Source organism: Sander vitreus, chromosome 2, assembly GCF_031162955.1.
Source record: "Sander vitreus isolate 19-12246 chromosome 2, sanVit1, whole genome shotgun sequence".
NCBI classification, from domain to species: domain Eukaryota; kingdom Metazoa; phylum Chordata; class Actinopteri; order Perciformes; family Percidae; genus Sander; species Sander vitreus.
The window spans coordinates 7,852,442-7,923,135 of record NC_135856.1 but is presented as its reverse complement, the minus strand read 5'-3'; the positions used below and the strand labels follow the sequence as shown (position 1 = coordinate 7,923,135).

At 41.6% G+C, this 70,694-nt stretch overlaps 5 protein-coding genes across 15 annotated transcripts in view; all 5 read right to left on the bottom strand.

Moving 5' to 3' along the window:
• The window catches only part of LOC144533874 (lysophosphatidic acid receptor 2-like), a 23,984-nt gene extending 18,523 nt beyond the window's left edge, over window positions 1-5,461 (bottom strand). Inside the window, exons 1-2 of one of the 2 annotated variants that reach the window (XM_078275462.1) lie at window positions 5,070-5,461; window positions 2,541-2,754 (exon numbers count right to left, since the gene is read on the bottom strand). The gene's annotated coding sequence lies outside the window, so the exon portion shown is untranslated. The remainder of the gene's footprint in view (window positions 1-2,540; window positions 2,755-5,069) is intronic. The other variant, XM_078275453.1, reaches the window with a different exon arrangement.
• An 11,423-nt stretch (window positions 5,462-16,884) lies between these two features.
• LOC144533867 (bromodomain-containing protein 3-like) lies at window positions 16,885-20,122 on the bottom strand. The gene is made up of 4 exons (XM_078275440.1): window positions 20,013-20,122; window positions 19,264-19,392; window positions 18,984-19,116; window positions 16,885-17,263 (listed from the first exon to the last, which is right to left on the bottom strand). The coding sequence occupies exons 2-4, from the start codon at window positions 19,363-19,365 to the stop codon at window positions 17,121-17,123; spliced, it is 378 nt and encodes a 125-aa protein (XP_078131566.1). The 5' UTR covers window positions 19,366-19,392; window positions 20,013-20,122; the 3' UTR covers window positions 16,885-17,120.
• Window positions 20,123-20,344: 222 nt separating this feature from the next.
• Window positions 20,345-33,577, bottom strand: LOC144533828 (lysophosphatidic acid receptor 2-like). Of its 6 annotated transcripts, none has more exons than XM_078275425.1 (6): window positions 33,487-33,577; window positions 25,702-26,188; window positions 22,899-23,393; window positions 22,311-22,531; window positions 20,718-20,808; window positions 20,357-20,465 (listed from the first exon to the last, which is right to left on the bottom strand). In XM_078275425.1, the coding sequence occupies exons 2-5, from the start codon at window positions 25,955-25,957 to the stop codon at window positions 20,785-20,787; spliced, it is 996 nt and encodes a 331-aa protein (XP_078131551.1). In that variant the 5' UTR covers window positions 25,958-26,188; window positions 33,487-33,577; the 3' UTR covers window positions 20,357-20,465; window positions 20,718-20,784. The 6 variants fall into 6 exon arrangements, with proteins under 6 accessions (XP_078131554.1, XP_078131551.1, XP_078131523.1 ...); XM_078275397.1 differs by having other exon boundaries at window positions 20,718-20,804; XM_078275410.1 differs by lacking the exon at window positions 33,487-33,577 and adding an exon at window positions 33,350-33,441 and having other exon boundaries at window positions 20,718-20,804.
• A 3,307-nt stretch (window positions 33,578-36,884) lies between these two features.
• LOC144533800 (bromodomain-containing protein 4-like) lies at window positions 36,885-59,936 on the bottom strand. 4 transcript variants are annotated; one of them, XM_078275374.1, is made up of 22 exons: window positions 59,860-59,936; window positions 57,000-57,104; window positions 54,997-55,237; window positions 54,780-54,872; window positions 53,483-53,620; window positions 53,203-53,335; window positions 51,517-51,848; window positions 51,049-51,420; window positions 50,185-50,313; window positions 48,602-48,823; window positions 48,169-48,434; window positions 47,991-48,091; window positions 47,260-47,517; window positions 46,072-46,173; window positions 45,570-45,956; window positions 44,432-45,043; window positions 43,565-43,665; window positions 43,367-43,487; window positions 40,001-40,134; window positions 39,678-39,868; window positions 39,066-39,315; window positions 36,885-38,967 (listed from the first exon to the last, which is right to left on the bottom strand). In XM_078275374.1, exons 3-22 carry the CDS (start codon window positions 55,123-55,125, stop codon window positions 38,899-38,901), a joined length of 4,140 nt encoding a protein of 1,379 aa, XP_078131500.1. In that variant the 5' UTR covers window positions 55,126-55,237; window positions 57,000-57,104; window positions 59,860-59,936; the 3' UTR covers window positions 36,885-38,898. The 4 variants fall into 4 exon arrangements, with proteins under 4 accessions (XP_078131500.1, XP_078131508.1, XP_078131494.1 ...); XM_078275382.1 differs by lacking the exon at window positions 57,000-57,104 and having other exon boundaries at window positions 59,860-59,928; XM_078275368.1 differs by lacking the exons at window positions 57,000-57,104; window positions 59,860-59,936 and having other exon boundaries at window positions 43,367-43,481; window positions 54,997-55,226.
• Window positions 59,937-61,942: 2,006 nt separating this feature from the next.
• Window positions 61,943-70,462, bottom strand: akap8l (A kinase (PRKA) anchor protein 8-like). Of its 2 annotated transcripts, none has more exons than XM_078275358.1 (13): window positions 70,362-70,462; window positions 69,105-69,143; window positions 68,744-68,960; window positions 66,194-66,797; window positions 65,503-65,614; window positions 65,368-65,417; window positions 64,914-64,944; window positions 64,718-64,823; window positions 64,351-64,492; window positions 63,800-63,905; window positions 63,569-63,699; window positions 62,940-63,035; window positions 61,943-62,420 (listed from the first exon to the last, which is right to left on the bottom strand). In XM_078275358.1, exons 1-13 carry the CDS (start codon window positions 70,384-70,386, stop codon window positions 61,998-62,000), a joined length of 2,082 nt encoding a protein of 693 aa, XP_078131484.1. In that variant the 5' UTR covers window positions 70,387-70,462; the 3' UTR covers window positions 61,943-61,997. The 2 variants fall into 2 exon arrangements, with proteins under 2 accessions (XP_078131484.1, XP_078131475.1); XM_078275349.1 differs by having other exon boundaries at window positions 65,503-65,617; window positions 70,362-70,461.
• Between the last annotated feature and the right edge of the window lie 232 nt (window positions 70,463-70,694).

The window sequence follows — 70,694 nt, the reverse complement described above, 5'->3', positions numbered from 1 at the left end:
AAAAAAGTTATTCGGATGTTATCTACCTGGGCGGTTCTGAATCTACCTGGACGGTGCGCCCAAGTACAACCTATGTATGGGAAACACTGCAAAATCATTAAAAACATTAGTATTTATAATCTCCATACATTACTGGTTCTATTTTGGGGTGGTTTTCTATGCTATGTATTGTAAAAGCAGAACGCGCTAGTTCAACTAATAGCATATTGTTACAGATAAAAGCTATCTGTACCTGCACATGGCTAATTATAATGCACGTCAATTGTGTCATCTGACCGCGAGGGTAATCGTGAGGAATCACAGCAGCAGATGATGTCTGTGTTCTTCCATCTTTCTAAACTCCACTCAGTATTTTGATATCGGGAATATCATTTATTATAGTGACATTTTGGATTTGTTTCCAGTGAGATATTGAGAGTGTAGCCTACATAGTGACTTTGCTGTAGCAAACTTTACTGTTGCTGCTTTAGAAACAATATTTAGTTATATTTAAAATATAATAATAAAAAAGGCGAAACCAGGGTTCGCGGGCGCGGAAAACATTTCCATGGTAACTGCAGGCTCCACCAATCAGAGATGTCGCCATTACGCTTAGGATTGTGGGTAGTGTAGTACTTCTCCATGACATCGCAAATAAAACACATTTTTCTTAAAACAAGGTTGATATCTGGCTTCTACAGGAGCAGAAACCGTTGTTTCACAATCTCGTAGCTTGTGGTAAGTCTACTATGGATGGTTTAAGCTAATAATCAGGATTTTTACTTTCAGAACCACACTGTTGACCTCTATAGTAACAGTTTGGAAAATGCACTCCTTGGCTTTCTTGCCGAGAGTTAGATAACAAGACTGATACCACTCTCATCATGCCAGTGGGATAACTACCGCCACCAATCTGTCATTAGAGTAAACAATTAAAGCATTTTCTAACGTAGCTCAGTAACACTTTAGAGAAATCCTTAAACTTGACCTCATTGCATTTGACCTGCATTTTTCCCCTCTCAAAGGAACTGAAAGTTTTTGCTTCCATGACTCAGTTCACTGTGGTGCTTTCGCTCTGTGAGGCTCTAAGAGGACTGCATTTGCATGACTGTATGTTTTCATGCATTTTATGTCTGTTTGTGTGTGAATGGACCGGGCTGAATCAGTAAACACCAGTTTGAAAGCAAACCGGTCATTACCAGAGCAGCCACACCCGAGTCTCTGCTTCTCCCCCCCTCCCCCCCTCTGAAAGTAGAGCTTTAGCACATCAACTTCAGCACGCACACACACACACACACACACACACACACACGTGAAGCACGGACATGAAACTGGTGGGACTGCCTGGGTGTGCATGGTATCACACCGATTCATGCAGAGACACTTCCTCTTTAAGCAAACAAGGACATCAATTTTGTTAATGTACCAGAGGTCTTTTTTCCCGCTCTTTTTTTAACAGGGCACCCGCCCCCATCATCCTAGGTAACTTCACAGTCAAGAGACTGTAGTACGGTGGCCGAGACCATTCAACACAAATACAAAAGCCACAACACAAACACAACAGCTACAACACAAACACAAAAGCCACAACACAAACACAAACGCACACAACACAAACGCACACAACACAAACGCAAAAGCCACAACACAAATACAAAAGCGACAATGGAAGGGAGTGTGTTGTTGACAAACGGAGCCAGCGGATGGGTCCGTTTCAGAAAGCAGGTTTAGTCTGAGTTTGTTAACCCTGAGATGAGGGAAACTCCGGATTTTCTGTTTCAGAAAGAGAGGTAACTTCACCTCAGAGTTACTATGGTAAGGTCAGAGTTTTCTTCAATAAACCTCGAGTTTCTCTCAGTCTCCTCCCTCTGACACAGCGCTCATTCATTCCTTCATTCAGTCTGTATCAGGCGCATTTTGGCGCAGTTTGTTATCTGCATGAATAAAAAAACAGGGTTGGTTTATTAACCATGTTAGGCAGACTATAAAACCTTTTTTCTCTCAAAACATGGCATTTCCTTTTGTCGACGATGCCGTTGATGAAGAAGCTGTATTACTTCGCAGGGAGTTAAACATATGTCGGGAGATGATATTGAGACCCCGACTATAGACGCATTTTCATTTCCAGATACTAGCCTACCTATTTGAGCGATATCGTTTTTCTTCCCACTAAGAGCCATTAAATAGGAGTTCCACTGTATTGCAGGTGAATGAAATAATATATCATAATTCTGTTAATGATGGTGCTGCAGCCTCAGAATGGGACTAGTAGGCCTAGGACTTTCTAATACTTTACTAATTACCGTCATTATAGTAATTAATATGAATATGCAAAGTAACTAAAGCTATAAAAATAGGAAAGTAAAACGTACAATAGGCAAGTAGGAGAAAATGAAAATACTCAATTAAAAGTACCTTACAGTTGTATTGAAGTACAGCACAGTTACTTTCTACGGCTAAGAAAACGCAATGATATTTATGTGCAGCAAGCCTAAACATTCATTTCCGACATGTTTCTATCTGTCAGCAGCTCGGACACACTGCTGTCCACACTGACGTACCGTCACCTGTTGGGACACAGATGTTGTCCGTTGCCATCTCTGGTTCTGGCTCTGACCACGGGAACAGTGACGGGACAGCTCACTTTAACGCAGCGTAATAACTCCTGAAAATAATGTCCATCTCGCAAATGTATCCGTCTCTGCAGTCATCTCAACCATCGAATACAGCAACAGGAAATAACACTCATGGCTTTTTTTCCCTGTGCGTTGAATTCTTGAACAATAAATGTTGCGTTAAAATGCGTTTTAACTCGCGTTATCAAGATTGTAACAGGTATAATATTCCCGAAATTTAATTAGTAATGCGTTATATTACTGCGTTACAGCAAAATGGAATACATTACTGTAATTGCGTTACTTTTTTACCTGTTCTAGTACAAACACAAAATGCAAGTTTGACCCTGAAAATGCTATATAATAGTTGCACTTTAACATATTTTTATTCTATAACTTATTATGTAACTATGTTCTTAGCTGTTGCAGTACTTTGCTCTATTGTTTATTCCATTTTCATAGGTTTATTGTATGCACCTACAAAGGTCAAATTCAAACTTACTTTGGCAATAAATTTCATTCTGATGGCACCAAAAACTGCAGAACAAACTACATATTTCCTGAAGAACAATATGAAAACGATACACGTACTGTTGCTATGCATCTGACTTACTGTAATTAGGGCCCATTTAAAATGAATTACCTCCTATAAAATCCGTTGGAGACACGGTGATGAATGGAGAAAAAAAACAACTAATCATCATCTACAAAGAGCTGTATTTTAAGGTTGTGTAATTAAAGCTCAGATCTGCGTAACTTTGTCTTTAGGAAGACTCCGAAGTAACCTGAATTTTAGTGACGATCGGTTTTGTCAGAATGAAACATTTGATTTCCAGCCAGTGGTTTCATGTGACCTTATTGTAAATTAGATACAAACAGGTGTTACTAAATACATATTGTCTGTAATTACCCTTGATGACTCACAGCAATGTTTCTTTCTTTGGCAGAACTCATCATCTGTTCACTTCATAACCTTACCAGCACAATCAATTGTGTTCAATAGAAGTTTATCATTTAAGTAATTTATTAAGCAAAGTCCCAAACGTTCTCCAGTTCCAAAACAACATTTTTTAAAGACGTCACGTTGGACCTTGATTCAATTGTATTGTTTTGAGAACTCAAAGAAAACAATTCATTCCAAATTGAGATTCAGTGCCAAAACAATATTTTTTCTACATCATACTTTGAGAAATATGTCCCAAAAAAAACAGTTAGTTTAACAAAAGAAGCCAAAGTTCAATCTATATCCCATGTTGAATGTTGTTTAATTACAATCAGCTGTATCCAGAACTTTGCCTGAACAAAAATCTAAAACTGAACCAATTTTGATTTAAAAATCAAATTGAATCAGACTTTAACTTTTTTAACAAGTTTACATTTCTGACCGGACGTTCAATGGGAACTTTTGGTAGTTCTTAATTGGGTGCTACAGACACATTTCAGCTTGTACCAAAAACGTATTGAGGTTTGATAGCCAGCTCTAGTGATGTTGTATTGGACTGAATTAAATGAGCCATAAAAAAAGAGATGCAGGGCTGAAACAATTAGTTGACTAATCGATCTCCTAAAATGTATCTATTTAACTATTCTAATAATGAGTTCACAGTTTTTGACTAATTAAAAGCACAAATTCCTAAAGAAAAGCTGGGTTCAAATGTTCTAATGTAAAGATTTGCAACTATTTTCCATTTAATAGGAAGGTTAACTAAATATATTGTAATGTTACATTGTCTATCAGAAAAATTCAATTTAAGACATCAACTTGGGCTCTAGGAAATTGTAGTGAGCTTTTTTCCACCGCCTGATATACTCATAGCTTAATCGACACAGAAAATTGTCCTAAACTGAGTCGATACTCACATGACACTGTCAACAACACCTGAGCAGTATGGCCTTCACAGATAGCAATTATTGCAGGGATTTATTGCATGGCTGTTCTGTAGGCTCCTAAATTGCATTCGACTGTAGGCCTACAGATAACTAAAAAACTGGCAACACGTGCACTGTAAAATGTGAATCATAAAAGCATATGTTATTTATTTGTCTATCTTGCCTGAAACCAGGACACATATCCTTGTGTACTTCCTTTGAGCAATAGCCTATGGGTTACACCCAGATAGATTCCAAACTAAAAAAATCATAAACGATATATTGAGTTGAAAAAAAGATAACGCCGCTTTTGTAGAAGATAAGACAAGTCGCTCGCCTGCATTACAAGACCATTTGGGAGAAATTGCCATGGTTAAAATGGCAGTGTTGAGGATGTTCAGGCTGCACTAAACACCAGACTCCTTCCAGCCAGTGCAGATGCCTCAGCACGCTGTTGGGAGCACCGAACAATAAAGCACACACGCTTCACTTCAACTCCGTCTCTTCTCCAACAGCACACATTTCATGCTCACATGAGAGGCATTTTACACGAAAATAAAAAAAATATATATAGGCTAGGCTACGTGGGCGAAAATGTAAGCTTACCTTTTATTGTGTCTGTAAACTCGTTTATCAGGTAAATCCAGGTCAAGAGTCCTCGTCGAGTTGAGAGACAATGTGCTGTCGTAGGCTACCTGAAGTCACCTCCTCTTGCGCACTTTCTGCGCCCTCTGAGCACAACGTGGAAAAAATGCGACAAAAATTAAAAAAAAGTTATTGTTATTTTTTTCTGTTTATATAGAGGCTCCATTGCAGGTTTTTCTTTTCTTCGCACAAACTTGGTGGATAGTGTCCGTCGCCTGTGTTTGGACTTCTCCCTTGCTTCCGGTAGTTAGCCTACCTGTGCGGAGTGATTTGCGCTGAGTCTGACTCCCAGGAGAAGCACAAAGGGTGCGGCACGATCCTCCGCTGCCGACTCTTTTTCACAAAGGAGCGGTTGCTGCTCCTGCCAACCTGTGCGCATAGTACCCGCCCCCCAGCTGCCCCTCTGTTGGCTGACGAGAAAGAGCAGCCAATGGAAGTGGAGCTGAAGAGTGATTGACAGTGTGGGCAGGGATCGAGTTGTTAAGGCGGGTTTATATGATTTTGATAGTGAGGTGAATAAGTGATGCCCAATGTTAGCTGTAGTTTAGGACTATGTTTCCCTATATAGTACTGGAATGTTATTATGGATGAACTACATGAATATGACATTGAGGATTGGAACTTTAAGATACTGAGAGGACATTATACTGTAAAGAATGTGCAAAAAACATTGTTAAATTATACAAATCAAGTCATAAAAAGCCAATTTATAACTAACATTTATAAAATGTAAAATCATTACCCAAAAACAATAACGAAAAAAAGAAAATAAATCACTAAACAGATGACAATTGTTTAGGGACTCACAACTCACACAACTCTTAGCCAGACACTTACACTACACTACAGTTATTTGGTGATGCTTTCAGATTAGTTTAAAGGGAAGAAGGAATGAAAAAAGGAAGTGAAATAAATAAAGGACACAAGGGAAACGTAAACATAAAGAGAAATGCTTGCTTGAGGTTGTTAAATGAAAATTCTTCATCTGCAACACCAGCTGTGGACCTTTGTTGCATGCTCTTGCTCTCTCTCTCCCCCATGTTTCCTGTCACCTTTCAGCTATTTACTATTGAATAGGGGGAAATGCCTGAAATGCTGCTACAACTGCTTTAAAATTAACTAACAGAGATGGTATGTAGAAAGCTTAGCAGCCACAGTTCCTGCTCTCCTCTAATGGTAGATTATATACAGTAATCCATTTCATGGTTTACACCCCTTCAGATTTCCGCCTTGTATAAGAGAGTTGTGTGTATGCTGAAGTGTGCCATTTTTGAGTAAGAAAAGTTATTAAGCACATCATCCTTATGTCCACAGTCTCCCTCTGTAGGTTGTAGCTAAATCGTTGGAATAATTTGACGTTTTCTTATGTGTGACATCAGTTAGTTTTACTGTCACATGTTTTTAAAACAACCCGGGACAGAAGCCCTAGCTTTTGGGAGAGAAATATTTGAAATATAGCCTATATGCTGTGACTTTGTGATCTCAGAAGATATATAAATACTGACCCAATACATTCATTGGGTCAGGATTACAACCTAACGTAACATATACTGTATATTGTTACCTTGCACACTCTAGAAAATACCCATCCTTCAGATGATAATAATTCTGTTGCAAGATATACAATTTAATTTCAAAACCCTTTTTAGTCTATCAGGCCTGACCATGTCCTCATCCTCATCACAACCAAATCTGCCTTTAGTACAGTACAATAAAGACAATGACAGCTAGAGAAACAACACCACCAACCTCCAGCAACAATGGGCTGTTCATCTCATGCTTTATTCAGAAGACTCACGAGGCCCCCAGTTTACCACCCCAGTGAGAGGGCAGAATCCAGTAACAGAGACACATGTCAGAGACAATATGAAGCTATTTGGTCATCTTGTTTTCCTTCCTTAGTTTGATACAGGACTAGGGGCTGAACATGTAGTTTAGGATGAACTGTTTGCTCTTGAGATTGCTGCAATAACTTTTATGGAACTCCAAACTACTGTGTCATAATGAAAATGAGCGATGGGCGATTAGAAAATGGGAAAAGATAAGGAGGAAATAACAGGCAAATTGTACTGCAATCAGATGGAGCAAGAGTGAAGAGGCAGGGGTGAGGAAAAAGTGGATTTTTCCTGTTTACAGAAATGGTCCAGTGTGTTGAGGTTAGCGTGCAATAAATGTGACAGGCGTGTTTGTTCAACATATACAATCTGCTTTCCTTATTAGACGGGTTGTGTGTCGCAGTGTGTATGTTCCAGTGGTCATAGTTTCCACTTTGTTGTATCGAGGCTGCTCCATTTCCTCCAAGCGTCACAGACAGCTGCCTGGAGGCTGGTTTCATTGTCGCCATGTCAACGAGGATGCTGATTTCCCTCCGTGCCTTCCACACCTGCTTCTCACTGTATGACCAAACAAATCTTTCATGTTAGGGCATAATACCCACCAGGCCAGGGTTATAAGCAGGCCAGAGCAATATACTATTAAAGCTAACGTTTTAAATTTTCTGTTATTGCACCATGAACTATATTGTATGGCAGTTTTTCTTTGTATAAGTGAACATTCAACAGTGGGGGTTGTCTACCTATTGATCAATAAGATCCATTCAGAGGTGATGCAACATGGAGAAAATGATTGTGATAATGTCTTGAATGTTTTTCTAGAATTAATGGTTAACTTTATGGCTTTGTAATGATAATATTAAAGGAACACGCCGACTTATTGGGACTTTAGCTTATTCACCGTAACCCCCAGAGTTAGATAAGTCCATACATACCCTTCTCAACTCCGTGCGTGTCGTAACTCTGTCTGACGGCTCCACCGGTAGCTTAGCCTACTGCTTTGACTTTCTGAGAATATAGTTTCCAGTATGTATATGGTTAGAAGATGGCTGTGTCTCACGTGACCTTGTTATTTGTACACCCTGTGACTATACAAATCACAGCATGTAAATAGGAACATGTTGGCGTTATTTTGTCACTTATTGGGAGCAGTAGGCTAGATGAAGCCGGTTACCTCCAGGATCTGTGCTAGGCTAAGCTACCGGTGGGGCCGTCAGACAGAGTTACAACACTCACGGAGATGAGAAGGGTATGTATGGACTTATCTAACTCTGGGGGATACGGTGAATAAGCTAAAGTCCCAATAAGTCAGCGTGTTCATTTAAGGCCTGTCAAATCAGCATTTAAAATGGGGAAATGTTGCAACAAAATGAGACAATTTCACTGTGTTGTGATGATCCTGCACTTTTTCATATTGTTTCCTTTTTGTTTAACAGGAGGTACAGTATGTCTTGTGATAACAGTTTTGCTATCTCAGTGTCCCAAAAGTCATTGAAATGACGCTTGAGGTACAACAAAGATGTCATCTGTCGAGATCAGCCGTCGCAAAACGTGGAAAATGTGCAAGCTTGCAAAGTGCGATACACATAGGTATTTATAGATAAATTAAAAAGAATTAGAAATAAGTTCTCTACAAATATCTTGAAGTTATTCGTATAAGTTGTTTTTTTTTTATAGTGTTTTCATTATTTTGTCTACCCCATTTATATCAACGAGGGTAGGCTAAATAACAGAAACACATCTCTGTATAATGCAATACAGTTAAACAGCACCATGAACTAGATCTTCCAAAATAACCAAAAAGTTGAATCAACACATCTTTAAAAGTGAATATTGTTACAATATTTTGATTCGGTCAGTTTGGTCAAGTTTGTATTGATACTACTGTCCCTTGCAGTGGTAGAAGCTGAACATTTAAACCATTTAAACTGTAGGCTACTTTTAGCTAACAATTTCAACCATCACTTTTAGCCGACTACAATTTTTAAGCCAGCTATTTCAACTATGTATCCCATGCTACCCTCACCTATAGCTAACTAGTTCAACTTCTCCTATCCTGTGATTATAACTAGCTACTGTTACTGTGACTATACATTTACTTAGGATCAGCATCACATACATTTTCAAATATTTTTTTTTCTTCCAATGAGTTAAGCTACTTCACAAGCTTTCCAGTTGAGTCCTAGAATCCCTGCAATAGCCGGAGTTGATGTGATACGATTGGGAGGTTAACAACAGCTACTGAATGGACTGAGATTGGTTTGTTAAATGCTGTTTCCAAGCCTTTACGTTTTTCATTTACCTTGTAGGAGATCCTAACCCCTGTAGGTTGGGAGCAACTGCTCAATAACGCACTAGTGCTATTAAGTAACCACGGCTTTATAATGAAATAGCAATGCAAAAACAAAGCCAAAAGGTTATTTAAAAAAAGAGTGCTTTGTTACTAAAAAAGGCAAAACAGACAAAGCTCTATTTTAGAACGGGAAGAAGGAAAAGGAAATGTACTGTGGATCCCAAGACAATGGAGGAAAAGCATAAGTGCTTCAGAGTGATTTATCAAAGAGAGTGTGGACATTTTCAACCAGTGTGTGGTGACATGGCAGATACAGAGAGAGAAGGCCCAGTCAACAACATGAAGCTCCATGAGCATGAGAGCAAGTTGCGTGTGAGCAGCCGAATGTGTCATCAAGTGTTTGTTTTTGTCAGACTTATGTGGGGTCTTGTGCAATGTGCTCAAGTCTGAATTGTGACTGTATGTGTTTGCGTGTGCATAAATCACATATGGAGTTGGTTATTGTCATCTGGCATCGATTTTTTTGGAGGGCCTTGATGTCCCAATGATTGCCCTCATCACCGATTTCCACCCCCACTGCTTTTAATGCCATTAACGGGAAGACTGCAGTGGTTCTTACTCAGGATCCATAACCAGGAGGCCATAAATGTGCAGTACACGCTGCTGGCATGTGGTACTGCATGTCTCTAAATCCCCTCCATCCTTCCCACACACAACTACACACATTTTTCTCTCTTAAAAGAGGACATCACAGTTCCCAAAAAATGTAACTCTGAGTCAGTGGCGGACTCAGGCTGTCTAAGGGGCAGAGGTGAAAAAATAAAAAGGGCACCAGTTACATGCAGTGGGGTACCACCAGTTTTCTAGCACGTACAGCAGCTTGGAGTGCCCTTTATAAAGTTTTTTTTCCACTGGAAGGACAACCTATGGCACTTTAACATGGTGTCTCCACTGGAAGGACACCCTATTGTACTTTATCACGTTTTCTCTAATGGAAAGAGACACCCTATTGCCCTTTATCAAATTTTCTCTATACTGAAATTACACCCTATGGTACGTTATCATGTTTTCCCCACTGGAACCACACCCTATTGCATGTTATCACATTTTCTACATTGGAAGTACACCCTATTGCACTTTATCATGTTTTCTGCACTGGAAGGACGCCATATAGACACTTTTATCTACCATAGGGGCATCCAAGAGGGCACTTTTGCTGCAGGTTTTTCCAAACATGGGTGCACCAAGGGGGCCAGTCAGTGGCTTTCTTTTAGACTTTTTTCTTTGAAAAATTATTTAAATTGTGGTACTGGACTGCTTCCTGGTGTGAATAAAATACAGGGTCACAAAATAAATCGGAGAGGTCACAGGATCAACAGTGTAGGGAAGCAGAAAATAGCACATTGTGTTGTTTAAAAAAAAATCTAAAACAGCTTTTAAAAATATTCAAATCAAACAAGAATAAAAATGACTTAACGGTAGAATTGGTCACAACCAGTGCAACCACATGCACAACACTGCTTTGTTTTAAAGGATCAAAAGCCAAAAATACTTTACCAACAATATTTCCATCTGAAATGTAGTGTAGAAAAAAAAAGAACAAGTAGAGTAAATGTACCCAAAACAGAGGGGGTCAACAAAAACTGCTTCTCTGCCTTTATTAGAGGATTACATCACTGCTCCATGAACACTCATGTTGCCACATGCAGTAGTAACAAATGTTTCTCATTCCTTTCCTGCTATTCATTCCCCTCTCATCATCCCTCTACCTGTAATGCTTCTTTTTGATAATTTTTTGGGCATTTTTAGACCTTTATTGACAGGACAGATGAAGAAATGAAAGGGAAGAGGAAGGAGGAATGACATGCAGCAAAGGGCCAGAGGTTGGAGTCAAACCCAGGCCCACTGCGTCGAGGAGTAAATCTCTATATATGGGTACCTGCTCTACCAACTGAGCTATCCTAGTGTCCCTGTCATGCTTTTTTTTCATGTCTCTGCACATTTTTCATTTCTTCATTTCATAAACCACAAATGCTCCTTGGTTCCCTTTTCCTCTTCCTTTACATTTCTGAAAAACTCACGTTGCCACAAAGCTCTCTGTCTCTGTCTAATATTTTTAACATTTCTCATTCTCCTGTATATTCTTAACTGGAGAAGGAAGAAGCAAATGCAGCATATCACCAGCATGCCTTATCTTTATGTTGGCCTTTTCTCATCCTCACCTGATAAATTCAGAGGTCTGCTTGACAGTTATCCCATATTTAGTTTCACTGACCTCCTTTTAGAAATGCAGTAGGTTTCTGTCGGATTTGAACAAGTTCAATGCAAAATCACAAAGGCACTCATTTGAAAGTCAAAGGCGATGGACAGGAAAAGCTTTCTGCTTGCTGAACAAGATAAAGAACAGTTGAACAGAGCAGATCATAGCAAAGGGTTACCAGTGTACACATTATCAGCCTGTTCAAGGCCACAGGAGACAGTTTTGGAAACAGTATAAATAACAGTGTGCACAGTATTGCTGGCAGTGTGGGTGCCAAGGCTTCGGATATGTGATGCTTGAGAGTTGAGGCTCGTTCTGAAATGCAAAGCAGTGATGTCTAAACTTTGAATCACCTGAAGTCATGTGACTGACAAGATTTTTGTATCTGCCTGCTGCTTCTTCTCAACCTGCAGCTGGTTGGAACTGGTCTCAACCACAACATCCTCTGTTGCTCTGTTGTAAAAGTACAGCCTCCGGGCGGCCTCTAGTGCACCCAGTAAGAGCGTGCGCCCCATGTAAGCTGAGTCCTTTGCAGCGGTCTGGGTTCGCGTCTGACCTGCAGTCATCCCTCATCTATCCACGGTCACTATCTAAATAAGGGAAAAAATGCCCCAAAAAATAATCAAATCCTGCACAGAGGTCCAATTACATGAAACCTTTTGTCCGCTTTACTTTTGATTGGCTTTGATTTCCTTTCTGCTTGTGTTCATTCTGTTATTATCACACTTTATTCACACATTGGAACAGCACAGTGTGTAGCATTACTGGTAGAAACTCTACATAAAGGAGGGATTTTAGCGTGGCTGTCTGATACTGGAGCTAAATCGGGAAAAAAAAAATGTTGAATTGAAGAATGACTCAGGAGGCAGAAGTCTGTGCATAAAAGTCGGTGGTTTTATTAACCAAGAAATCTCAAGGAAACCGAGGAGAACAAAAGGGAATTAACAAAGAGAAAATACCTTTAATATAATTAAAACAACACAGCCTCACAGCAAGCTGCTACCAACAACTCTCCCACGGTCTATATATACCCCTCCTGGCCCCACCCTAACTGGACTAAACCACTGCATAGGAATTAGGTAAACCAGAGAGGGACATTTCCACCTGATCCTAACAGGAGCAAAGCAAGCAATTGCATGCCAACAATATTTCAAGGTAGGCTACTATTACTAAAGCCTTTCCCTTAGGATAAATCTTATGATCTCCGACCCTTAACTATAGCCAACAGTATCTGGTCACACAGAAAGAGAGTTTAAAGATGTCTCTAAACTGCTCTGACGAAGAGGAAGAGATGACTGGACCCTCCCCGACCCCTTCCTCTTCAGCCCTTCACACAATCGCAATTAGGAAACATCACTGTATGGAAATTATGTTTGATCATACACCTCTAATCATGTTAACTTCCCTTTTTGTTTGATCAGGCTTAGTTCTTCACAACACTGGAAGACATTTTTGTCTGGTTCCTCGTTCACAGAGTGGGATTACAAAATTGCCAAGGTTAGCACTGCACAGACAAGCATAAGCCTTTTTCTTCCTTCCATATCTTATTGATTAAATTAGAAATAAATTGAATAAACTGATGACTCCATCCTGTGTCGGCCTGATGTGAAAAGGTATAGAGGGAACCATCCATCCATCTTCATCCGCTTATCAGGTATCGGGTCGCGGGAGGAGCAGCTCCAGTAGGGGACCCCAAACTTCCCTTTCCCGAGCCACATTAACCAGCTCAGACTGGTGGATCCCGAGGCGTTCCCAGGCCAGGTTGGAGATGTAATCCCTCCACCTAGTCCTGGGTCTTCCCCGAGGCCTCCTCCCAGCTGGACGTGCCTGGAACACCTTCCTAGGGAGGCGCCCAGGTGGCATCCTTACCAGATGCCCGAACCACCTCAACTGGCTCCTTTCGACGCGAAGGAGCAGCGGCTCTACTCCGAGCTCCTCACGGATGACTGTGCTTCTCACCCTATCTCTAAAGGAGACGCCAGCCACCCTCCTGAGGAAACCCATTTCAGCCGCTTGTACCCTGGATCTTGTTCTTTCGGTCATGACCCAGCCTTCATGACCATAGGTGAGGGTAGGAACGAAAACTGACCGGTAGATTGAGAGCTTTGCATTCTGGTGCGATAAATTGAATGTAATACCGCAACCGCTACGCCGATTCTCCGACCAATCTCCTGCTCCATTGTCCCCTCACTCGCGAACAAAGCCCCAAGGTATTTAACCCTTGTGTTGTCTTCCCTTCAACCTTGGAAAAAACATTTTTGACCTTGAAAAATACATTTTTGACGCCTTTTTTTCACAGTTTGTTTTTGCTTTTTCCAACGTTTTAAATTTAAAAAAATTTCTTCTACACATTTTCAGCACTTATTTCTACGTCCCATATTTTCTGATATGAAACAAAAATTTAAAACGGGTCAATGTGACCTGAAGTCAACACAAGGTTAGACTCATTCCCTACCTGGAGAAGGCACTCCATTGGTTTCCTGCTGAGAACCATGGCCTCTGATTTAGAGGTGCTGATCCTCATCCCAGCCGATTCACACTCGGCTGTGAACCGATCCAGTGAGTGCTGAAGGTCACAGGCTGATGTTGCCATCAGGACAACATCATCTGCAAAAAGCAGCGATGAGATCCCCAGTCCACTGAACTGCAACCCCTCCCCACCCAGACTACGCCTCGATATCCTGTCCATAAATACTACAAACAGGATTGGTGATAAAGCGCAGCCCTGGCGGAGGCCAACCCTCACCTGAAAGGAGTCCGACTTACTACCAAGAACCTGGACACAGCTCTCGCTTTGGTCGTACAGAGATTGGATGGCCCTGAGAAGGGACCCCCTCACCCCATACTCCCACAGCATCTCCCGGGGGACCAGGTCATACGCCTTCTTCAGATCCACAAAGCACATGTAGACCGGTTGGGCATACTCCCAGGCTCCCTCCAGGATCCTTGCGAGAGTAAAGATCTGGTCCGTTGTTCCACGACCAGGACGGAATCCGCATTGTTCCTCTTCAACCCGAGGTTCGACTATCGGCCGAACCCTCCTTTCCAGCACCTTGGAGTAGACTTTACCGGGGAGGCTGAGAAGTGTGATACCCCTGTAATTGGCACACACCCTCTGGTCCCCCTTTTTAAACAGGGGAACCACCACCCCAGTCTGCCTCTCTCCTTAGGCACCGTCCCAGACTTCCACGCAATGTTGAAGAGGCGTGTCAACCAAGACAACCCCTCCACAGCCAGAGCTTTAAGCATTTCTGGACGGATCTCATCAATCCCTGGGGCTTTGCCACTGTGGAGTTGTTTAACTACCTCAGCGACTTCCACCAGGGAAATTGACAACAATCCCCCATCATCCTCCAGCTCTGCCTCTACCATAGAGGACCTATTAGTCGGATTTAGGAGTTCCTCAAAGTACTCCTTCCACCGCCCTATTACCTCCTCAGTTGAGGTCAACAGCGTCCCATCCTTACTGTACACAGCTTGGATGGTTCCCCGCTTCCCCCTCCTGAGGTGGCGAACGGTTTTCCAGAAGCACCTTGGTGCCGACCGAATGTCCTTCTCCATGTCTTCTCCGAACTTCTCCCACACCCGCTGCTTTGCCTCTTTCACGGCTGAGGTTGCAGCCCTTCGGTACCTTGCAACTGCTTCCGGAGTCCTCTGGGATAACACATCCCGGAAAGACTCCTTCTTCAGTCGGACTGCTTCCCTGACCACTGGTGTCCACCACGGTGTTTGGGGGTTACTGCCCCTTGAGGCACCTAAGACCACAGCTCCCCAGGTTCCCTCAGGTTCAATGCCCCCAGCCTCCACAGGGATGCACGAAAAGCTTGAGTTGAAAGTCAGTCGGACAGGGGCCTCTTCCAGACGTTCCCAATTTACCCGCACTACCCGTTTGGGCTTACCAGGTCTGTCCAGAGTCTTCCCCCACCCCCTGACCCAACTCACCACCAGATGGTGATCGGTTGACAGCTCCGCCCCTCTCTTCACCCGAGTGTCCAAAACATACGGCCTCAGATCAGATGAAACGATTATAAAATCTTTCATTGACCTTCGGCCTAGGGTGCTCTGGTACCAGGTATACTTATGAGCATCCCTATGTTCGAACATGGTGTTTGTTATAGACAATCCATGACTAGCACAGAAGTCCAACAACAGACAACCACTTTGGTTTAGATCAGGGAGGCCATTCCTCCCAATCGTGCCTCTCCATGTATCTCCATCATTACCCACGTGCGCGTTGAAGTCCCCCAGCAGAACTGTGGAGTCCCCCACTGGAGCCCCATACAGGACTCCATTCAAGGTCTCCAAGAAGGCCGAATATTCCAAACTCTTGTTTGGTGCATATGCACAAACAACAGTCAGAGTTCCCCCCCACAACCCGCAGGCGTAGGGAGGCGACCCTCTCGTCCACCAGGGTAAACTCCAACGTAGTGGCACTCAGCCGGGGGCTTGTGAGTATCCCCACACCCGCCCGGCGCCTCACACCCTGGGCAACTCCGGAGAAGAAAAGAGTCCAACCCCTATCCAGGAGTATGGTTCCAGAACCGAGACTGTGCGTAGAGGTAAGCCCCACCAGATCCAACTGGTAGCGTGCCACCTCCCGCACAAGTTCCGGCTCCTTCCCCAACAGAGAGGTGACATTCCACGTGCCCAGAGCCAGCCTCTGCCGCCCGGATATGGTCCGTCGAGGCCCCTGACCTTCACCGCCACCCATGTGGCAGCGCACCCGACCCCAGCGGTTCCTCCCACAGGTGGTGGGCCCATTGGATGGAGAGAGGTGCCACGTAGCTTTTTCGGGCTGTGACCGCTGACGGGTCCTCCATCTGGGCCTGGCTCCAGACAGGGGGCCCGGGCTTCCTCCGGGCAGGGTCACTCTCTTCCTCGATTTTTCATAGGCTTTTTGAACCATTCTTTGTCTGGCCCTCACCTGAGACCACTTTGCCATGGGAGACCCTACCAGGAGCACCAAGCTCCAGACAACACAGCCTTCAGGTTCATAGGGACACACAAACCTCTCCACCACGATAAGGTGATGGCTCCCGGAGAGGAATTTTTATTTGTAGATCAGTTTGCGGAGTTGATTATATTAAAATTATGCATAAACACTACACAGCCATTACACATAACACTCAGATATGATATTTGATGTATTTCACTCCAAAGACATGGACTTTTGTCTGTGGACAGGGGTGTCCAAATACTTCTGACTATAGGGTATGTTGAGTAGCAGTGAATCAGAGCTTAGACTGTACACATTCTACTTCTTTCTTTATAGCTCCCCCATTTGGCTGAAACTAGAATTGCAACAGGGTTCACCATTTGGACCACAGAAATACAGTATGCGTGTAATTAACTCTCACAGTGCAGGAGACAAAAACAAATACAAGATTTTTAGAGATTTGTTGTTTAATAATTATTATTTTAATACTTTTCTTAAAAAAATGATGTACTCCATAATCTGAACAAGATGAATCTATTGACCTCAATACCTCACTCGCCAACATACCAACAGGTTGATCTGGGTAAGATAAATCAAGAGAAAAATAGCAAAGGGAAAAAGAAAACAAAATAAACTCAAAACAATCAAATATGAAAACATAAAAGAATAAAACAAAAAAGCAATTATAGAATCAAAAACAGGATTGAAGCTTGGGTGAGGAGGATGGAGGCAGGGAGGGGAGCGAGGATGGAGGAGGCTGCGAGGGTTTTGGAGGAAGTGGCGCTGCTCGGTTGCTAGGTCTTGATGGTTGCTGGGGAAGAGCATTGTGGATCGCTGCAAAACACAAGAAGAGAGGGATGGAAAATATGAGTTTTTTTTCCTTTTAAGACAAAAAAAACTGTTGTAACTTTATCTTTAAAAAAGCAGCAAGCAAAAAATTTAATTCCGGGATGAAATGTTTATACAAATCAAAAGCATTTGTGCTGAAACAATGATTCAATTAATTGATTGACAGATACTTCATCTAAAAAAATTCTGATGATCACAATTCTTTAAGTGATTTAAAAACTTGAATATTGTTTGGCATCAGAATGAAGTTGCGGATTACTTGCGGCCCCTACCGGTCGGTTTAGAGGGGTCAGCAGTCAATGACGGTATAAAACAAAGCAGTCAATAAAATAGGTTTTCAAAAAATGTGTTTGTTTGTGTGTGTGAGGTTTGGTACCCAGCCCTACCCACAACTACTTTAGACCTGTTGGAAGGATTGTGAAATGTCCAACAATGGTAAAACAGGCCTGTAGCAATCGAGATTTGATTTAACGATACATGTTTCATGCTAGATGTAGCTGATGAAGAGGGCAAACCAGCACAGACAACATAAGAACTGTACATACAAATAAAACGTCAACTAGCACCAACTCAATTCTTGATTGGCCAAAAGGCACATACAGTTGTGCTCAGAATAATAGTGTGTTTAAAAAAGTGAATAATGCTCAAAATCCTTACCTTTATTTTTTGCTTTATTTTTGTGTTATACCTTTACAGAAAGTGAAGAAAAAGGAATATTAGGCTGTTAAAAAAAAAATAGCAGTATTTGCATTTTTCTTTACAAACTCAAACATTTACTGTATAAACTGAAAAATGTCTCAAGGGTTTGCTTTACTTTGAATCACTGCACTAATATTTAGTTTCCCTATTAACCTATTCAGTATGTCTTTTTTTCAGCAATGGGACTTTGCGGGGGCTTCTAGCTGATAGCTTTGCTTCACGTAGCCTTCTTCTGATCGTAACCGTACTCACAGGTAACTTTAAGTCTTTTTTGATTTTCCTGGCGCTGATCATTGGTTGAGCATTTGCCATTTTGGCTATTCTTCGATCCATTCGTATAGTAGTTGACTGTTTTTTTCCCACGTCGTTCAGGCTTTGGATGCCATTTCAAGGCATTTGAAATCATTTTTCGCTGAGCAGCCTATAATTTTCTACACTTCTTTATATGTTTTCCCCTCTCCAATCAACTTTTTAATCAAAGTCCGCTGTTCCTCAGAGCAATGTCTGGAACGACCCATTTTGCTGAGTATTTCATTGCATGCACAACATTTGCTTCCTTCCTTCCTTAAATATGGGCCATTATTGACACCTGTTTCTTGACAGAATCAATCACCTCACTAATTGAACACAACACTGCTATTATTTTGAATATGCCCCTTTCAATTACAGATTAAATTGCAGCATGCAGGTCATGACTGTTGGTTTTCTATGACTCTACAATACTTACTAGTAAATTATTTGCCATTTAGAAATATCACTTATACCAAAACAATTGATTTATGAGGTTAGTGATGTTGGACTGCTATTATTTTTAACACAACTGTACAAATCAAATCATTCAACAAGCATTCTCAGACGGGTGCAAGAGAACGATGACGTCATTTATGATACGATGATGCCCGAACTGACAAGCGCGTTGTTATATCTACTTGCCCGACATGCCCTTTTATTTGCCTCGGGCCATGGAGCAACCCTAATAGTTGATCCCTGCATCCTAAACTCATACCAGGCTCCCGTCTGCCCCCTCGGCGTCCCTTGGCGACAACAGCAATCTCCTCCTCCTCCTGGGGCATCTGTGTGATCTTCTGGAAAAAGACCTTTTCCAAGGCCTCCGCCATTAGGACAATATCATCCCCAGGCTAAACACACAAACACAACATATGCACACATTTAGAATGCATAAGCTCTTTATGTGCAGATGCTTTCCTTGAGTAGCATAATTTGTGACCTGAACTTTTAAGTTCAGGAAAGTCACGTGACTAGACGTTATGTGGACAGTGGCTGACCTTGCTGCAGTTTGTGAACATTGTGTTGAAGTCTTGGATACACTCATGGGCATTCCAGTAGTAGTGGTTCTCCAAACGTTTTTTTATCGTGCCCATGTCCATAGGTATCTTGATGATCTTGTAGTAGTCCTTAAGTGAGACGGAGAGCAGGTAGAAAGTATTTGATTAGTATCTTGTCTGGACGAAAGTAAATGAAGCATGTGAGAAAAGACACAATGTATGTGTATGCCTTTTGTTTTTAAACTCTCATTCTCTGTCATCAGTTCAAAATACACGATTCATGTGTAATTAATCACTTGTACACATCAGCGGTGCAATAGCCTGGCACTCTGGTGATATTCTATATTTTTCTTTGTCAAGAAATCGCATGAAAACACCACAATCAACAATGAAAGTACCTCCGGTCGCGCACTTTAAATCCTAGCGCCCCAGCAAGATCTACGTCATTTTGACGTCACATTGTCGACGCGACGACTGCAAAGAGGCCTTTACAGTTCCAGGTATTTTTCAACTAGTTTCTCCTTTTTGACTGTGACAGCTACAAGACCACAGAAGAAGTACTACTTTCTTTCCAGTGAAGAAGTCAAGTCAGCTGTCACAATGCACTAACTAAGGAAGCAAGTCTGAATAAAATGCAGCTTTTTCTGCTGAATAAAGAAAAAAAACATATTGCAGCTATTTTGATGCTATTAAGTGTTTTGGATTTTGATTACAGGCACACACGCGCACACACACACACACACACACACAGGTAAACCGAGTTTGATGGCATCAACAGGAGCTTGGAAGGGCCATGCAAAGTGGTGTTTCCACAATGTCTTCAACACATCTTTCAGCAGGTAATGAAAAAGAGCAAAATCATAAAAAAAATCAAATAATAAAAAAAAAAAATCAATCGAATTTAGGTCCAAACACCAGCCAAAGTTTACATTTACAAACACACAAACCGAAACCTCCGTACCTGTAGCTGGTTGGTCTGTCGTTTGGGTCTGGAGGGGTTCCATGCTTCAGGGGGTGGAGGGTTGAAGGCGAGAGGCGGTGGGGCAGAGGGAGGGTTCTGGCTGCTGCCAGCCTCCAGTCCGTCTCCCATCGCAGAGGTGGGTTGCAGTGACTGAGCCGACGGTTTGAGCAGATAGGACCTGGCAGGGGCAGGTGGGACTGGGGGGACCCCCCTCAGGCCATTACACTCCTTGCTCGACTCTCTGGAAGGACAGGCATCAAAAGCATCATCGCCACTGGCACTACTATTGCTACTATGACAGTGCTCATTAGTGAAGCCAACTAGGGATGTCACGAGAACCAATACTTGCGATACCTTTCGATTCTAAAACACAGACGATGCCCATTTTTTTGAAGCACCGTGAGCACCGATGCCAGTGTTAGCATTGGTGCTGCGCCTCTTCTGGAACTGATGGGGGCAGTATACGCTTCTGAGTGTTCCAGTCAATACTTACATTCAGAAGTAGGAGGTCACGAACAAGTGGAACTACACATGGCATAGACAGCCGAAGTCACACCCTTCTACTTCCGGTCCATGGGACCTATCTTTCGAAAAAATATGAACAAGAGTCAATGGAGAGATAATTATTTTTTATATTATACGTCTGTGTGTATCGTACCAGGGATGTAACGTTACTCAAATGAGCAACGGATCTTGCTCGTTCCTTTTGCTTATCTGCTGAAAACACTTCACTGGATGAAACACATTTCAGGTAAGATAACATTACATGTGTTGTGGAACAGAGCTAAGCTAGCTAGCAAGTTGAGCATCAAGCTAAGTGACGTAAATTGTGAGAGATGAGATTCACACAAAACTAAGCGGTCATATGACAATCCTAAGGCTAACGTAGACTTTCTTCGGTTGAAAAATTCTTTTAAATTGACGATCATCATATTTGTAATCCATGGCTCAATTCAAAAGGGATCAAAAAATAATTTGCCTCTCCCCCGTTCACTGGAATGTGTCTGGGGACACTAGTTGACATTGATATTTTTCAAATATTTAAAAAAAGAAGTTCATGTTTCAAGTTCAAGTACATGGAATCTTAGAAAATCCTTTTTTTTTACCGTGGTATTGAAATTGGCATCGAGAATCGTGTTATTTTACTCGTATTGGCACAGACTACTGAATTTTTGGTATCGTGACACCCCTAAAGCCAACTCCGATTTAAATTTCTCAAGATATAAACCACAGTCAGCCTCGTTATCACAACTCAAATCTGAAACCAACCCACAACCACATGGATCCTTCATCCTCTCTATCTCCGTGTCAGTGTCTGTATGTTTCTTTAAAACGTCTGCTTCAATGTAGGGCTGGGTAATATATATCGATATTATATCGATATATGAGGCTAGATATCGTCTTAAATTTTGGATATCGTAATATTGTGATTTGACACAAGTCTTGTCTTTTCCTGGTTTTAAAGGCATACAGTAACATTATGTCAATTTCTGAACTTACCAGACTTACTAGCAGTGTTATAAGTTGCATTCACCACTCTCATTTTGTGAAAGCACCAATAGTCAACATTACAATATCGCCATTGATGTATTTGGTCAAAAATATCCTGATATTTGATTTTTTCCATATCACCCAGCTCTACTTCAATGGCATTGGCATGTGAGAGGGAGATAACTTGGCAACGTAGAGTTTTACCTTTAGGCTAAACAGGGAAACATCCATTGATGTTGGCATGGCATATGCAGAAGATCATTTTTCTGATTCTTAATGGTCAGTGTTTATGTTGATGTAGGCTGATAGCTTTAAAACAATAACATGTCAATAACATCTACCATCCCAATTCTATTCCAAATCAATCAAATGACTTGAGCTCTCAGTTACAGTTGTCAGAAAAACATTTGAAATGTATGTACATAAGTAAGAATTAGTTTTTATTATATTCAGTACAATGCTAGTATTATCAGCATGTTGTCCATCTGGCATTGGCAATTCATTCCATGTTTGGAATTTCACTATCTGTGATCAAAATATTAGAACCATTTTAAACACTGGACCAGAGACAAGGCAGAGTCTACGTTGTAGGTACCTTGCTGTGGCTGCCCTGCCGGCACAGGCAGCACAGGATCTCCTTGAAGGTCCTTCTCATGTCAGTGTCCCTGAAGGAGTAGATGATGGGGTTGAAGAAGGAGTTACACTCGGCCAGGACCAAGAAGTACTTCTCGAAGCGCAGCACCTCACACGCTTCACAGCCCAGACCGTCGAGCAGCAGGATGACCAGGCCGGGCGTCCAGCAGAACACAAAACAGCCTGGAGGGAGATCACGGGTACATAAGGTCATTAGAAATCTTGTAATAACATTGGAACTACAAAATAAAAGGCGTGGCTAGTGGCAGATAAAATAGGAGGAAAGACAATTATATACAGATATAGCTGTAAAGAATGTGAAGAAATGGGGGGCTAGCTAAGGGAGAAAGGGAATACACACACACACACACACACACACACACACACACACTTCTCGTGTGTGTGTGTGTGTGTGTGTATGTATGGACTTATCTAACTCTGGGGGATACGGTGAATAAGCTAAAGTCCCAATAAGTCTGCATGTTCCTTTAAGGAGCTTTACAGGGTCAGGCTACAAATGTTGATTGAACTGGTGTGTGTGCTTCCTCACCCAGGATCATGAAGACAGTCTTCATCAGGTTGAACACTGTCTCTTTGTGTCTCATCTGGGTGGTGTGCTGTGACATCTGCTTGCTCGTGTGTCTCACATAGACAAAGATCCGGGTGTAGACAGCCACCATGATGAAGAAGGTCAGCAGGTTAAGAACCCCCCAGAACACCAGGTAGCTGCGGCTGAACATCGGCGCCATGGTGGAGCAGTTCTCCAGGTCGCACAGGCAGTGCCAGCCCATGGTGGGAACCAGTCCCATGACGATGGCCACCAGCCAGATGCACATTATGATGATGAAAACACAACGGGTGCTCATCTTACTGTGCAGCTGCATGTTGAAGATGGTTTGGTGACGCTCCACGGCCACAGCCATGAGGTTGAGGACGGAAGCTGTCAGGCTGGTGTCGATCAGCCCCTGTCGCACAAACCACTGATGCTTCGACAGCTTAATGGTCCACGGACCGGTATGAAACATCAAGTGGAGGTAGGAGACACCTGGAAGAAGAAAGTGGGGGTTTAACAAATAAAAAAGAACTTTTTTTTTTTTTTTTTAAATCACATTTGTTGCACAGATGCGACGTTGCATGACGGAGCCTGAGTGAGTTGCAGTACATCAAATATCTAAGCCAACATAGGGTTAAACTCACAATGTGCATGGAGAGAGTAGTACATGGAAAAAAGTCCATTTCCCTTAAAACTAAACTTTCTTCTTAACATTATTAAAACATAATTTTAATGTGAACACAGATTATAGCAGAGAAGAGAGCCACATTTGTGGTGTGGTTAAATGTGTTAAAATGTGTGTGTGATTTACAGTACATTCCCTTTCTCCCTTAGCTAAGCCCCCCCACTTCCTCACATTCTTTACAGCTATATCTGTATAGAATTGTCTTTCCTCCTATTTTATCTGCCACTAGCCACACCTTTTATTTTGTATTTCCAATGTTATTACAAGATTTCTAATGACATTATGTACCCGTGATCTCCCTCTCCCTCCAGGCTGTTAAATGTTAAAATGTAGAGCGCTCACCACCTTTTCTATTAAAACCTTGTGAAGAAGGCAGCCAGGCTACCTGGCAAGTTGTAACACTTTAAGGGCCCTATTTGAACAATCTGAAGTATCAAACGCGAAACGCAAGTAGCTTTGTGGGCGGATCTCAGGCGCTGTTGCTATTATACCGGCAGGATAAATGAGTTTTGCGCCCGACGCAAATCTAAAATGGGTTGGTCTGAAGTAGCTAGGTGTGGTTTGGGCGTAACGTGCGATAAACCAATCAGAGCGTCATCTCACATTCCCTTTAAGAGCAGGCGCGCTTGTTCCATGGCGGATTGCTATTATGACGGCAGATTTTCTTGGCGCAATGCCAGCGGGAGCTGTCCGGGATGCGGCAAAGTAATAAATGCCCGTCTTGACCGGGTGGCGATGTTGCTGCGGCCTCTCGAGCGCAACTCCTCAAGTCTGGAGAGGATTGCTGCAGCCATGGAGCGTGGGCCTCCAAACGCACCACCTGCTCCCCCAACTCCATCTCCATCCACCCGCTCCACCAGGAGCACATCGCGCATTACCACTCCCGGATCCTCAAGTGTCCAATCCTGCTGTAGCTCAACATCACGTCTCCTTAAGTCCTTTAATATTTCCTCATTTATGTCATCAACACATCCATGATTCATGGAAATGTTGTGTAAAACACAACAAGCCACAAAGAACGCTGCGACTTTTTGAGGACTGTACTGTAAAGTGCCTCCTGACCTATCCAAACACCTGAAGCGCATTTTCAGTAATATTTTTCCTTGTAATTATGCATGGTTTCCAAAAATGGGAACTGCTGCGTCCGTGTAGATGAGAGAAGCAAAGTGTATGCGTGTTGTGCACACGCTACATTATGGCCAAGCATGCGCCCTTAAAATAGCATCTGAATAACGCAGCACTGACTTTAGACTAGGTTTTTTTTGTTTTCTGAAACTGCACTGTTTGCGCCTGAACACGCCTCCTCTTTTCGCTGAACCGCCCCCGGGAGCGCAAATTCATTCCCTAATTTACCGACGTGCGTCTGTGGAAGGAAAAGTCCGCTATGCGTCGGGTGCAAAATAGGAATGATACATGCGTCGGTGTAGACAGTCAATTGCGCTGGGTGCAAGATAGGGCCCTAAAACTTTATTTTAAAACGTGTTAATAGACCGCATGGAGATGTACAGTGCCGAAAGTCAGATTAGCACTTAGGACAGTTAATTGTAGAATATGTATAAAACAGCGACAATTTCTTTTTTTCTCTATTCAAAGGCTACAGTCTGCAGCAAACCTCATACCCCAATCCAGCGTGGTGAAGTACCGAACCAACACAATGAAAAATCTGAGTTTCTGCAGGGTTAAGAAGTTAAATTAGTACTTGGTCAACAATCATACTGGAAAATGTATGATGAAAACCCAGGAAAGATGATATGGGTTCCTACCTACTGTAGTGAACAGCAGTGACAGTGTTTGCTGTAGGTCTGACTGAAACATCACATAAAAGTATTTAACAGCCTCCTGCAGCACAATCCACTGTCTTTTTAATTTTCCAAGGCCTTTTTTTTGAGGGATTCAATGTTTTAGGACCTGCATATACCCTAAAGGTGTGTCACTGTCCCACTGCTGTGATTTCTGACTGAACTGTAGCAGCACTGAAACTTGATACAAAAAACTAAAAATATCAGATGTGACAATGCAGTTTAAATTAGACCTGGTTTGCTGTATATTTAAATAATTTGTATTACTAGTAGTTACAACAAGAACATAGAAGTACATAAAGTAAAACAATTGTACCCGAGAAGAGGTCAGCCAGAGCCAGGTTACCCAGCAGGTAATAGATGGGATAGTGAAAGCGTCGGTTTCTAAAAATGGTGCCCATGACCAAAAGGTTGGAAAAGATGACAATGAAGCAGACCATCATGCCCAGACTGACAATCACATAGTCACGGCTGCGCCAGTGGTCGCTGATGTTCTTGCCACTCTTCTCATAGAAAAAAACGACGGTCCGGTTGTAGTAGCATCCCTCGATGTCATTGGTGAGTGTATCCATGTTGAAATAGACCGTGGACGTGGGATCAGAGAAGAGCTGGAGAGGACAGAGAGGTGAGCAGCGTTGCAGACAAGAAGCACAGGGGAAGGTCTAGGTCGCCATTCAGACTCGCCCTCTCTGGTGGGATGGAGATCGGCATGCCATCAGCTGGACAGATGGAGGACTGGAGGGATCCAGTCTGAGTCTGAGGCCTTCACTGTACGGCTGTCTGGGACTCCACTGATCTTCAACCTGTGGAAGTTTAAAACAATATGTGAATCTTTCAATCTGTGTTCACGCTGATAATAGCTGCAACACAGTAGAAAAACCAGCCAATCAGCCCACAGTGCAGAGGTCCAGAAAAGTCATAGACGTTAATTAGCCATTTACATGCCATGAAAACTAATCTATTTCTCGATCTATCTATTCATTTATCAGAAAAAAAGCCTAACACGCTTATGTTCTAGCTTCTCAAATATTAGAACTTACAGCTTTTAATTGTCTTACAATATATTTTAGTCTTATTGGTCAGACATATTGTGACAACTTGGAAGATCTCACCAGTTTGCATCAGCTGTTCCTCATGGTTTCAGCGCAATTTCATTTTTGTCTCAAATCGTAGGCATCTCTCCTTGATCCACTAGCTGCCTGCCCCCTGAGTACACTGTGAAAAAGCCCAGTCTTGGCAGACAACACAGGGGTTGTAAACGTCAAACAAACACTAGAGGCACAGGCGGAACTATTAAATATCAGATCTCTGTCTTCTAAAGCAGTACTAGTAAACGATTTGATATCAGATAATCAATTTGACCTATTCTGTCTTACCAAAACATGGCTGGGCCATGAAGAATATGTTAGTCTAAATGAAGCCACTCCTCCCAGTCATAATAATACTCAAATTCCACGAGGCTCAGGCCGAGGAGGCGGAGTTGCAGCCATATTTGATTCAAGCCTGTTAATTAATCCTAAACTAAATTATAACTTGTTTGAAAGCCTTGTTCTTAATCTTCAACATATAACATGAAAAACATTACAGCCAATTATATTTGTCGTTTACTGAGCTCCAGGTCCGTATTCAGAATTTTTATCTGAATTCTGAGTTTTTAATCATATGTAGTCCTTAAATCAGACAAAGTACTTATTGTAGGTGATTTTAATATCCATGTGGATGTTGACAGAAATAGCCTTAGTATTGTGTTCAACTCACTACTAGATTCAACTGGTTTTAGTCAGAGTGTGACTATAAGGCCACTCACTGTTTTAACCACACCCTCGACCTTGTGCTGGCATATGTCATCAAAATTGAAGATTTAATAGTATTTCCACAGAATCCTTTATTATAAGACCATTTTTTAATAACTTTCAAATTCTTACTACCCGACTATATGAAATTAGATAAAAGCTTCTACCCTAGATGCCTATCTGACAGTGCTATAGCTAAATTTAAGGAAGCTATTCCAACAGCATTTAACTCAATGTCGTGCTTTAATATAACAGAGGACCTTTATGTTAACTTTAGTCCCTCCCAAATTGATAATTTTGTAGACGGTGCTACAGCCTGCCTACAGATGACTTTAGACTCCGTTGCTCCCCTCAAAAAGAAGATGATGAAGCAAAGGAAACTAGCACCTTGGTATAACTCCCAAACTCGTGAATTAAAACAAACCTCGCGAAAACTTAAAATAAAATGACCTTATGTATGTATGAAAGTAAATGGCGTTCCACCAAATGGAAGAATCTCGTTTAGATTGCCAAGACAGTCTGAAAACCTATGGGAAGGCCCTCAGAAATGCCAGATCATACAATTACTCATCATTAAGAGACGAAAATAAGAACAACCCAAGGTTTCTTTTCAGCACTGTAGCCAGGCTGACAGATAGCCACAGCTCTATTGAGCCATCTATTCCTATAGCTCTGAGTAGTGATGACTTCATGAGCTTCTTCAATGATAAAATAATAACAATTAGAGATAAAATTCATCACCTTTTGCTCTCAACTTCTAACGGTTCACTTTTAAACGCAGGACTGCTAGAAAGAATGACAAGACCTGACATATACTTAGACTGCTTTTATCCTATAGACCTTCAACAACTAATGCTAAAGGTCTCCTCAGCAAAGTCATCTACCTGTCTTAGATCCCATCCCAACGAGGCTACTTAAGAAGCGTTACCCGTGGTAAACACTTCATTACTAGATATGATCAATATGTCTTTATTAACAGGTTATGTACCGCAGTCATTTAAAGTAGTTGTGATAAAACGTCTTCTGAAAAAAACCCACCCTCGATCCTGAGGTCTTAGCCAACTATAGACCTATATCTAACCTTCCCTTTCTCTCCAAGATCCTTGAGAAGGTAGTCGCTAATCAGTTATGTGACTTTTTACATAGGAATAGTCTATTTGAGGACTTTCAGTCAGGCTTTAGAAAGCATCATAGCACAGAGACGGCACTGGTGAAAATTACTAACGACCTTCTAACTGCTTCAGACAAAGGACTTGTCTCCGTACTTGTCTTATTAGATCTTAGTGCTGCATTCGACACTATTGACCATAACCAGTCCCTCCAGAAAAACGTGATTATGCGATCGCATAATTCAATGCAAATTCAGCCAAAGTCTGCATATTTATGCGGGGGCCACATAAATAAAATATAAAATCCTGGATGACCTACAATTTTCTGATGTTAAACTCAAACAAAACTGAAGTTATCGTGCTGGGCCCTAAACACCTCCAAACCTCATTATCCAAAGATATAGTTACTCTGGATGGTATTGCCCTGGCCTCCAGCACTACTGTCATTTAAGTTATTTTTCATCAGGATATATCCTTCAATGCCCACTTAAAACAAAGAACATCAAGAACATCTTTTTAACATTGCCAAAATTAGGCACATCCTGTCTCAAAACGATGCTGAAAAACTAGTCCGTGCATTCGTTACTTCCAGGCTGGACTACTGTAATTCTTTACTATCAGGTTGCCCAATTAAGTCCCTTAAGACTCTCCAGTTGATCCAGAATGGTGCAGCGCATGTTCTGACAAGAACGAAGAAAAGAGATCATATTTCTCCAGTATTAGCTTCTCTGCATTGGCTTCCTGTAAAAGCCAGGATTTAATTTTAAATCCTTCTCCTGACCTACAAAACTCTAAATGGTCAAGCACCATCATATCTTGAAGAGCTCATAGTACATTATTGTCCCAGTAGAGCACTGCGCTCCCAGAATACAGAGTTACTTGTGGTTCCTAGAGTCTCAAAGTAGAATGGGCCTTCAGCTATCAGGCTCCTCTCCTGTGGAACTAGCTCCCAGTCCAGGTCTGGGAGTCAGACACCGTCACCACATTTAAGAGTAAACTTAAAACTCTTCTCTTCGATAAAGCTTATAGTTAGGGAGTGAGGAGTTGCAGCGTCCGCCTAGCCCGGCCCACCTGCTTCTCGTCATAGTCGTCGTTATGCTGTTATAGTTTTAGACTGCCGGGGGACTTCCTTCCTTTGACACATTGAGCTTCTCTCTCCTCTCTCTTTCCATTTGTGTGCATCCATGTCCCAGAAATGCTTGTTACTAACCTAGCTCTGGGGAGCTTATTCCCTGGAGTCCTTATGTTTTTTTTTGTTTTTTTTCGCCCAGCATGCTTCCTTGGATTAAGGTGGCACCAAAATCATGGTTGCAGCTGTTACACCCCGTTACACCCTGCTACGCTCTGCTGTGCCCTGCTACGTCCTGTAACGCCCTGCAGTGCCCTACTATGCCATGAACTACTACAACTACTATTTCTAGTCATAGTTCCATTATCTTTATTGTGACTATTATTGTCACTATTCATCACACCCCCAACCGGCACCTTCAGACACCGCCTACCAAGAGCCTGGGTCTGCCGAGGTTTCTTCCTAAAAAGGGAGTTCTTCCTCGCCACTGTCGCACTAAATGCTTGCTCTTGGGGGAATTACTAGAATTGTTGGGTCCTTGTATATTATAGAGTGTAGTCTAGACCTACTCTATCTGTAAAGTGTCTTGAGATAACTCTGGTTATGATTTGATACTATAAATAAAATTGAATTGAATCAAGGAAAGATGCCTACGAATTGAGACAAAAATGAAATCGTGCTGAAACCATGCAGGAACTCATATTGCACCTTTAATCCCTTAAAATAAAACCTTTACGCTTAATTCGCTACCGACGGCTCCTTACAGCTCAGCCTCCCTGAAAACTCCGGATCACCCCACTTCGACCTCTCAGCTGTTCACAGACATCGGTCCACCCACAACTCCCGCTGGATTGCTGTAATGATAGTGGCTGGCTGCTAGCTGGCTGGGGGCTGACTGTGGATGTGTCTGCGGGGCTGTTGTCAGCTCTCATCCCGACTGAAACCTTGCAGCGCCGGGAGAGTGAGGCAGACAGACAGGGGTGTGCTAGCTGGCTTAATTACCATTAGATTATTCATCTATCTATCTATCTATCTATCTATCTATCTATCCATCCATCCATCCATCCATCCATCCAGTTAACGTTACTGATGAATTCGTGGGTTAGCCCAGAATTGTTAACCATGGTCAAAACAATCGTACTAAAAATAACTGAGCGTGTTGAACGATGTCATAATCTTATGTTATTAGGGGTGCACGATTCAGAAAATGTCACGATTCCATATTTATTTTTAGGCTCAATATTCAATTCAAAATCGATTTGATTCAAAAACGATTTTCAATTAAAAAAAAAAACAAACAGTATGTAAATGTGGTTACTTTTCCCATGTGATTGCAGTATACATACAATTTAAAAGAAAAGAAACACAACAAATGAAATGTAGTTTGATATTACTTTATATGACTTCATACAAAAATAAACTTTTGCAACTAAAAACTGCAAAGTGCCAAGCTTTGGCCAGCTTTCAAATACGTTTAACTCAAGTATAAAATAAAACTGTTAAATACAAAGAGCTTTTCGTTCAGGGTTCAGTGGGAGTTTAGAGCATTGAAAGACGTGCGTTGGTTGACTGGCATGTTAGGTACTTTAGGTTGTTCGTCAACGTCTTCAATGTTAATCTCTGGGTGATGGCGTACCATGCGAGTTCTCAAGTTTGTGGTGTTTCCAAAATACTTAACTTTCGCTTTGCAAAGCCTGCATATAGCATGATTCATATTAAGTTGCATCTTCCCCTCGAGGTTATAAAAGCCGAAATGTGCTCAAACTCTCGCCTTCAATGAGGATGGAGCAGGTTGAATAATTCTGGAGGTTTGCACCGACTAAACTACTTCTGCTGCACTCGTTCTTCTCTTGATTATGACAAGAGTGCCCAGGCGTCAGTGTGAATTCGACGCAGCGCCATCTATGGGAATGGTGAGCTAAACTCATTTCAGGACAATAGTATACACGCCATTACAAAACGAAAAAAAGGAATAGATTTTTGGAATTCTATGAATCAATTTTGAATCGCGACACGAATGTGAATCGATTTTTTTGCACACCACTATATGTTACCCACCAAGAATTAGCTAACGTTATAGACCAATCATTAGCATTAGCTACTTGTCAACTAGCACCTTTATAGTAGGCTAACCTTAAAGCATCACCAAAGCAATTTTCTTCTTTGGTCCCCCCTTTTGGTTGGAAGCGGAATTGTCCATTACCAATACCATTCTCATAAAGACAAAGCTTTCAAAAATCTGTGTGTTTTAGACATAATTAATAATTTACCTTTATGACTAACTAGGGCTGTGTATTGGCAAGAATCTGGCGATACGATACGTATCACGATACATGGGTCACGATTCAATATATTGCAATATATTCCGATACTGTACATAAGGCGATATATTGGGATTTTTTAAAAGTATAATTTTAGAAAAACTAATATTTAAAAAAAAGACATGATGTTCATGAAAGTCAAAAGAAGTTTACTTTAGGTAAACAATTCAGTACACAGAAAATCAAACTGCCAATTTGGGATTGTGGTTCACAGTTTCCCTAAAGGCCCTGACACACCAACCCCATTATCAGCCGTCGGACAGTCTGGTGAGGTCAGTGACTCGAGTCTGTTCGGTGCGTTCCGTGCCGTCGTCAGTCGGAGGAGCTGTCGACCTTCATTTGGGCCGATTTGACATGTTGAATCGGAAGGCGGGCGGTCGGACTGATTGGTGGAGCGATAACCCGGAAATGACGAGTGGGATGAGCCTGACTGACGTCTCTCAAAATCTGACGAAAATCTTTTAAACTGACCTTTGTCGATCTGAAATGAAGACAGATTCAGCAACTGCATGGCCTATTTCTCGCTTTAAATGTTTTCAGAAACACGTTTCGGTGAACTATCTTCATAAAATATGAGATCGTATTCCGAACAAAGCCGCCATTATGCCCAGTTGTAAAATCCAGGAGCAACCAGACCCACGTGATGCATTCGTCCAATCAGCTGCCGGTTTTCATTTTTTGGGCAACAATACAGTAGCGCCACCTCCAGTTATGGAGACGTATTACTCGCGCACGCTCAAGTCAGTGTCGCTTCAGTGTGTTCTGAGGCACTTTTCTGACCAACTCGAGGAGGCAGTCAGTCCGACTGCCTTTTCTGCTGAAGGTCGGTCGTCGGGTTGGTGTGTCAGAGCCTTTAAATTTCCCCTTAACCGCTGAATCGGAAGCTGCGAATCGGAAGCCAACTTCAGCGTCGTTTTATTGCATGGCTGTTCTGTAGGCTCCTAAATTGCATTCGACTGTAGGCCTACAGATAACTAAAAAACTGGCAACACGTGCACTGTAAAATGTGAATCATAAAAGCATATGTTATTTATTTGTCTATCTTGCCTGAAACCAGGACACATATCCTTGTGTACTTCCTTTGAGCAATAGCCTATGGGTTACACCCAGATAGATTCCAAACTAAAAAAATCATAAACAATATATTGAGTGGAAAAAAAGATAACGCCGCTTTTGTAGAAGATAAGACAAGTCGCTCGCCTGCATTACAAGACCATTTGGGAGAAATTGGCATGGTTAAAATGGCAGTGTTGAGGATGTTCAGGCTGCAATAAACACCAGACTCCTTCCAGCCAGTGCAGATGGCTCAGCACGCTGTTGGGAGCACACATTTCAAGCTCACAGGAGAGGCATTTTAAAAAAATATATAGGCTAGGCTACAGGGGAGAACAAATTAAGCTTACCTTTTATGGTATACGTGCAGTTTAGTGTCCTAAATTCCCCATACAATGTCCTTAATTAATTATGAACCTGCTAAACCACCTGTGCTACCCTAACCTGTCTCAAATAAGACCCTCATCATTTGGGACACTCAGTTTTTTGAAAATAATTTGGGACACTAAACTGCATGTAGCCTAAGCCACCTTTTATTGTGTCTGTGAACTCGTTTATCAGGTAAATCCAGGACAGGAGTCCTCGTCGAGTTGAGAAACAATGTGCTGTCGTAGGCTACCTAAAGTCACCTCCTCTTGCACACTTTCAGCGGCCTCTGAGCACAACGTGGAAAAAAATGCGACAAAAACTTGGTGGATAGTCTCCGTCGCCTGTGTTTGGACTTCTCCCTTGTTTCCGTTAGTTAGAGGTTGTTACCTGTGCGGAGTGATTTGCGCTGTGAGTCCCAGGAGAAGCACAAAGGGAGCGGCGGCCGGAACGATCCTACGCTGCCGCCTCTCTCTTTCTCAAAGGTTGGCTCCTGCCAACCTGTGCGCATGGTACCCGCCCCCCTCTGTTGTGCTGACGAGGAAGAGCAGCCAATGGAAGTGGAGCTGAAGAGTGATTGACAGTGTGGGCAGGGATCGAGTTGTTAAGGCGGGTTTATATGATTTTGATAGTGGTGGGAGGTGAATAAGTGATGCCCAATGTTAGCTGTAGTTTAGGCAGTGGCGGTTCTACATTGAATTACACCCAGGGCGAGACCCCCTTCGAGCCCCCCCAACAAGATAAGTGAAAGAGAAAATTATATTTCTCAATTGCACAAATCCTTCATTAGAGCATTTGAAAAACACACTTAAGAGAATCCAGTTATTTAACTATTACAATTACAACAGGAAACACACTTTTTAAGGTGAACAATCTCCACAATGAACACAATTCTGCACAAAATATGACAGTGTAGGTTATCAGAACTTAAAATAAATATACACTATATACATAAATGTGCTAACAATATATACAATAAAAAAATGTAACAAGATTAATAAAACAATATACAACAAGCTATATATATATATATATATATATATATATATATATATATATATATATATATATATATACACCTTTCACCATACCCCCACATCATCACATACCCTTCACCATACCTAGAGATTGGCATGGGGTACTTTCCATAAAATCATCTCTCAATGCAAATCAAACCAGCTATTAGGCTAACTGAAATAAAACCATGCCAATCTCTAGGTATGGTGAAGGGTTTGTGATGATGTGGGGCTATTTCAATTCCAAAGGCCAAGGGAACTTTATCAGGATGCATAGTATCCTGGATCCATAATATAATTAGCCTTTAAAAATACAAATCTGCCTGCCTCTATGAGAATTTAACATAGGGGTGTACTTACTTATGCCCCCTGTATTTTAAGGAAGAACATTTATTTATTTATGATACATTAGTCATTCACAAACAAAATTGGTGTCCGTAAAGATTGGATTTTTCCTATTTTATTTAATTAAGGCATTAAGATCAATTTGCGAAAGATGATTTTTTTGTTATTCCTCTTTTTAGTCAACTTTAGCATGGGTGTCCTAATTTTTTCACATGACTGTGTGTGTGTATATATATATATATATATATATATATATATATATATATATATATATATATATAATCATTTCAAGAGGCCCTGTGCTTTAATATGAAGAGGTCTATCATGAGTTTTTGTCTGCCTAAGCAGATAGAAAAGCTACAATTCTCGTTAAGAACGTTTGCATGATGTGCAACGTGCAAAGTTACTAATGCAATCATACAGTAAAGCATGGCTACGTCTTTTGTTGTTGTAGTGTTATCATCAACAGTTTGTCCACCACTCAGTTTTTGGCTCAGTTTTATCAAGGGGCTAAGTGTTTTAAGGGGAGTTGTGCTTACCACTCCCTCATCTCTGTCTCTCTCCTCCTGAGTCTCCTCCTCACTGTGCATGCCACTGACACTGCCGCCGACACCACCACCACTATCATCAGCCACGGGAGCTGATGAAGGTCCTGCTACTGCCGAAAACATGTCTTTTCGCTTTTTTCTTTTATTTGAGCCGCTTGGGTAACTTTGTTTCATTTTCGCGTTTAGACCACTGCCATAAAAGAAAGGTTTAGACTCGTCTTGCTCCGTCTCTGTGTACTTCCCAGTAGAGCCCTGCGCAGGACTGTTTTCTTCATCCCGCTCCCGGCGAATTTCTGACCATTACCGCCCGCACCCGCAACATGTGTGTTACACTCCCGCCCGCTCCCGCAATGTGTATGTCCACTCCCGCCCGCACCCGCAAAACTCTGAGAATTTATGCCCGCACAATAACAGAGATGCATTGATGTTGTGTCTTCTCCCGTCCCGCATGAGAAAACACGTCATTTTATAGGGTAATAGGGAGAAGATGCAGGCAAAGAAGGCAGGTGCTTGCTGCTGTTAGGCGGTCCAAAGAATTTCTAATAAGGTAAGTGGACGGGCTTTGGTTTATCTTTCGCGCCAGGCCCCGCCCCCGCAACGTTACGGACTAGTCCATTTCATTGTGAAAGTAGGGGGTGCAAGGAGGGCGCCGATTTGCCAATTCCCCACCCAGTGAAATGATAGATAATAGAAAACTGCTTCGCGGAGCAGAGGATTTTTTTTTTTTTTTTCCCCCCCAAGTGCTCGTTGCGTCCCCCCCCATGACTCATGGGGGGGCTGCCCGGATGGCCCGTGCCAAAAACCGCCACTGAGTTTAGGACTATGTTTCCCTATATAGTACTGGAATATTATGGATGAACTACATGAATATGACATTGAGGATTGTAACTTTAAGATACAGAGAGGACATTATCAACTGTGAATAATGTGCAAAAAACATTATAAAGTGACAGAGGAATTAACAAAGAGCAAATACCTTTAATATAATTAAAACAACACAGCCTCACAGCAAGCTGCTACCAACAACTCTCCCACGGTCTATATATACCCCTCCTGGCCCCACCCTAACTGGACTAAACCACTGCATAGGAATTAGGTAAACCAGAGAGGGACATTTCCACCTGATCCTAACAGGAGCAAAGCAAGCAATTGCATGCCAACAATATTTCAAGAAGGGATAATATTACTGAACCCTTTCCCCTAGGATGAATCTTATGATCTCCGACCCTTAACTATAGCCAACAGTATCTGGTCACACAGAAAGAGAGTGTAAAGACGTCTCTAAACTGCTGTGAGGAAGAGGAAGGGTGGGGGTCGGGGAGGGGCCAGTCATCTAATCCTACTTCATTTTTTGTAAAGATTTTATGTCCCTAGTTATTCATGTTATAACTTCCTATTGTTTGACTTAATGTATTCTCTTATTTTACTCATGTGAAGCACATTAACTTCATCTTTTAAAAAGTACTATGCGAATAAAACAATTAATATACGATTCTCAAGTATCTATATCAGTATTCACCGGCCAACAACAAATATTTCTTTGTAGATCACTTTGCTGAGTTGATTCTATTAAAAGTATGCATATACTACACAGCCACTACACATTACACTCCGATATGATATTTGATGCATTTCACTCCAAAGACATGGACTTTAGTCTGTGGACAGGGGTGTCCAAATACTTCTGACTATAGGGTATGTTGAGTAGCAGTGAATCAGAGCTTAGACTGTACACATTCTACTTCTTTCTTTATAGCTCCCCCATTTGGCTGAAACTAGAATTGCAACAGGGTTCACCATTTGGACCACAGAAATACAGTATGCGTGTAATTAACTCTCACAGTGCAGGAGACAAAAACAAATACAAGATTTTTAGAGATTTGTTTTTAAATATTATTTTAATACTTTTCTTAAAAAAAGATGTACTCCATAATCTGAACAAGATGAATCTATTGACCTCAATGCCTCACTCGCCAACATACCAACAGGTTGATCTGGGTAAGATAAATCAAGAGAAAAATAGCAAAGGGAAAAGAAAACAAAATAAACTCAAAACAATCAAATATGAAAAGGGAAAAGAAATGAATGAAACATAAAAAAAAAAAAAAATGCGATTATAGAATCGAAAACACTCACAGATCTCTGAGCCAACCTACGGAAACCGGGGAAACCTCCCGCTTCCAGAAAAACACAATGGCACACAACATCCCAAAAACAGTTACCATGGACGATGAAAACATTTTAAAAATGAAAATTAAAAGACGGGAAGACAAACAAGAAGCTATTACACAGAGTGTAGATGCTGTGAGGAAGATAGTGGTGGACGAGATGGCTAAAAAAAATGACATAAAAACATGTACATGATAAAAGGGAAAGAAATGATGTAAGTAATGAAAGAGTTAAGTGCAGCTACAGAATGATGGGGCCTATTAAGTAGTGACATACAATGATTTAGGAACCACTTTTTCAAACTATTACGGCGCATACTGCTGCATAACTTGAGATTTAAAAAGGGGATAAATGAAAATTAAATAGCAATAAAATCATAGCCTTTAATATAAAGTGAAAAGAAGATGCATTTTACATGTAAAAAAAAAAAAAATTGTGAATGAACTTTCAGCACTCAATAGATTGGTTTTGGCATAGAGTCGAGAAAACAAAACAAAAAACAGAAAAAAGGTATGAGAGAGAATAAGACTGACGAAACAATCCTCTCAACAGAATCATAAAAAAAGTTGTTTTTTTTTCTTTTCTTCTTTACAGTAAATTCTACAAAATCAAAAAAACCAGAGCTCTAGGATGAACACAGAGACGAGCTTTGCTCCCCAAAAATCCAAATTCCTCTCATGTTCTTTTTCGTTGACTTTTCGTCGTATATAATATATATCCATGTATCTATTTATATATATAATATGTATAATTTGTAGGGTATGATTGTTAGTTTACAGGCCAGAGCGCTAAGGCAAAGGACACACTCTGAAACTTTTTAAAATGCCATTGTTTCCTCCTCATCACCCCCCGGATGTTCAACAGAGCGAGCATCGCTGAAGCCTCCACCTCTCCAATTAGTGACTGAAGAGAGAGAATTAGAAGGAGGTGAAGGGAGGAAAGAGGTCTTAGAAAAGGGTGTGAATGTGGCCGGGGTGTTGCGTTCCCACTAGGTCCTGAGAAAACAACAGACTCTCAGATGACCGCTGAACCTGACAAACTAGACCACACCAGCCCCCCCCCCCCACCCCCTCCCAGTTCAAACCCAACTTCAAATTAAAAAGAGACGATATAAGGAGAGGGGGAAAAAAACAAAACAAAAAAAGTGATCTGTCCGTTTGAAATTTGTTCACCCGTTCCTTTTAAACCCTCTTCTCCTCTCTCAGACATTAGAGAATAAGGTTTTTGTTAATTTCACGTAATTTCTTAAATTAAATCCTCCTCTTCACTGTCATTATTTTTTTATAAATGTAAAAGTTCTGTCCGCTCCTTTTTTTTTTTTTTTCTCCTTTCTTCTGCCTTCCTCGGTTCCCTCGAGGGAGCCAACCATTTCATTCCCCGTCACCTGGGAGACCCAGAACCAACAACCATAAACACCAAGCCAGACACCAAAACGTATCTGAGGTTGGAGGAAAAGAGGGTTGCTTATTTAAATTTGACTTCCCCCCCTCTCATTCACATGACACAAGCCAGCTGTTTCAACTACTGAGAGAAAGGGACAGTTATTATCAAGTCTGTGTGTGTGTGTGTGTGTGTGTGTGTGTGTGTGTGTGCGCGCGCGCATCTGTGTGAGCAGCGACCATGTGTATCAGAGCATTGTGGTTTATATATGTTTGTAAATTTGCCTGTGTGTGTGTGTGTGTGTGTAGCTTCTTCTCCTGATCCGATCATCTGCTTTTTCTATCTCAAAACAAATTCTCTTCAAAAATGGCCATCAGGTCGCTCTGGAAGTTGATGTCAATGGTGTCGGCCATCTGCAGAAGAGGAGAGAGAACGAGCGTTAAAGACCGTTCTTAAAAATCAATCAACTTTTTTATTTTATTTAATTTATTTTTTTTAGTTTTGTGCATACCGCCTCTCTCCTGCGCCTCTCCTGCTCGCGGCGGCGTGCCATCTCCCTCTGGTCGAGAGTGTTCTGTGCAGCGGAGGAGGGTGTGGGCGGAGCCTGTGGCTGAGTGGGCGGGGCCTGTGGGGAGTGAGTGGGCGGGGTGGAAGCCGGAGGTGTGGGAGCAAGCGGGGACTGTTGCTCCTGGCGACGGCGGGCATCTTCTTGCACTCGACGAGCCTGCTCCACGGTGGTGGCGTCGTCGTCGTCACGGTTACTAAATAAAAAAATGAAAAGGTAAGATGGCTGGCTGCAGCTGGGAAATAGCACGATGATAATGAAACATTATTAAACCCAACCAATGCTGGACTCTCCTTGCTTTTATTATTTTCTTATAACATTTAAGTCTCGGAGTTGATTTTCATTCTGTACTGAAATTAATGGAAAGCAATGGCTGCTTGGAAGTTAGGAAAAACATATTTAAAAATCTTTGGTATTCTTTTAAGAAAATGGATGAATAATAACTTCCTCTGGTGTGCTTCTTAAATCTTTGACCATTTCTCATCAAGTCGCTGTAAGACAGTAACTCATGCTGCCGACTTCTGCTTCCCAGATTACACCCGTTTTCCTTCAACCTACCGTAGCTTTTCTTGCTCTCTCCTGGCCTGTTCGGCCTGCGCTTTCAGCTGTCTCTCTCTCTCCTCCTTCTCCCTGGCGGCCCGTCTGAACTGTTCGAAGCTGTCGCTGGAGGAGCGCACGGAGGAGGCCGGCGTGGACTGGGACCTCTGAGCCAAGCTGGCCCAGGAACCCATGTTCTTTAACTTCACATCCTGGGAGAAGTCAAGGAGAAAAGAGGGTAGAGAATGACAGGATGAATGGAAGGAGAGAAAAACAGACAAACCACAAAGTGCAGTGGTATTGTGGCTAAAGACGTTAGCTTCTTATCTCGCACTCATACACACCTGTGTCTTCTTGGGAGCAATAGGAGTTTTGGGCTCTTGCTTGATTTTGTTGTCTTGCTGCGAGCAGGGTGGTGCCGGGGAGTCTGGGAGGCGGGAACCGGGGCGAGAACCATCCAATGGCTTCAGGTCTAATCCTGACGGAGACATAAACGGGGATTAACTATACATATGTACCTTAAAATCATCAAACAGGGGGTCTTAAGCGGGGCTGCATAATAAATCCTTTTTTTTCCATCATTAACTTGTTGAAAGACACTCAGATATACATTGTTTTTTTGGTGCCTTTTGTGTTCAGTTCAATGAAATAATGTTGGAAATAATTTCCTTACAGTTTTATTTATTCAACAAGCAATTTGTTTTATTTAAGCAAAATACTAAAAGCAGCAGAAAGGCAGAGTATTTTAAAATCGTTGTTAATCGCAAGTAATATCGTTACTGCGATATTAAAACAACTTTATCTCATATTGTGCAGCCCTAGTCATAAGCAAGAATGCCTCCGTAAAGTGGCTGTAGAAACGTTTGGAAGGAAGCATACAAAATATTTCGGAATTCTAAGTAACAAAAGGAGTGGCATGCTTATGACCAGTGGTTACATTGACTTTTGTAGGGAGGGGGGGGCCCTTTATTTACGGTGGTCATCATTCAAAATCGTGCCGTAAAATGACTGTGTTTTTACACCAAAGGGGCTCTTTTTCCATTATTAATGTGTAAGGTAGGGTTGAGTAGTTATTCAAACAAAGAGAAATACTTTACAATTCACTTACTTTGTTATTATTTTTTACCTTTAATGTTAACAGGCAGGCAACGGATTTCACCCTTGGAAAATGTATGAAATTGAACATTGGTTGGCAAATATGTAAACATCTTTTTAAACAAGAAAATGATGGTGATTTAAGAGAATCGGGACCAATTTCTTTGGCAGTTTATGTTATGTTTGATGTAATCACACTGACACAGGAGGTCATTACTCAACTCAATGCATTATGAAACAACCTGGAAAAAACACTTGAGGCACTTGTGTGCAGACATAACAGTTTACACTTTAAATTAGTGCTGTCAAACGATTAAAATATTTAATCGCATTAATGTCATAGTTAACTCGCAATTAATCACACATTTTTATCTATTCTAAATCCTTGATTTCTTTTTGGCCCATTATTTTTTCTCATTTTAATGCTCTTATCAACATGAAAAAGTGGATCGGCTTGCTTTGTGCAAATGTTTTTTTTTAAGTTTGTTCTTAGTTGTGGTATCCATGTGCTTCAGTCTGAAGCATAGACTGTTAATATTAATATACAGTCTATGGTCTGAAGTCATCCATTGTCGCCTGGCTTTGACGAGGGGGCGGAGAATTGGCATCAGCTGTGTGCTTGGCCATCAAGTGGTATTTCAGACTGGACGTGCTGCGATGAGAGCTCAGTTCACAACGACAAAACACACAGATCACTTTGGTCTCGTCAATGGAACCATTTGGCAACTTTTTAAAAGTAAACTTTCCATTCAGAATCTTATTGGCATCCATTTTGGCGTCTTGCGCTCGCCATCCACTCAAAACGTAACGTTAGCCTTCGACTATTTGGCCGGCTCGTAAGCCCAAACAAGTGTGTGTGGCGTGCCCGTTTTGTTTCCGGTCTAGCTAGATCCGGTGTGGTGTTGTAGTTTTTCTAACGTTACTAGTTGTTGCAACAGCATGTGAAAAAACTACAAAGTTTACAAGGCCAAAAAGAACGTTAATCTCGCTATAAAAAAATTGACGCCGTTAAAATGGGTCTGCGTTAACGCCGTTAATAACGCGTTTAACTGACAGCACTACTTTAAATACATCACATTTACTTATTCACATACTACAATTCATGCATTCATCAGCTTCCACATAGGAGTAAAGGCAGGCTCCTCTGGTTTATGCTGCCTTTGTCTACAGGCAGCATGGTCTGCTGACCTCCTTGTCATCACCCACTTCCTAACAAACTTAGTTGGGTTCCACAACTCTAGTGGTGGACCCACTAACTTTACAAACATCAAAGAGGACACATTAACAATCTTCAGCTGATTTCTCGTTGGTGAAACGATAGTATTCATCGCTGAAAATCCCCTTTCACATTTAGCTGTGCTCACAGCCAGTGTATCTACTGTGTGCTTGAATTTCAGAAGACCCTTTTTAATTGCCATGTTTGGGTTTTCCTTGTAGTCCCTGAAACCTTGTTTGACACTACAGTAGTTTGTTGCCAGACTATCACACAGCTGCCTCAATTCTTGTTCTCCATACAGCAGTGGCACTGGAGAGGGCCAGGTGTCAGGTGACAACACATTTATTTGATCAAAAAGCTCCAGCTCGTGCTCTGGGACCATCCTGGACTGCATGCTACAACTGAGTGTATGAAAAAAACTTTTCGTGATTGATTTTTATTTGTCTCCCAGCTCTCCCAGTCTCAGACAGCTAACATTTCTTTCAGCTCAAACTTTTTTTTTTAAACCTAGTTTTCTTGTTTTCCTATCACTTACCGGAGCAAGAGGCAGAAGAAGAAGAGGCAGACTTCACAGAAGAACGAGCCTCGCTTTCATTTGACCCAGATATCAACAGTGACGTCCATTTTTTAACGCCTCTGTTTCCGAAGTGTCCCCCCCCCGTTCAATATCTCCGTTGACGTTTCATTAAACTGCTGATATAAAGAGTTTTAAGTCTGGAACCAAGGCAGCCAGCTACGAGATCAATCGTGACCATAAAACATTTGATTCGGACCAAAGAAAACTTTTGAAAATGGCAAAAAAATAAAAATAGTTCAAAGTTCAAGACTGTGAACAGAGGACTTCAGTGGTAGCTGCTTGATCGCTCTAGCCGTTCGCAGGTTTCCATGGTAACGTCGCTGTTCCGTTTAGAATTGTGACAGTTTTCCCTTGATGGCTGTGGGCGGGGTGCTGAACCAGAGAACGCAGCGATTAATGCATTAGGACGTCTGATAATTCCATGTAGGTTGTGTAGTCTTGCTAATTATTCAGTCTCATATGCCATGTTTTTGCCAGGAGATGAAAAATAATTCAAGTGGAATAACAATATTTGGTGCTGAAGGAGATAGAGCTGAGCTGTGGCAGGGTGTGTTGTGGGCCTGAGGAGGCGGAGCTGTGCTCCAGCCCAATTTAACCTCTGCTTATGACTGCGGGCCGCTTTCCCCACACATATCACTTTTATATTTGACAAAGAAGAGGAACCGACATTCTGCCATTTAAGATTCTGACATATTCTGACACCTTGCTCAGCTTTGGGCACCAAAATGTAGGCAATTTATTTCTGCAACTTCTAAATAAATGGTACCTTCTTTGGCTTTAGATATGATGGATAATGAAGTAGACATAAACTCTTGTACTCACTATGTTTGTTGTCGTGTTTGTGTGTGTCTTGACGCATGGCAGGGCTGAAGGGCGAGGGGGGCAGAACAGGCGACTGGGGAAGCTTTTCTTCTTTGACCACCACCAGGTTGGACCTCTGCTCCTACAGACAGACACAGTACATTTACATACAAAGAGTCTACATACATCTTTGTATATCTCTCTAGTTGGCTCACTCACATGTTTCTTGGTCTGTGAGGGTGACTGCTGTCCCAATGGATGGAACTGAGGCATCTGAGGAGAATGCATCATCAGGGGGGAAGGGCTCTCACGCAGGACACCTAGAAAAACAGGATAGGAAACATTGCAGAAAATGCCTCTATTTAATTCAACGCAAAATGTAACTAAACGTGCAGTGACATCTACAATATGTTTATGTCTAGTGGTTCCCAAGCCTAAGGGTCAAGTTTGTAAACATAAATAATCTCAATCTTAGAACACAAACAAAGTGTAGCGCTTTTATTTTGAAGTATAATTTCCGACTGCAGTGTTTTGTAGTGCTTCAATATTTAATAAGAGCAGTTTGATATGCATCAGTCCCAAAAGGTCTTCAGCTCCATTTACTGGTCACGAGATCCTCATCTTGCAGGTTGTAGCTGTCCTGTAGCTGAGAGGAAGCTAGCTTGCTCCACAACATGGCCAGATGCAGGTATGACGCAATATATTAAACTTGGTTTTACTTTCACTGAAGACAAACATGACATCAGTGTGTTGTAAGTATTAAAATACTAGTCTATTTACTTACTTCCCTATTATTACTGGATTTCTCAACATGTTAGAGGGTAAAAATAAATAAATAAAATCAAAACAAGCCCCAAATAATTCTACTACTTGCAATGCTTTTAATGTTGCTTGTGTCTTTTTTAAGACCTAATTGCACTTTTTTGTAGAATTGTTTTTTACTTCACGTAGTCTTAAACACCAAAACACCCAATTTATTCACAACATGTATCTCTGCTTTAGACTCAGGATACTTTTTCCTTTGATCATTTTGGGGGGTCCAGACCCCCAGTTTGGAAACCACTGCCTTAAGTACAGAGATCTTACCTGTCGGGAAAGGCTCTGCTTTGCTGCGTGGTGATGGCTGTTGTTGATGTTGCTGCATCTGTTGTACCTTCTGCTGCAGAGCCACCCCCTTCTGATGCTGTGACGTTGACGTATGCGTATGTGGGAAAGGCTGGCGCATGTGCGCGTGACCTGAGCTGTGTCTCTGTGTCAGGGCGGGAATGGCTGTTGTCACAGCCTGCATGTGCATCGACGGAATCAGCTGAGGGGCGCCGTGCGCCGGCGTATGCGCGTGTAGCGTCTGTGGTTGCGGCTGCGCGGTGGGTCGAGCCTGGAGCGACTGCAAGAAGCTGTGAACTTGACTGAGGGGTGGGGTTTGAGAACTGATGGGCGGCGGCTCTTCGTCATCCTCCAGCAGGGCCTGGGGAGGTTGTGCCGAGAGGGTACCCAAGATGCCGTGCGATGTGGGTGAAGGGACGCGGGCGCGAGGGACAGGCTGGGGGAGAGCAAGTGGAAGCGAGGGCTGAAGCTTGGGTGAGGAGGATGGAGGCAGGGAGGGGAGCGAGGATGGGGGAGGCTGCAAGGGTTTTGGAGGAAGTGGCGCTGCTCGGTTGCTAGGTCTTGATGGTTGCTGGGGAAGAGCATTGTGGATCGCTACAAAACACAAGAAGAGAGGGATGGGGAAAAAAAACAAGAAAATATGACTTTTCTTTCCTTTTAAGACAGAAAACCTGTTGCTGCAACTTTGTCTTTAAAAAAGCAATTAAAAAATGAAATGTTTATACAAATCAAAAGCATTTGTGCTGAAACAATGAATCAATTAATTGATTGACAGATACTTCATCTAAAAAAATTCTGATGATCACAATTCTTTAAGTGTTTTATCAAAAACATAAAATGCCAAATATTTGCTTCTTTTATCTCCTCGGATGTGCTACTTTTATGTGTTGAAAAATCATAAATTGTATATGATAAAACTTGACTATTGTTTGGTATGGGAGTGCTTTTCACTATTTTTTGACAGACTCAAATTTTAGTCGGTTTAGAGGAGTGAGGAGTCAGCAGTCAATGACATTCATTAATAATGAAAATAATCATCACATGCAACCTGAAAATGCCTGAATGTTGTCACAATCATGGCCATTTCTGAAATGAAGTACACGGATGCAAGTGTACATACCTGGTGAAGGTATGATGGGATGTTGGTTTAGGAAAGGGAGCGTCTCAGTGGGCGTCTGGCCAGTGGGTGGGTTTGCGTTGAAGAGGCCAGACACGACGGCGGCACCGGCAGTAGTAATGGTTGGATTGGGCTCGGCGTTTGACTGCGCCAGGTGAGGGTTCATAAATTGAGCCAGAGGATCGAATCCAGAGCCCATCAGCTGTGAGGAGTCCAGAGACTGGACAGGGGGAGGGGGGACAAATGGTGGTTTGGACTGGACCACTTGAGGCTGAGTCTGGGGCTGAGGCTGAAGAGCGACTGGACCCCCACCGGTACTGAGGGACAGGTTGTGCAGCCTCTTGGTGTCTTTGTTAGTGAGGATCTTCTTCTGCAGCTTGGGAACCAGCCCTGGTAGACAAAAGGTGTATGAAAGATATAACAAGGAAATACGAGGGAAGCTGATATGCTACAGCTAAGGCTTCTCAAAGAAAGATCTGCTGACGGCATTGTGTGTGTATGTTACCATTGTCAGAGTCTTCACTGTCAGAGGAGTCGCTGCTGCCTGATGATGAGGAGGATTCCGTCTTCATCTTTGTCACATTTGTCATTTCCAGAGGCTTCTCAACTGCAACAAAACACACCCAAAACATTCAGAAACTGGCAGACAGCTTCTGTCTCACTTGTGTGAACACAAGACATTTAGCCAGTGTGAAGACGAAAAAAGTCAAGTCTTATTTAAGTTAATTAACAGCTGGGCAAACATACAGTGACTCTGACTGAATAAACTAAAAATGAATATGTTAATGCAGAGCGCTAATTACTAATAATTAGAGATGTTCCGATACCAGTATCGCCTCCGATACTACCTAAAACGCAGGTATCGGGAAGTACTGGAGTTTATGCACCGATCCAATACCACATAATAAAGCCTTAAAGAAAATCTACGTTAAAAGTAGTTTATTTATGTTCTGACTGTCAAACTGCATAATAAAAGAACGTTCTGGGGCGTTCATCGTTTGTGTTTGTTCATGTTTCACAAAGAGTTTAACCTGAGCCAGGCTGACAACAAAGATAGAAATCATATCACATCCATACAGGGATAGTAGTATACAGTTGTTAAAACATAATCAAATATATGACACACTAGTATCGGATCGGTACTCGGTATCGGCCGATACGCAAGTTCAGGTATCAGAATCGGTATCGGCAAGCAAAAAATGGTATCGGACCATCTCTACTAATAATGTTTTCAATTATCATCATAGTGTATATTGCAATATAGCAAACGTGCTAAATTACATTCAATACAATCAAACTGATGTTCAATCAAACTGTGTTCCAGTGTTGTTTGTGACAAGGCAGCAAGTGTGTAAAACAAAAACTGAAACTACCAATTTGGTTTTTAATTACAGTACAATTTGTTTAGAATCACTTGATTGGAAAACAGAAATCAGAACGAGTCCACTGAAAGTCAATCAATGGCCCATAACTGTATTTGATAGCATTCCTGTGTCGTCTTGAAGCTGTAAAACAGGATCAACTATTGTTGTCTTGAAGAAGTGCCACTGCCCGACGGTTACACAGCATTTAATTATGAGTGGTAGAACAAGGCCTTCATGTTCTAGTGCAATGACTCAGGTGAGAATTGTTGGAATCACACAAGTCTCATGACAATCCTTTAAAAGAAGTTTTGAGCACTCAAACAGCCTACCTGATGGCTTTTTCTTCTTCTTGAGGCAGCTGGAAACGTATTTCTCCAACTCTCTCAGCGTGGAGGGCTTCAGCGTCTCAAAGTCAATCTCGATCTCGTCCGGGTTGGAGTTCTTCAGCGAGGGCTCGCGCGTTTGAATTATGTGCACGACGCGGCCCAATTTGTCACCGGGCAACTTGTTGATGTCCAGGCTCAGCTGGCGCTTCTCCTCGTACGACATCGGCTTGCACCTCTCGCCGGACATGCCCCCAAATACATCTGGGGAGGTAAGCATATTAGCAGGTTGATACTGGGCCATTGTTCAAGACACAAAACACTTTTAAACTAGGGCTGTGCAATTAATCTAAATTGTTAAATCGCAATTAAGATTTCGGCTACTAGTGATCACAAAAACAGATTAATAAAAATAACCGATTATTTTTGCACATTAATGCAAGTACACTTATTTTGTCTCGTGTTCCAAATGGAAAAAGACAGTTCAAACGGCAAAAGAATTAAGGGAAATTTCACAGTTCAGTGAAAGTTTTTTTTATTTTTATTTTGCTCTTGATTTCTTTCACTGTTTTCTAAGTTCAATAACTGCAACATCTTTCCAAAAGACAATGAGTAATCATGTTGGATAATCGTGATTTCAATATTAACCAAAATAATTGCGATTTTTTTTCCATAATCGAGCAACCCTATTTTAAATAAAAAAATATATCTTTAAAACACATCTTTCATATACATACCCAATTCATCGTCTGCTTCCAGGGAGGCCGAGGGGACGAGAGGGGTTGGCCCCGGCTGGGGAGGCACAACTGGGCGACTGTTTTTAACTCCTTCTTTCTTCCTGTGATTGACAAATGATTAGATTAGCTCCGGTTAGCGCAGCTACAATAACATCACTTATCGCTCTGTAACACCTACCCGGGCTTTTTCCTTTCCTTCTTAACAACGATTGGCTCCTTGCTGCTCTTGTTTTTCTTAGAAGTCTGAAGCATCACAGAAGGAGGGGCCTCCGCAGCTTCCTCTGCTCCCATCTTCTTCTTGTGCTTTTCTTTCTTCTTCTCCTTCTCCCTTTCCTTCTCCCTTTCCTTCTCCTTCTCCTTCTTCTCCTTCTCCCTCTCTTTCTTCTTGGGCTTGATGGCTGGGGGCTGGGAGAGTGCTGCCAGCTGTTCATGGACAGCTTTAAGCTAGACGACACAAACATAAAGTCTTAAGAGACGAAAAAGACAGCATCCTGCACATTTCCTTCTCCGTGTCTCAGCATTCACCCACATTCGGTAAAGCTGCTCTGCGTGGCCCACCCACCTGTTGTGTCTCATAAGCCTCCCTCCCCCTTCATTTTCCATCCTCTAACCTGTTCCTGTAACTCAGCCAATCGGTGTTGCCGTTCGTGTTCTGAGTCTCCTCCAGAGGACTCGGATTCGGAGGAACTGGAGCTGTCGTCTTCCGAGACAGCAGGAGGAGGCGGGGCTTGTCGAGTGGAGGGGGCAGGGTGGAGGGCCGATGACGGGGTGGGAACAGGGGCGGGCTCCTCTGGCTCATCAGGCATTTTGGCAAAACGCATCTCAAACACGTCCTGTTAGGATGGAGGACGGCAGGAGAAACTGTGAACTCTACTTGAACCACAAACCAATAGGTACAATAGGTAGATGTGTTTAACACGGGAATAATAAACAAGAATATTTGGAAGCTGGATCTAAAATGGAACTAGGTAACAATGGCCAACCATTTACACTACGCAGACACCTGAATATTACATCCATAGGCAATCCTAGATTGAATCAGTTTCAAGGCCTTTATTATTTTAGAATACTGTTGGTGCTGAAAGGATGCATTTTCCTGAATATGATTGTGTTTAATCATGTAAACACAAACTACTTACTAATACATATACAATGGGGCTGTAAAGGTTTGTGTATTCGTCCCGAACTGTCACAGTACAGGGAAGGGATGGGTCATGAGTCTCTAATCTTTGAATGAAAAAAAAAAAAAAATCAAAGAATGGTTGAGTACACAGTGAATATCGAATAGTATTTTGGATTTAAATGCTCATCCCTAGTACAGGGGTGAGAGTCTGGTGCACGGAACTGCTCACAGAATACACGGTATGTAGATTGATGTGTGTAATGCAGAACCAAAGGCTGCATTACACGCATTAGCCGAAATAATGTTATCTGTAAACTTAAAGCAACATGTGCTGACCACAAGCTGATTGGCGTGCTTGCCAGTCACCCTAAGGTGTGAGCAAATAAAACGGTGGCGCTAGAAGACCTGCCTGAGGGTTCAACAACAGCTACAACAACAAAGGAGAGAGAGTTGTGTATAAGACAAGGACAGTGTCAGCGTGACAGTATGTGAATGGAAACACATTGAACATGCTGATGCACATTCAATAGTGTCACCGTGTGCCATTTACTGGGATGAGGGGAAAAAAACTAACCAAGTTACCTAATTTTTTTATTTCATAACATAAGAGATGCTTTTCATTTTTATAGCCTATTGTGACCCATTGCCTGTTTGATTAGTGTTTGTTAAGTGTTCGTACAGTATAATAGTGTTATAAATGGTCCTAATTTTTTATAATGAAAATAGTTTACCAAAGTTGCCAGGGGAAATAAGTTACCTCCGTCCCCAGCAAGAGGATTGTGTCTGTCTTTCACACTTGCACTACTGTCTGTTCAAAATAATTTAAAAAAAAATTGTGCTGTGCTAAACTCACACTAAACTGTGACTCCTAAACCGGGGTATGAACTGAACCGTGACTTCTGTGCACCGTTACACCCCTAATATACAATGAACATACAGTGGGAGGAACGGGGTCGAGGGGCCCACGTGTCATTTTTGCCCTGGGCCCCCTAGTAGGTTAATCTGGCCCTGGTCATTTAGTGTATATGATATTTATTAAGGACTGCTCGACATGTATGACCTGTGGATTACCTGTAAATTGCGCGCCATGCCAACCACATCATGGTCTGGGGGATTGTACTTGTAACAGTTGGAGAACATCAACCGGACGTCTGCTGCAAATTCTTGAGCGTCTCTGTACTGCCTGTTGTCCAGCTTTTTCTGAAGGAGAGAAACAAATGGACCTCCATGATCAAAACCTCTCCAAATTCAAAACTGTGTGTTGCTGAAGGAATGGTGGGTATTTCCACCTGAATATTTCCTTTGCACCAACCAAACTGTATCTATAAAAAAAATATATTGAAAGATGACCGTAAGAAGAAGTACCAAATAAGGTAATCCAAATAAACAAACAAAGGTTTAATATTATTTAATATATAAATATTCTTTACCTTTTTTTTTAGACATTACCGGTTTTCATTCTCCTCCTGATCATTTTCTACTGCATTTTAGGTTAAGTTCTTGTATGGGTAGTTAATTTGTCAAATACAAAAAGTTTGGCGGGTTGGGGTTTTGCTGCCATTAGGAGGCTTAGGTGCAGCACCCAAGCCGTTTCGGGCACGAATGAATGTAAAATCAATGTGAGCATCAAAACTAACTGACTAAAATGACTTTTCTCAGAACTCATGATTGTGGTCCCCATTGAACTTCTTTAGCAAGTTTTGTCTTTAAGCTTTTATAATTGTTATTTATTGGTTATCTGCTCTAGCTTTTATAATGTTTAGACACATATATTGTAATATTAATGGTTCTAAATGATGTGAAAAAAATGTCTTTTTATTTACTTCAGGGAAGACCCCTAAACATCCCGCCAAATATGTGCACCTAGGTTTTCCACAAACCAGGGAAAGAACCAGTGGTCTATTACATGTTGGTCACTAATCCTAATAAAATCACCTTGATGTTGCTGAGATCCATTGGGTGCTTGATGATGTCGTGGTAGTCGTGGAGGCCTAGAGCTTTTGCATCAACGGGCTTGTAGAAGGGCCAGGCATATGCTACATGTTTCTTAGACAGCATCTCTCTGACGAGACGTGAGCAGAAACGCAACTGCTCCTGACGCTTCGGCGTAACCGTCCCTGCCGCCTCCAAACTGCCTCCCAGGTGATGCTGAGAGTCCGGCTGCGACGTGTCTTTTTTGGGCGTCTTGGATGGGCGAATGCTCTCTCGCCGCGGCCGAATCTCAGCAGAGACAGGAGATGATTCGCTGAGCTGGTCGTTGGCAGTGGGTGTGGTGGTGTCTGCTTTCCTCTTCTGGCTCTTCCTTTGCTGTTGGAACATCAGGGATCAGAGGTTAGAAAAATGACAACAACATTAGCTTGTGATGAATTCATTTATTAATAATGGCTGCTGACTTCTCCATACCTTGATGAGGGCGGGGGAGCTCTGCAGCATCGGGGCAGGGTGGAGGCCTGGGTGCGCTGGGGCTGGAGGGGGAACAGAGGTCATGCCCTGGGCCAGGACGTCAGCCGTTGAAAGGGGAAACGGAGGTCCCAGATGGGGTGCGTGGGAAGTGGGAGTAGGAGGCACGCGTGGGGGCAGAGTCAGAGGCTGGGCCAGGGACAGGACGGGAGGGCCTTGAGGGGTGGGTGGGGCACGGGTCTGCGGGGTGGTTGAAGGGGATGAGAAGCTCTGTGTGTGTGGGGTGGTGGAGGGGGAGGATGAGTCTTGGCCTGAATCGGACTTGGAGATCAGACCTAGAAGGAAGGAAGGAAGAATATAAAACACAAGAAGATCACAAAGATTAAATAAAGGATAAAACACTAACGATTTTATAAAATCCATTTAAAAAAAAAAGAAAAGAAATTATAACATCACACAAATCATCTTATTTATTTTGTAGCTCCTGCTATGCGAGCGTCGTCTGTGCGTAATGTAGTTTTTCCTGCATGCCTCTACGACATGTAATGTTAGACAGCCAATCACAAGCACTACTATATCTTGGTAAAAGCATGGTGCGTGCTTGTTGGCTCACTGACGCTGATGAGAGTTACTCCTTAGGTATTGAAATTTGGTATTAAATGACGAGGCATTTTGGGGTAGTCGATACTAAGGAGGCAATTTGGTCAGTGTCAAAAAAAGTATTGAAGTTTGGTACCCAGCCCTACCAACAGCTAGGTCTGCATGATTCGGGGAAAAATATGAATCACGATTTTTTTAGCTTAGAATTGATATCACGATTCTCTGCCACGATTTTTTTTCTCAAAGTGTAATGTTTATTGCACACATGAACCATGACAAAACAAAACAAATTGGCAGTACCAAACAGATTTTTTTGGGCACCTATAGCACATTGAGCATCACCACAAGCCTGTAAACATAGAGGCTTCAATGAAGAGCGCTTTAAAACCTTTTTTATACAGTCTATGTTTAAAACTCACAGAAGAAAGTAGTAGCATTTGTGATGCAGTCGGCTCGTAAAATTAAATGAGAATCAAAGTCATAAAATTTTTTTAAATCGAAGTTATTTAAAAGTTAGATTAGTACCATTTACTTGTCACAAACACAATCACAACCTGTCATAATGTACATATTAACACCTTTGCCATTAAAAGGGAAGCTCGTGAGGCAACAAAAACTTGAAACCGTTTAACTTTTATCGACAGTCAATATTACATCCCAGGGTTCAACGTTAACGTCAATTTTTACTGGCCCCTATACAAATTTGGAGAAAAAAAACGTCAAAAGCGTTGAAAGAAAATATATAACATTGAATAAAATGTCTAACTTCGAGAGAAAAAGCGTAAAAAACAAAGAAAAAAAAAAAAGTATGTAAAACGTTTGTTGAAAACGTATGTAAAATATCGTAATAAAAACGTCAAAAGCGTCACTAGCGCCAACTCAATTCTTGATTGGCCAAAAGACACATACAAATCAAATCATTCAACAAGCATTCTCAGATGGGAGAAAGAGAACAATAACGTCATTTATGATACGATGATGCCCAAACTGACAAGCGCGTTGTTATATCTACTTGCCCGACATGCCCTTTTATTTGCCTCGGGCCATGGAGCAACCCTAATAGTTGAACCCTGCATCCTAAACTCATACCAGGCTCCCGTCTGCCCCCTCGGCGTCCCTTGGCGACAACAGCAATCTCCTTCTCCTCCTGGGGCATCTGTGTGATCTTCTGGAAAAAGACCTTTTCCAAGGCCTCCGCCATTAGGACAATATCATCCCCAGGCTAAACACACAAACACAACACATGCACACATTTAGAACGCATAAGCTCTTTATGTGCAGATGCTTTCCTTGAGTAGCATAATTTGTGACCTGAACTTTTAAGTTCAGGAAAGTCACGTGACTAGACGTTATGTGGACAGTGGCTGACCTTGTTGTAGATGTAGCAGTTTGTGAACATTGTGTTGAAGTCTTGGATACACTCATGGGCATTCCAGTAGTAGTGGTTCTCCAAACGTTTTTTTATCGTGCCCATGTCCATAGGTATCTTGATGATCTTGTAGTAGTCCTTAAGTGAGACGGAGAGCAGGTAGAAAGTATTTGATTAGTATCTTGTCTGGACGAAAGTAAATGAAGCATGTGAGAAAAGACACAATGTATGTGTATGCCTTTTGTTTTTAAACTCTCATTCTCTGTCATCAGTTCAAAATACACGATTCATGTCAACCGTGTAATTAATCACTTGTAGCACAGCATCAGCTGTGCAGTAGCCTGATGATATTCTATATTTTACTTGTTATCAAGAAATCGCATGAAAACACCACAATCAACAATGAAAGTACTGTCTGTGTAGCCAAGACCTGATACAGTTCATTATGGTGCTATAGACCTTCATTGTTGTAAAAAAACATGACGGGCCACACCATTACACTGGCTGACGTGTTTGTTTATTGTAATGAACATGGTTTTTTTTTTTTAAGTCCACATATGTTGTCCTGCTGACAATACTTACTAGTTCAGCAAATCTATGGATGAAAACAGTCCCCAACAAATACTTTAGTTACTGTTTGAGTAGCGTTTGCTAAAAACTACAGTGCCCAGTTGTTTTATGAATGTATCCAGCCTTTTCAAAAGTATCGTATTTGTAAGTGGGCTTGGGGTTGAGAGCAACACACATGCTGGAGAAATTGGAAAGTATTTAGAGACAACGCATATTTGTTTTGGCCTTTTCAAGGTATTTGTTGACAACGAAAATAAAAAATATTAAAATATCCTTTAATAGGATCACACAACATATAAAGCATAATATAGATCTGTCTATAGTGCTGGTTTGGATGTTATTTTACTTTCACATTCTTCCTCTGAAAAGCCAAACTCTGCAGCAATGACAATGGACCGCAGGAAGAATTAGCTGTTGTGCTGGTAACAGCAAAAAGAGATTCACATGAATAAACAATAGAGACTAACTGCAGAGAGTGCAGGTATTCCAGTTCTTGGTATTTTTCAACTAGTGTCTCCTTTTTGACCGTGACAGCTACAAGACCACAGAAGAAGTACTACTTTCAAGTGAGCTGTCACAATGCACTAAATGAGGAAGCAAGTCTGAATAAAATGCAGCTTTTTCTGCTGAATAAAGAAAAAACATATTGCAGCTGTTTTGATGCTATTAAGTGTTTTGGATTTTGATTACAGGCGCGCACACACACACACACACACACACGACTCACAGGTAAACCGAGTTTGATGGCATCAACAGGAGCTTGGAAGGGCCATGCAAAATGGTGTTTCCACAATGTCTTCAACACATCTTTCAGCAGGTACTGAAAAAGAGCAAAATCATAAAAAAAAAATAATAATAAATAAATTAAAAAAAATCAATCGAATTTAGGTCCAAACACCAGCCAAAGTTTACATTTACAAACACACAAACCGAAACCTCCGTACCTGTAGCTGGTTGGTCTGTCGTTTGGGTCTGGAGGGGTTCCATGCTTCAGGGGGTGGAGGGTTGAAGGCGAGAGGCGGTGGGGCAGAGGGAGGGTTCTGGCTGCTGCCAGCCTCCAGTCCGTCTCCCATCGCAGAGGTGGGTTGCAGTGACTGAGCCGACGGTTTGAGCAGATAGGACCTGGCAGGGGCAGGTGGGACTGGGGGGACCCCCCTCAGGCCATTACACTCCTTGCTCGACTCTCTGGAAGGACAGGCATCAAAAGCATCATCGCCACTTGCACTACTATGACAGTGCTCGTTAGTGAAGCCAACTCCGATTTAAATTTCTCAAGATATAAACCACAGTCAGCCTCGTTATCACAACTCAAATCTGAAACCAACCCACAACCACATGGATCCTTCATCCTCTCTATCTCCGTGTCAGTGTCTGTACGTTTCTTTGAAACGTCTGCTTCAATGTAGGGCTGGGTAATATATATATATATATATATATATATATATATGAGGCTAGATATCGTCTTAAATTTTGGAAATCGTAATATTGTGATCTGACACAAGTCTTGTCTTTTCCTGGTTTTAAACGCATACAGTAACATTATGTCAATTTCTTAACTTACCAGACTTACTAGCTGTTTTATTATTTGCCTTTACCCACTTAGTCATTGTATTCACATTATTGGTGATTATTTATCAAAACTCTCATTATTTTGTGAAAGCACCAATAGTCAACATTAAAATATCGCCATTGATGTATTTGGTCAAAAATATCCTGATATTTGATTTTTTCCATATCACCCAGCTCTACTTCAATGGCATTGGCATGTGAGAGGGAGATAACTTGGCAACGTAGAGTTTTACCTTTAGGCTAAATAGGGAAACATCCATTGATGTTGGCATGGCATATGCAGAAGATCATTTTTCTGATTCTTAATGGTCAGTGTTTATGTTGATGTAGGCTGATAGCTTTAAAACAATAACATGTCAATAACATCTACCATCCCAATTCTATTCCAAATCAATCAAATGACTTGAGCTCTCAGTTACAGTTGTCAGAAAAACATTTGAAATGTATGTACATAAGTAAGAAGCAGTTTTTATTATATTCAGTACAATGTTAGTATTATCAGCATGTTGTCCATCTGGCATTGGCAATTCATTCCATGTTTGGAATTTCACTATCTGTGATCAAAATATTAGAACCATTTTAAAACACTGGACAGAGACAAGGCAGAGTCTACGTTGTAGGTACTACTGCAGTGAAAATCTGTATGTGTTACAATGGCAAGTTGTGAGAAGGCACTTTGCTCATCAAGTACACTTTAACATGCAATTACAGAGCTAGATAAAACCTTCAATTTATTTACAAAAAGCCAGTTACATGCAGCAGTAGGACCGGTCTGTTGAATAGCACTAGATTTGAATATTATAATTGACACTTAATGTTATGCAATTCTGTATTGTAGAGAATTAATTTACCTTGGTATTATGTGGTGCATGCTAGGGCTGCATAATATATAGGTTTTTTTTATTAGCATTGTGACTGGCGTAATAAACACTGGCGAAAGGCTGCGACATAACGAGAAAGACAGTGATTTGGTTGTTAGTTGAAAGAAAATTATTAGTAGAAAACTGCACTTTGAAATGTAATTGTCAATTCTTTTTTCAGTGGTGCCTTTTATGTTGTAGCAGAATACTAAAGCGGCAGAAATACAGAACTGAGAACAGTAGTAGTTTATCGCAAGTAATATCGTTATCGCGATATTCAACGTTATCGCCTATTTTCATCATATAGTGCAGCCCTAGTGTAAGCAGATGCAAAAAGTAAATAATGATACGGACGATAATAATGACAGCATTTTATTTTAGAAACTGAGGCTGAAAAGTGTGCAATGACCACATTATGTCAATGGTGAGCATTTCTATCAATGCCTCTGGTAGGCCAAATGGTTCATTTTGACACATTTAAAATATTAAAAAGGACAAGATGTTTTCCAGAGACTCACATGTTTGTTGCTATGCAGCTGTGATCTATTGCAATTGTGTGATCATATCTCAGTGGATGAGGCGGCGATTTCCTGAGGTAACACCGGAGGTTTGTCAGTGACACGCTGTGGGGGCAAGGAAACCACAACACACAGACAGACAGAGGGTCGAGTGTTACACCTGAGAGAAAGAGATATAAAGAAATGAGGCACGCCTGATTAAAAACTGTTTGGGTTGATTCCGACGAACATCAAAATACACTACCAGATTAATGGCTGGTTATGCTGTGTGTCGTAAGCAGCCGTGATCAGAGCCCTATAACACAGGCAAAGACCAAATGCTTTTTCGATGCAACAGGAATGACAAACAAAGTTGCATTCCTGTCAGAACGCTTTATTACCTGTACCTCTTTTTCTAATTACGTCATTTGAGGCTGCACCTTTTTTTGTTCATTCGTCCTGTGCAATGTTTAAAAAGGGATCCACCAACAGTCAAATAAGAAATGTTTTTTATTCACATTCTTCCTGGAAATGACCCCTCCCTTACTGGAACTGTCGATAACACTTCCACAATTCTTAGCCCATGACAGCCTTTTGACCCACCTTTAAAACTTTAATAAAAAGGTTTGTAAGCTGTCATAACCCTTCACCTTACTTCTTGTCTAATGTATCTACACCCCTGTAGCACAATTATACATCTGCTCTGTTGACAATCTATAGTAGGGCTAGGCAATATATCGATATTATATTGATATCGTGATATGAGACTAGATATCGTCTTTGATTTTGGATATCGTAATATCGTGATATGACATAAGTGTTGTCTTTTACTGGTTTTAAAGGCTGCATTACAGTAAAGAGATGTACTTTTCTGAACTTACCAGACTGTTCTATTATTTGCCTTTTCCCCACTTAGACATTATGTCCACATTACTGATGATTATCAGTAATATTATCTAAAATCTAAGTGTGAAAATATTTTGTTAAAGCACTAATTGTCAACCCTAAAATATCGCCGCAATATCGATAGAGGTATTTGGTCAAGAATATCGTGATATCTGATTTTCTCCCTATCGCCCAGCCCTAATCTATAGGCTTTGAGGACTTGTTATGCCACAGTGGATCACACGTGCACATCTTATACCATGTACAGTACCAGTCAAAGGTTTGGACACACTTTCTTATTCAAGTGAAAAGGGAAATGTGTTCAAATGTTTGACTGGTACTGTATATAGAATGTATTGGTACGTTGTCTTCTCTATTCCCCAGGAATTAGCCAAAAAAAAAAAACAATGAGCGGTTTCTAAGAACAGTATTCTCAGTATTCCAGTGGCTCCTTTATAATTTTTTGGCATCTTTCATCATGTGCACGTTTTTTTTTTTGTGCTATAGTTTATCTTGTGTGGATTTCCATTTCAGTCACTTTAAGACAAGCTAGCTGACAAGAACAAAGGTTTCCATGATTTTATGGCTGACTACAGTGAACCCTGACCTTGGACCTCTACAGTAACAGTGTATGTCACGGTACTCAAAGGTCCATTTTTGGAATCTCACTGAAAGATAATCTGTCAATGCGCAAACAAAGACAATAGCTTCTCTTTATTCTGTCCTGAGCTAACATGTTCCTCTCTTAATGACCAAAGATCTAAATCTTCATATTAAAAGAATGATTCACTAAACTTAAATGTGCGTATGTCTGTCTGTCTGTCTGTCTCTCACACACACACACACACACAAATGTAGAATATGCATCTTACCCAATTTTCCCCTAGGGACTCGATAAAGTATTTATGATTATTCTTAAATGGAAGCAAAAAAACAGATTGGGAACAGATTTCTTAATACACTATGTTCAATTTTGTGATTTGTGCTCTTTTAAAAACGGAGGTACCATTCACCAAACCATTGATACAGTATCAATTCTGACTGACCAGTAGACTGTGGCTGAGCTCTAAAAAAACAACCATAGCCTGAGAATTTACCCAGTCTTGACACGAAGCAATTGCGTTCACATAATGTAGCAATGTCGCAGCTAATTTGAATACAACGCCTGCCATTGGATAGTGAAGCGAATAAACGTACTTTAACTCGTACATTAGCTAATTATCCTACAGCTATCAGCCATTTTGCTACTATTTCGTATCACGTAGCTAACGTTATATGTTCTTCAAACTACCGGGTTTGCCGAGGAAAGCAAAGAAGCTAACGAAACTAAGTGTCATGAATAACGTTAACAGTGAACGCAAAGACATAGCTAATTTATTCACAAACAACTTTACACCTTTGCCTTGCTAACCGTCCTTGTCAGTACATCGCCATGTCCCATGTCCACTGTGAGCAACTGACAGCTCCCCACGTAAACGGCCTTTCAGAATACAACTTGGACGGAATTGATATTCTCGAAGTTACGTACGTCGCACTTCACATGAGCTCCTGCGCCATCGTGCGTAAACTACGCTGTCGAGAGGACGTAACTTATGTCACGAATACGGCCTACGGGGCTACAAACAAACAGCCTAGCAGCTAACTGGTTAGCATGATACCGACCTGCAGATAACGTGCACACTGACAGAACGGAGTGTCCAATGACACGAAAACGACCATAACACAAGTATTGAGAGAAGAAAGATACAACACATAATATGCACAATAACACCAAATCACGCTAACTTAAAATACAAAAAGCATCTATCTCGTGTGCCCGAACCGGTGCAAGGCCTGCGAAGACAGCTCATGCCTTCGCTTGCCGAAGAGCACACTGACAGCGCGCGAAATACGCCCCCGATGTCCATTGTAAACCTTTTACCGGATCCCCGGGGCTGTATGCTTTCATTTGATATACCAATGTCCCCTACGGAAAGGTATAAAATGTTAGTTTTACCTTCTTCTGTCGGTTGTCAGCGCTCGCAGACCTTCCTCGCCCCAAATCCAGAACAAACAGTCCCGTTTGACGTCGATGACGTCAGACGCACGGAGGCAGGCTGAAGGTTTGTCAGCCGAAATGTCACCCACAACTCCACCTCATCCTCCTCTCCGGGGAACATCATGCAATATCTCGTAATGATTTCAGCGATAAAAACAGGTTAGTGCTTATTACACAAATTATGTATTTGATCCATTAAGATGCCAGAAGTAAATAGGCAAGTAAAATCCACTCATTAAATGCATAGGACTAGGAACTGACAGATTAAATGTCACTGAAATTGTATTTTTACGATTTCAAGTGACAAATTGATCGATTGATAAGGTTTGAGTGCATGTGGTGCGTAGCCATATTTGTTTCCCCTCTTTCTTTGATAAATCTTTATTTAATGAAATGATGTACAATCCTCAGAACATCACCATCTTTATAGGACAATTAGTTCAAGATTTTATTAAAGTACTGCTCACATTCTTTATGGAAAACAGGAAAATGTTTTTTCTACGGTTAATTAATGTATAAACCCAAACAATATATATTCATAAAGCCAAATAAGTCGTAATAAACCATGCCACAATTTGAGTGTAGTATATGGTATTCTTAGGCAACAATTCCTGAAAATGAAACCACATCATTGATGAAAATTACACCTCTGTCTTTAAAATGTTTGATATTTATGTGTGTGGGCCAGAGGGATTTTGTACGTTATGAATAGAATATGCTCATGAAATTTTATATATATAATTAACAGCTATATCAATGTAAAGTAATAAAGGCCCCTGAACTTTTGATGTAAATACATTCCATCACTGCAAGCTAAACTGTACTCAAGTTGTGCCCTTTAGACCACACATTTTAAACCAGTTGAATATTGAGGTAGGGTCTACATTTTCTTTTCCTTACACTGATGCTGATTGGTGGCCAGTCCAGCTTCAGTTTGAACTCTTCTTACGTTGACTTTAATCAACTAATTGCATGTTAAAAATCTTCAATACAAAACAGTGAAACAATGATTTATTCTACAAGTTTATTTCTTATACAGAATGAAACAAGATTGTTCGTTACATGACTGATATCCATTTTAAATATTCCATATTTATTCTACAGACAGTACCCTCATCACCCCAGCTGTAGAATAAAAAGCCCAACGTGTTCTAGATTTTACCAAAAGGTTGTAAAATCATCCATTCATCATCAGCAATACACAACGCTAGGACATAGCTCCGACATGTAAAATGGAAAAAAAAAAAGACACAATCTCTCTCAACTTTACATTTCTTAAACAAATGAATCGAAATTAAGTATTCTTTGAATAAAGGCACACACACAAAAAATATTAAGAGCAATTGTTTTACATTCTAGGAAAAACACATGGTACGTTTAGACTATTATTCGGTGGCGCAATTACATACAAAGTCAATGCAAAGATGCAAACTTGCGGGCGCCACGAGAAAAGGACCCAAAATTCGTGCAAGTTGGAATATTTTAACCAGAGCGAAGAATTCACGTGATACAGTGTCGCGAAATCCTATCAGTGTTTAGATTCTCCTGATGTCCTGACGTTGAATCAGAAAGGAGGAACAAATTATTGTAGCGGTCTGTGGGCACCCAGAGCTCTACAGTACCTCATTATTTGTACAGAGACCAGACAAAAAAACTTTTCTTTTGGAAAAGTAAGCAGGAAAGTTGGACTACATGGTAAATTCTGAAATTATATGCCTGTTTAGTTGACGGAGCAGCTTTACACTGACAGAAGTAATGCGATTATATACAAATGATCCCAATATGATCCCGCGATTAAAGCGATGCAAATATTTGCAACGCCTCCGTCTGAACGCACCATTAGTCTATCAACACCTCCAAAGAACAGTTGGTAGACATCCATAAGACCGTTACGTAGCCTAAGTATTTCCCGAAACGTGAAGCTATTCCTTTAACAAAAAATAAAATCATACAAGCTCAGACGGTGGAAAATGGTGGGAGCAGGTATGTATATTTCTTAATATACCTGGCAATGAGATTGGGTTGAATGGGACTGTGGGGGTCATCGACTGGTCCAGACAGATGTTAAGGTTGAGAAGTCACACACGGTGCAAAGTTCATTCATCGTTCTTGTCTTCCTCCTCTACCTCTGCCGCCTCTACTCCTTCTTCCTCCTCTTCTTCCTCCTCCTCCTCCTGTAATCCCTCTTCGCCAATCTCATCGTGCACCACATATCCCTCCTCATCTCCAATTTCAAAACCTTCGTCTTCTTCCTGGTTGCCCTGCTCCTCCTCTCCCTCCATTCCTAGATCCTCCTCCATCTTTTCCTCCTCTGCTGCTGCTGCTACTACTGCTGCTGCTGCTTCACCCTCGACGGCCTTTTGGCCCGTCTCCTCCTCAGCCGCCGGCTCATCCTTGACTGCTGCCGCCTCCGTCTGGTTGTCTGCTGTCTCGTTTGTTAACTCCATCTCAGAGACGTCCATCACCATTGAGTCTTCTGGATCCTGGTCGTCTTGGTTACCAGTGAACGGGTTTTCACCCTGACGATGACAGAAAGTTTATAAAGTACATTTGTTTGTCTATGAGCCCCTGCATTCATGATCAGCAAGACGGAAAGCTGCGAGATTCATTTGTGCATGCATGGTATTTTCTGTATGTAAACTGCACTCCATTATGAATGCTGGTGCATTTCTCCCTATAGCCAAGGAGATTAGTAAATCAGTCAGTTCCTCCGCTTTTAAACAGTACTATCCATCTCTCTCTCCTGAAAATTCACTCATAATATTGTATTCAAAAAGGAGTCTGAACATGTTTACGACTTTTTGATTTTGATCTCAAGTTCTTTGAGTTACAATATGAAGTGATTTAGAATTAAAGCCATTATGACTGGGTAGGAGGGAGGGATGTATACTGGTTTCAAACATGCAATTACACTGTGACCTCAAACTCTTATTCTTATACCCATCTGCAAAGCAAGAGCTCTGGTACATTTAGTGAGGCTATTCATACCATGCATTGTGACTGCCAGCTCATGGCCAGGTATATGACACTGTACATACCTTGAGGTAGCTCTCCAGCTTCTTGCCAATGACTTTGTGATTGAGGATGCTACGAGCAACTGACAGACTGGCCCTCTTGGACTGCTCCATCATACCCTTGAATCACAGAGAGTCCAAAGTCACACATAAGACAGAGTGCAAAATATCCAAAGAACAAACAGCAGTGCAGTACATCATCCAGCTGCACCATAGTTTTTGTAACAGTATTTGTACTGGACCAGACAGAACAGGACTTGGACCCTCCCATATAATCTGGTGTGTGGTGCATTATGGCTTTTAGAGTTATTTCTAACATTGGACAAAGAGTAGTAGATCAAACAAAAACTGTGCTGGAATGGTTTAACCCAAGTCAAGTACATTTTAAAAAGTTCTTCTCTCTCTAGAGCATTAAATTATAAATGTTTGTGCGTCTTCATTTTGACAAAAACAATGTATCAATTTAAATCCAGGTCTGTATTGGCATAATCAAAAATGTGTACATGAAAAAAAATGCTAAGTTGCTTGTAATGCTTCCCCCTTTTTTTTTAATTTTTTTTAAATTTTTTTTTACAAACTAGTCAGTAGAAAAAAGATACTTTTAGTTTCTTTTTTTAGAGTGTAATGATCAATTTGGGGATGATCAGCCATACCTTCCGGTTGTAGTTATGGTCAGGTGACTTGATGTGTTTCTGTATCAGGTGTGGCTGCATTGGAATGAAAAGGTCACATGCTGCGCAGTGAGCGGCTTCCACCTTCCTCATGAAGTGCTCCATACCGAGATCTACACAGATGTGTGAGAAATATATGCAATGAGCAATCACTTAAGTTCTCCCTCTTACCACACACACACCCCCACCCACACACACACACCCACATCTTACCCCTGGTGAGGTCCTGCTCTTTGTACACCTGGCAGATGGCAGCACTGTGGTTTTCCAACTGGCCAACCCTCTGATCTGTCTTCTGAAACTTATTCTGCAAATACTCCTACAAAACCATGAAGTATTTTTATTAGTTTACACTCCATCAGTGACTCCGGCGGTGACCCTGTTGCATGTACAAAAGTAATTACCCCTAAATTCTACATGCAAGAACTGTTTACACCAGACTGTTTTGCCTGTCTAAGTAGTTATAGTCTTCTTAAATCTTATAATGAGTTGTAACAGTAGGGCTTAGGTACCAGCAACAACTTATAAGATCACAAAATCAATACAAGAACTTGACAAAGTCAGATTTTGCTTGGAAATTTAGATCTGGAAACAGCCCTACTATGCATTTATTTATGTATGATATACTTAACTATACTCTTATTTTAGTGCATTTACAACTAGCACATCCCTTGACATTTACCCCCAAATGCTAAAATACAGCATGCAAAAGCATATATCAGCGTGTGAGTGTCTATATGCGATGTTTGACAAATCTCAGTCACCTGTAGGAACTCTGTAGTGGGCTTGGACAGTTGGCTGGAAAGGAACTTAAAGTGGTCCTTGTGAAAGCGGCTGTCAAGATGACTTTCCATTTCCTCCTTGTAGAACGAACGGAACTTGCACACAGAGCAGGCAAACATCACCCTGTAAAAACAGGCCCATTGGAAAGAGGTACAGCATGATGAAGAGTCGAAGAAACCCAGTCGGATAATAATCCAAATTACTACACAACTAAAGCCCGTGATGTGGCGACGTACAGTGAAAGAGGCAATAAACAAATCTCAAACAATAAGAAAGCAAGCAAAAAAAGAGACAAATGATGGCGAGGTAGTAAATCTTGACTCAGCAGTAAATAGTATGTCCTCTCACCTTTCCAGGAAGCCCCTCCTCTTCCTCATTTTTGGGTGCTTGTCCTGACTTTGGGTCGGAGTCTGTTTGCCCTGTGGACTTTTCTTCTCCTCCTGTTTGGGTGAAGCTAAGCACACGAATAACAGCAGATATTAGGCATTCAAGATGAGTAGCTGAAAGAAGAAAAATCAGTGCGGAGCAACTGTAGTGCGCTTACCTTTATCTCCATCTGCAGTTGGGTTTGTCTCCTGTGAATAAAAGTATCCCATTACTTATTTTTCTTTAGAAACATGCGTTGAACAGTTGCATTTTTTTTTATTCAGAAATAAAACTGTTGACATAGGCTACAGCCCCTCTACGCCAAATAAAAGCCATGTGTCACTCAAATCTGTGCAAAAGAATGACTAATGAAAAAGGTTATTTTACAGAAGAACACAAAGAACATTGTGATTATTTTAGCCTTCTTTTGTTAATGCTGGGTCAGGGAGTCTTTTGTGCAACTACACTGAGCCATAATCTCTTCCTAATTTGTATGAATTACATTTGAAGAGATATTGTGTTCAATTAGGGTAAATCAAGTGGTTCAGCGGTTTATTCATGGAGGGTAAACTAATACATGCCGTAACGATCAAAAAGAATCAGTTTCTGGAACCCAGGATCGATCTACTCACTGGATCTGCAGTTTTTGGTTCACCACCGTCCCCATTTTTCTCTGCTTGCTCTATGGAAACATGAGGCAAAAACAGACTTAGAAAATGTGTTTTTTTTTTGTTTTTTTTGAGTACAACCAAAATTTGTTCAAGTACCTTGGGTAGCTTCTGACCCAGAACTCTCGGTCTTGTTCATCTTTGACTCTGGCTCATCGGCTGCAGTAAGAGTCTGCTTTCTCTTCTTCTGGACGTCACGCTGTGGCTTCACCTGCTACAGTCAACAATTCATTTGCACTCAAATACATTTTTTTGTTAACAAAAAAAAACATTTGGACAATACATCCAGAACAACAACAGCATCATCAACAACACATCAATGAATTCTAGACTTAATACTCGTCAAAGCCAATTAGCAGACTTGATACGTCTTCCTTCTCTGGGCATTTCCTCATCAATAGTGTTAGCCTTATCTTAAGACTACTCCGGATTGGGGCAAAAAAAGAATGAAAATAAAAAAAAATAAAACCCAAAAAGTGAAAATCATCCCACAGGAAAACAAAACAATTGGGCAGGGAGAGTTGTCACTTGCCTTTACTGTACAAAAAGGGGCAGTTCCATTAGGCATTTCTGACTAAATTAAATAAGGGCTGGGCGGAGTTAGAACGGCAAGTGATATGTCAAATGGGTGTCGAGGAGTATTTGTGACAAATTGCTTTGCGTGGCACATAGCAGGTAGTAGCACTTTAGGCTGACTTGCCAGTTGGTAGAGATAGAGAAGGAGGGAATCAGATAGGGCTAAACTTTTGCCCAGTGTCTGAGGAGGTCTTATTTGGCTGGAGGTACTTACTTTGTTGAGGGGTCTCTTGCGGCCTCGCTGCCGGCCAGCCCGTGGGCCCCCTCCAAAATGCCTCCCAGGAAAGTCGTGAGGCCCTTGAGTGGAACCCTGATGGAAGCCCCCACTCTCAGGGTACATGCGGTTGGACAGGAGGGATGGGAGCTTGCCTCTACCACCTCCTGGAGAGTGGCCGCGGTGGGCCTGGCCACCACTGCCACTGCCCCGCCCACCTCCTCCTAATGGAGTGGGGTCAGACCTGCGGCTTCCAAACCCTCCTCCAGCTCCTCGACCCCCGGCACTTCCACCCCTTCTGGGGGAACGTCGGCCTGCTCCAGGCCATCCTGCACCTCCAGAGCCTCCTCCCTGGCCACTGTTGAAGGACTCCCTCATATTCTGTCGCATTTTAGCGACTCCATAGGAAGAGGAGGGGCTGTCAAAGCCTCCTCCTCCCCCTAGCCCAATTCCCCCTCCGAAGCCCGAGCCTCCTCGCTGACTCAACAGCATGTTGTCCTCACGGCCATCGCCATAACCATAGCTACCGCCGCCAGATCTGTAGAGATCTCGGGAGGAGGTGAGAGCGGAGGCGCGCGAGTCGAATGACTCGTAGTGGTCATACCTGCGGGAGGGAGGGAGAGGGTTGATAGAGAAGAGCAGAGAGCAAGGGAGGCAGGTAGGGCAGCCAGGTTTGGATTTCTCCACCTGCTATTCCTTCTCCTCCATGGTCTCACTTTCTCCATTTGTGTTCTTGTCACTCCCAGCTTTATTTCAGAAACCACATTAGATCAGAAATTGATGATCCAAAACAAGTTAACACTCTGCTTGTGGTCTTTAATAACAAAGTAATGATTTTTCTCTTATTAGGTTTACAGAAACTCATCCAACCACATTCTCTGGTGGAGGTTAAACAGTATTCTGCAGATTAGGGGAAAAGCAGTTTCTTGGGCTGTAAAACCTTGAACAGACATGACCATGGTCTATCAGAACCAACGATGTCTTAAGATGGGTGCAAGAGGTGAAATATCCTGGGAAGTGACTTGATTATGGTAAATACTCATGAAAGGGGATGAAACAAACTAGGGCTTTTTTTCCCCGGCGGGCAAGATTTTTTAAAGATACAGCAGGCAGCTTTCAATTAACAATTGAGCTTGACAAAATAATACATAATGCTAACGCCTGTAAACCCATCTCTCTTGCGTAACCTAAAGCCAGAACACAGAGTTAGGTCACATGGGGGATGAGAGAAACATGTGTGTGGGAACAAATAAAAACAAAGGCAATGTTCAAGGAGTGCTAGGTAAAGATGGACTGGCTTCATGTAAAAGGATGTCGATCTGTTACAAATGGAAAAGTCAATCTATAATTGCACCTCCAACGAAGGGTCATGCATTTTCATGACGGCTTAAGGTTCTTCCCAGAAATCAGACAAACCATGACATAGAAAATAAGGAACAATCAAAGCTTCTGCATATGCTAAATCAGGGGTGTCAAACTCAACTTCACTAAGGGCCACACTGGAAAATGAGAATCACAATAAAGGCCAGACATGTAGAGTTTACTGACATGCTTTTATTTAACCCAAAAAGTCAAATATCTTTGGCTGTTTCATTGCATGTCTCATATAGCTTTCCTCACATACAGTTTGGTCGACATAAAACCCTAAAAAAAAAAAGTTTCTTAGCAATTATAGAATTTAGCAAAAACGAATGAAAACCAAAGATGACATTTTTAACAGCAGGCTACCACACAGCTGACTCCAAGCAACCTGTTTCACAGCCTGAATATGTAAACTCTCTGGTTGTGGGGGAATTTCTGAGGCTCAAAGTCACCCAATCTGCCAAAATCTGCTTTAAGTGTCACATAATTACAGTGTGACTGACTTTTGGTGTTGTGCACAGCTAGGTGGTCAATATTAGTTGTGAACCTAAATTGATATGCAGGCCGGATCAAAATTTGCAAGGGGCCGGATTTGGCCCCCGGGCCTCGAGTTTGACACGTGTGCTAAAATCATTCAAATGCAGCCTTGGAGCAACCCAAACCCATTTTAATCTCAAACAGGAAATGGGGCATACATATTTTCACAAAGGCTGAGTGTAACATGCAAGTAAATGCCTTAGCAGGCTATAACAGCCTAATTTACTCTGGCAACATGACCAGTCTAAAACAATAACAACTAGGTTTCCAACCAGATTGGCATGGTCTTCGTTTTTATTTTGTTAACATATATTTTATAGAACTCTGTTCTTCTACAAGGCGACTTCAATACCAATACCATTAGAAGGCCTAAGCATCGGTTTATATCGCAGCAAAATGTGAATCAAGACATTTACTGAGATCCTTTTTCAGATGAATCTAAAAACTAACAATATTTAATTGGTTGGATATTGTCCAGGCATGCGGCAACAGTCAGAGACAATGTTCTCACCAACCAGATCCCACATTATGACATTAACTTTTTAACATGAAAGACAGTACTGGGAAATGTAATACTCTCACTGGCATGGATGTGTGGTAGTGGAATCTGAGTTGCAGTATGGAGCTGAAAAAGGAAAAAAGAGTTATTACCTGTCACCTCGAGTCCCTTTCATCCCTCCCTCCAACTGAGTTAGCATGTCCAGGCGCTGGTTAATCTTGGCAATTACTGCATCAGCATGTGTGCCTGTGGATGAGAGCAGGGACGCTCCTGAGAGGCCTCTCTTCATGTGGCCTCCTCCCCCATAGCCCCCAAGCCCAGACATTGAGTCTTTATAACCTCCCCCATACAGGTCAAAGCCACCAGAACCTAACAAAGGGAGGAATCAAAAAAGGTGTTAATATGACCACTGTATTTTAAAAACAACATGGCAGCAGCTCTACAATCGAGCATAAAGTGTGGGTGTCCTTGTGTTTATATCCAGTGCTAGACTATATTCACTGGTTTTCTCACCTCTGCTGCCTGACCCGCCACCTCCCCAACTGGAATAACCTGCAAAAGGAGATAATACATAGGTATAAGCAAACTGAAAGAATCTGAATCAGGTGTAAATGGCCAAGTAAATGTGAACACAATTTGATTCAGGCTTTTGTTGCTCTCAAAGTACGTACAGAGAAAAAGACAGGATACGCCTAACAAGGACAAAGCTAAACAACTGGTAAACACACATTTGACTACTATGTACAGATAGTAGTTTGTGTATGTATAAAAGTGTGTGTATGTATATATATATATATATATATATATATATATATATATATATATATATATATATATATATACGCATATGAATACACATAGGGTACGTGATAGAAGTTGATATTGAAACAGCCATGATATTTGGTTACTAATAAGAGCATACTGCGATGTAGATAGTCATGCAAATACTAAGTTGCCAAAAACAATATAAAGTAGAATAAACAAGACTTGAAGGTTAATAAAAAGGACTCAAAGATGTCCCAGGAGTGTTCAACTCCAAGTCGGCTGGATTTTCATTAGATTCTTATCCGACATTGATTTAGTTGTAGCCTTCTGTTGTACTGGCTTAACTTCGTGCAAATGAGAACTGCTTCAGAGAACATTACATTATTTGTGAGCATAATGTCATAGCAACCTAGCTAAGTTTTGGAAGCATTTTTGTTGAAGCGGCCATTTTATTAAACTAGCCTTAAAAAGTCGTTTTCTTCCCACACTGACTCCATTTTAACAGAATAGGCAAGCTAACTTCAGAAAAGCATCTAACACGCTCTACATCAACCCAACAAGGCCTACACAGCCCTCTAGGTTAGCATATTAGCTAAATAAACAGGCGAAGTGGCTAAGCTGGCTACTTTTACTTCATGTTAGCTAGCTAACGGCGCTGGTAACGTTACTGTTATAGCTACCGTTAACGATTTGTTTGTTCCGAAATGAATATATTAAAGTGATTAATGTTACTGTAACAGATGAGTAACATTAGCTAATATTTCCTAACAGTTAGCAAACGCTTCTTTGTTTCAAGCTACATCCGACTATGGTTTGGTTGTTGCTGCTGGCAAGCTAGCTAACTGGCTAACAGCTAACTAGCTAACATACTAGGGCCATGTTTCACTATAACAAAGCATGTGGCTAACTGGAAAAGTAATTAATAACGTTAAATGTAGCCACGGTGAGGCATATGCACCACCGAATAGGGCATTTCACGTCAAAACCATATCAGTGTATAGTTACCAGATCCGTAGCTCCTGCCGTCCATTGTATTTTAGTGCGCTGTTCTGAGTGCGCTGTTCAGACAATCCGATCGAAACAACCAGCGATAGCTCCAGCAGCAGCAGTTACGCCTTCGGGTTGAGTACGTAGCGCTCTTTCAAAGAGACGAGACGTACGCAAAAAAATGACGTGATCACCAAGGCCTCAAAAACAGAAACAGTATTCCAAAGACATAACGGGAAAATATATATTTCCCCTGTTTTTTTTTCTATGAAAAATGTATTTATTTATTTAATTAATTCCTTGCGAGAAGCTCTCATCTGTTGTTGCTGCGACAGTGCGATAGGTTGACTG

Coding starts and splice junctions, on each gene's coding strand:
- LOC144533800 (XM_078275374.1), bottom strand. CDS start 55,125: ATGGGAGACGGACTGGAGGCTGGCAGCAGCCAGAACCCTCCCTCTGCC. Junction 53,336..53,482: donor ACTGCTACATCTACAACAAG/GTCAGCCACTGT, acceptor TTGTGTGTTTAG/CCTGGGGATGATATTGTCCT. Junction 40,135..43,366: donor CAAACACGACAACAAACATA/GTGAGTACAAGA, acceptor TGTCTCCGTCAG/GATTAGACCTGAAGCCATTG.
- LOC144533828 (XM_078275397.1), bottom strand. CDS start 25,957: ATGGATACACTCACCAATGACATCGAGGGATGCTACTACAACCGGACC. Junction 22,532..22,898: donor GACTGTCTTCATGATCCTGG/GTGAGGAAGCAC, acceptor ATCTCCCTCCAG/GCTGTTTTGTGTTCTGCTGG. Junction 20,805..22,310: donor GGCAGGGCAGCCACAGCAAG/GTACCTACAACG, acceptor TTCGAAAGATAG/GTCCCATGGACCGGAAGTAG.
- akap8l (XM_078275349.1), bottom strand. CDS start 70,386: ATGGACGGCAGGAGCTACGGATCTG. Junction 69,144..70,361: donor CGGCAGGAGCTACGGATCTG/GTAACTATACAC, acceptor CTCCTTTTGCAG/GTTATTCCAGTTGGGGAGGT. Junction 65,618..66,193: donor GCAAGAGACCCCTCAACAAA/GTAAGTACCTCC, acceptor TGTTGACTGTAG/CAGGTGAAGCCACAGCGTGA.
- LOC144533867 (XM_078275440.1), bottom strand. CDS start 19,365: ATGGACATGGGCACGATAAAAAAACGTTTGGAGAACCACTACTACTGG. Junction 19,117..19,263: donor TGTTCACAAACTGCAGCAAG/GTCAGCCACTGT, acceptor TTGTGTGTTTAG/CCTGGGGATGATATTGTCCT. Junction 17,264..18,983: donor AGGGGGCAGACGGGAGCCTG/GTATGAGTTTAG, acceptor TGTGTTTTGCAG/CGATCCACAATGCTCTTCCC.